Source organism: Dermacentor silvarum, chromosome 1, assembly GCF_013339745.2.
Source record: "Dermacentor silvarum isolate Dsil-2018 chromosome 1, BIME_Dsil_1.4, whole genome shotgun sequence".
In the NCBI taxonomy this organism is placed as follows: Eukaryota; Metazoa; Arthropoda; class Arachnida; order Ixodida; family Ixodidae; genus Dermacentor; species Dermacentor silvarum.
This window is the reverse complement of record NC_051154.1, coordinates 182802513-182874601: the sequence shown is the minus strand read 5'-3', so window position 1 is coordinate 182874601 and position 72089 is coordinate 182802513. Positions and strand designations below refer to the sequence as shown.

General features: G+C 45.4%; 1 protein-coding gene and 1 long non-coding RNA gene across 3 annotated transcripts; one reads left to right on the top strand and one right to left on the bottom strand.

Moving 5' to 3' along the window:
* Positions 1-26029: 26029 nt before the first annotated feature.
* Positions 26030-27148, bottom strand: LOC125941307 (uncharacterized). The gene is made up of 3 exons (XR_007464192.1): positions 26964-27148; positions 26579-26666; positions 26030-26384 (listed from the first exon to the last, which is right to left on the bottom strand). It is a non-coding gene; the product is annotated as an uncharacterized LOC125941307 (long non-coding RNA).
* Positions 27149-29782: 2634 nt separating this feature from the next.
* On the top strand, positions 29783-70914 carry LOC119436500 (zinc finger CCCH-type with G patch domain-containing protein-like). Of its 2 annotated transcripts, none has more exons than XM_037703363.2 (12): positions 29783-30290; positions 30349-30454; positions 30519-30613; positions 32412-32633; positions 34690-35178; positions 36217-36260; positions 39915-39979; positions 48332-48517; positions 61897-61991; positions 62917-62999; positions 67164-67306; positions 70720-70914. In XM_037703363.2, exons 1-11 carry the CDS (start codon positions 30234-30236, stop codon positions 67300-67302), a joined length of 1581 nt encoding a protein of 526 aa, XP_037559291.1. In that variant the 5' UTR covers positions 29783-30233; the 3' UTR covers positions 67303-67306; positions 70720-70914. The 2 variants fall into 2 exon arrangements, with proteins under 2 accessions (XP_037559291.1, XP_049514149.1); XM_049658192.1 differs by having other exon boundaries at positions 29785-30290; positions 67164-67310.
* The last annotated feature ends 1175 nt before the right edge of the window (positions 70915-72089 follow it).

Sequence of the window (72089 nt, the reverse complement as noted above, 5' to 3'; positions counted from 1 at the left end):
TGCTCATGACGCCAAACGCCCACTCCAGACAGGCCATGATTCGGTACGCGCAGGTGTTTTATATACCGGTTGGTCAAAATGATACGGAATTTTTTTAAATCGCCTGTGGCAGGGAGCATAATTCTTTTCGTTGAGCTGGGCTATTAGAAGAGGCGGACATTAGTAGCACGAGAAATCGAAACACATATTCAACTAATTAACAAAAAATCACTAATTAACTTCTCAATTAATTATTTTACAATTGCAATTTACGAATTGTAGCCGATGAGCTTGTCAGGCGTATCCTATTGGAATGAATTTCCAGAATGCAACCAGTTTGGGATATGCGCCATCAAACACGCCGTAAAAATGCATTGTTGTTCCACTTACTTTTCTACCAAAATGCTGTTTTATACATTGAAGCACAAAAGTAACTGGAACGCCCATGTATTTCGTCCCACAATTTGGGAAATAATATCTCGAAAGTGGTGTCATCCTGGAAATTCATTTCAAGTGGATGCGTCTTGCAAACTCACCGGCTACAATTCGTAAATTGCGTACTGTGTCGTAAATTAATTAACTAAGAAGTTCATTAGTCAATTTTCGTTAATTAGTTTATTATGTGTTTCGATTTCTCGTGCTAATAATGTCCGCCTCTTCGAATAGCCCACCTTAACGATAAGAATTATGCTACCTGCCACGGCCAATTTTTAAAAATTACGTAAAGCTTAATTTTGAACAACCGGTATCTGTAGAACGTGGAAACGCTTACATCGACATAAACGCTGGCTAGAGGGCCATTGTGAATGCTCAGCGTCTCCTACAAGGTGAGGTTCATCCGCTCGCTAGGCTGTGTGATCTGGCGCTGCTGTCGGTATGGAAAGCTTGTGCGTCCAGTGCCTATAGGCCCGGGGGCCTCGAACGGGCGGCGCTTCATTACCATCCATCCGTATGCCGTGCAGGGCTCATATGCCCTCTGGTAATCTCGGTGACGCGCCCTCGTGAAGTCAAGGGCTTCGATATAAGAATAAAAAATCTTCGGTATTACGTAAAAAAGCACCGCGTGAGGACCAGCACCCCTACGCAACATGCTGAGACTACGGCTCACGAGATAGGCTGGGACAGTGCACGTGTCCTTGTGAGAAGGAAGAAATTAATATATCAGTGTTTTTATCTTGAGTCACTGCATCCGGAATACTACACTAACATTGAATAGGAATTCATCATCATCATCATCATCAGCCTATATTTATGTCCACTGCAGGACGAAGGCCTCTCCCTGCGATCTCCAATTGCCCCTGTCTTGCGCTAGCTAATTCCAACTTGCGCTTGCAAATTTACTAACTTCATCACCCCACCTAGTTTTCTGCCGTCCTCGACTGCGCTTCCCTTCTTTTGGTATCCATTCTGTAACTCTAATGGCCCACCGATTATCCATCCTGCGAATTATATGGCCTGCCCAGCTCCATTTTTTCCTCTTAATGTCAACTACATAGAATATCGGCTATCCCCGTTCGCTCTCTGATCCACACCGCTCTCTTCCTGTCTCTTAACGTTAGGCCTAACATTTTTCGTCCCATCGCTCTTTGTGCGGTCCTTAACTTGTTCTTTAGCTTCTTTTTTAACCTCCAAGTTTCTGCCCCATTTGTTATAGCACCGGTAGAATGCAATGATTGTACAATTTTCTTTTCAATGACAGTGGTAAGCTCCCCGTCAGGATTTGGTAATGCCTGCCGTATGCACTCCAACCCAATTTTATTCTTCTGCAAATTTCCTTCTCATGATCAGAGTCCCCTGTGAGTAATTGACCTAAATAAATGTGCTCCTTTACAGACTCTAGAGGCTGACTGGCGATCCTGAATTCTTGTTCCCTTGCCAGGCTATTGAACATTATGTTTGTCTTCTGCATATTAATCTCCAACCCCACTTTTATGCTTTTTCAGTTAAGGTCCTCATTCACTTGTTGTAATTCGTCTCCATTGTTGCTGAATAGGACAATGTCATGTGCAAACCGAAGGTTCTTGAGATATTCGCCGTGTTAGATACGGACCCTTTCCAGGAATCACCCAAGTTTCCCCACCACCTTAATTAAAAAGGTCGTCGCCTTCCAATTATGGTGCACCGAGGCGTGTCAACCACGCTACCGGACCCGTCTGACAGGTTGGCGACTCCTACCTCACGCACCGCACGTCGAGCTATTGTCTCTCCCCCTGCTTGACTCTTCCCAAAAGTGGAACGGGAGGCTGGCACAGTTCCAGGAAGGAAGCCTTGGTCAAGTGCAAAGCGGTTTTGCGGCTCTGTTGGGCCGTTCCGAGAACATCCCGTCTCCTTCAGCCGAGCGCTTCCAGGCGAGGAGGCAAAGCCGGAGGTAAATCAGCCATCGGACAATGAAGCCCTCGGAGCGTCCCCATTGGCCGAATATGACGGCACTTGCACGGGCCAATACCAGGGGAGGAAAATGACGACACCTGAGCTGGCTCGACGATTGGCCAAAAATGACGAGACCCCGAGAGACCGAAGGGGTTAAAAGAGCGACAAATCAAGGAGAAGAAGAGAGCTCTTCTTGCCACGGGCCGCAGCGTCCGAGATGCTGCCGGCCGTCGATCACTGTATGACTGTTCCTTATTTTGTATTTTAATCACTGTACATAATGTAAATAAATCCCTCCTGTTTCTCCCAAGTCCACCTCAACGTCCCCCAACTCCCGCAACCAACACCTACCAGATCTAATAACTGGTGTCAGCGATAAGGATGAACCTTCGACCGAAACAGATACAATAGCCGTTGATCCTCACTCCTAAGCCTTCCAAGTCTAAGAGCTTGAATACTTCTAAGCATGCAGCGAATAGCATTGGAGAGATTGTGTCTCCTTGCCTGACCCCTTTCTTGATAAATATCTTTTTACTTTGTGGAAAACCAAGGTTGCTGTGCAATCCTTCTAGATATTTGAAAAGATATTAACGTATGCCTACTGTACTCCTTGATTACACAATGCCTCTATGACTGCTGGTATCTCTACTGAATCAAATGATTTTTCACAATCTATGAAAGCCATACAGAGATGTTGATTGTATTCCGCAGATTTCTCTATTACCTGGTTGATGACATGGATATGATCCATCGTAGAATATCCCTTCCTGAAGCCAGCCTGTTCTCTTGGTTGGCTGAAGTCAAGTGTTGCCCTGATTCTATTTGAAATTACCTTGGTGAATATTTTATGCAATACTGAAAGCAAGCTAATGGGTCTATAATTCCTAAATTCTTTAACGTCTCCCTTCTTATGAATGAATGGATGAGTATAATGCTGGCGTTCTTCCAGCTTTCTGGTACACTTGAAGTCGTGAGGCATTGCGTATAAAGGGCCGCAAGCTTTTCAAGTATGATATCTCCTCCATCCTTCATTAAATCGACTGTTATTCCATCTTCTCCAGCAGCTTTTTCACTGGCTATGTCTTTCAAGGCCCTTCTAATTTCATCACTAGTTATAGAAGGTGCCTCTGTATCCTGTTCATCAATACTTCGAATGAAAGTAGCTTGGAAGCTCTGGGCACTGTACAGGTGAGTATAGAATTCTTCCGCTGCTTTTACTATTGCACAACTGGCTGAGGTCGGAACGGGACAAGCTGAACACGTTGATCAGAAAGGCGTACAAGAGAGCCCTCGGGCTTTCCATGTACACGAGCTCGGAGAGACTGCTCCACCTCGAGATGCACAACACGCTGGAAGAGATAGCGGAGTTACAAGAGAGGGCGCAGTTTACCAGACTGTCTACCACCATTGCCGGGAGAAACATCCTGAGAGAGCTTGAACGGAGATCGAGACCCGTTTCTGCAGTATTCTTCGAGAGCAGAGAGAGCGCATTATCGTTGCCCCCATTCCTCGGAATGTCCACCCCGAGTACAACGTGGGCAGACGACGGGCTATAGGGCTAAAGCCATCCTGGAAGAGGCCGGCGCACGTGCCCGGAGTTGCTGTTTCGTCGATGCAGCCCGGTACCCCAACGGAAAGGCGTTCGCTACCGTCAGCGTCGATCAAGAAGGCGAAATCACAAACTCCAAGCGACGGTCCGGATGACGGTGGCTGAGGTTGCTGAACAGGCCGCAATAGCGCTGGCCCTGCTGAACGACGGGAGAACGACGATATATAGCGACTCGAGATCGGCGGTCCAAGCATTCGCCAAGGGTACCGTCTCGAAACAGGCCTTGCGGATCCTACGGGACAAGGAAATCAAACAACACACGATCGTCTGGTTCCCCGCTCACATGGGACAGATCGAGGGCGCCCCGTCCAACCTCAACGAGTCGGCTCACAGAGCTGCGCGTGGAGTCGTCGACCGCGTAGCTACAGTATGGCGCGGCGCTGAGGTTCCGGACAACAGGGATCCCCCTGCCTCGTACAACGAACTCACTAAGCACATTTATCTGGGGAGGCGGAAGTGTCCGCCACCGCACAGTAAATTGAACAAGCCTCAGTCATTGACACTCAGACTCTTGCAGGTTGGGGCATACCGTAGCCCCGCACTCTTATACGAAACTTCTGTGGCAGTTTTAGTATAGCAGACGCGCTCCTGTGTTTTTCCGTGGCACTTTGAAGAAGACGACGAAGACCCGCGCCGTGATTACTTGAGTGTTTATGTTGCTGGCTGACACACTCAAAGACCCAAAACACAACTTTCAGGCTTACACACCACACTCCAAAGTCAGCTTCTCTCGCGATCAAAATGTGCTGCGAAAAAAAACACGGGCGAAAAAATCTTATCTCACTTTTCAGAGACCGAGAGCAGCAGCGAGGGCTTCAGGAGCGCGGTTGCTATGGCAACGTTGACGTTTGGGGTACCAGTCCCAGTGCTCCTTTGCGAAAAACAGGACGTGACTTCCACCACACCCTGTACGTTCGATTCGCCTGCACCGCCTGAACCAGTTCACGAGGTGCTGCACCCTGCTATTCGTTTCAGCGGCGCAGTAATGGCGCCCGCTGAACCACGCTGTTCGTTTCAAAAGGTGCAGGAAAGGTGCAGGGCTGGTTCATGATTTTGCTGCACCCACTCCACTGTCGGTGCCACCTTGGTGCAGGCGTACAGGTGCGAAGCAGCAGCGCAGCAGACGACGCAGCACACGGGAGCAAGCGTCATTAAAACCCCGCTTATGCACGTCTGATGTATTTATACGCAAGTGTGGTGTGTATTTACGCCCCAGAAGGCGATCATACCTGCAGTTCAGGACCTTTCAAACTTACGCACTCCGTCGGACATAACATAACGCCTGCAACGTGTTTACACCTTCGCATTCGTTTCCAGTGTCGCGCTGTGCCTGCACCGCAGAAATCGAGCTGCACAATTTCTGAACTTCTCGTGAACCGCCGTGAACTGGTTCACAGTGGTGCAGGCGAATCGAACGGACCCGTGCTGGCCGGGGCCTCTCCTATAGGCTTTCTTTCCTCCATGGTGAACTGTAAGTACCGGGCGCGCAGCGTTAAATAAAGGATATGCGGGCAAGATAGAGGACGATTACTGTTATGGGACAAGATAAGCCCCAAGGGGTGCAAACTTTCTAAGAGTGCGTAGAAGAAAAAGACAACACAGGCTAAGAAAAGTTTACACCCTCTGGGTCGTATATCCAAGCAAAAAAATGAGCTCGGCAGGAAATCGCGCGGCCGCCCATGGCCAGTTAAATAGACGAAGGCCCGATCTCGGCCTTCTCGGTCGGGCCGGGCTCGGTTTTTGCACGTGGCCAATCTGTTTGCGGTGGTCGGCAGTCGGCATCGGGCCGACGTCATGGCCGCCGGTTACTTCATTGTAGCCGTGGTTGGCCGCCGTACGGGCCAACGACTTCCGCACGACGGTCACAACGTGGCTTGTCCACGGCCAGCATTCTATTGCCGGCATTTATACGTAGGCTTTTTTTTTTTTTTTTTTGCTCACATGCAGTCATTGGTGCATTGCGTAGAAAAACACGTCAATCGGATTGGTCTCCGGCTCTCGCCTTCCAAGTCGGAGTTACTTCTATATCGTCCCACTAGAAGAGGACCCAAGCCTAGAGGGTGGAGGCCTCCAGAGGAGATTGATATTGGGGTGCGAACGTCGTCCGGGAGCGATATCCCAAGGGTTCGTTCTCTCCGGGTGCTAGGCATGATCATTGAAGCTAACGGTCAGCACGGGCGTACTATAGATAAGCTTAGAGGACATGCTGAAGAAATAATCAGACTCATTACAAAGGTTTCGAACAGAAAAGGAGGCCTTAAGGAAGATAATCTCCTCAGACTTTTTCACGCGTTTCTCATGAGCCATCTGAATTATGTCACTCCGATGCACAGATGGCAGAAACACGAAATGAACAAGTTAAACACGCTCATCAGGAAAAGTATTAAGAGAGTCCTAGGACTCCCAATGTGCACTAGCACAGAAAACCTAGCAAGCCTAGGCGTCCACAATACATTAGAGGAAGTTATCGAAGCACAGCAATCCGCACAAATTGCTAGACTCTTGTCTACGGAGGCGGGAAGGGGGATCCTGGCTAAGGTCGGGATCAAGCCGAAGACGTTAAGGGATAGGAACGTTCAGCTTTCGGATAGTGTGAGGCAGGCTATTAAGGTCTCCCCAATTCCGAGGAACGTACATCCGACTTTCAACACTGGCAGGAGGACGGCTCGCGCCTCTGCGCTTCTGCGGTACGCACATGTGCACGAGGCAAAGTCATGTTTTGTAGATGCTGCTCAATACGGAGGCGACTCCAGCTATTTTGTTGCTAACGTCGTGGACATGAAGGGCCGAGTGTTATCGGCCGCGTCAATCAGGACGTCATCGGCTTGCAAGGCGGAGCAGCTGGCCATTGCGCTGGCGCTCCTTCGGTCGGACAGGGAAGATATTTATACGGACTCGAGATCAGCCCTTCGAGCTTTCTCGACTGGGGCAGTTTGTGAGGAGGATGGTAGGACACTTGAAGGTAAGGTGTTTACTCATCACGTGATTACATGGTTCCCGGCGCACGAGGGCGTCGAACTAGGGGGTCTAGCCAACATTATTGAGTTGGCCCATGCCCAGGCGCGAGGTCTTGCCGGCCGCGCCGAGCACTGGGAGGCCGGTGTGCCGGGTGGGACCGGCGACGGGCTTGGTCCGACCTTTTCGGAGGCAGAACCCCCCCCCCCCCCCCTCTTAGTTTCAAGGGCATTCTCTCCACCTTCAACGAGATCACTAGCCACTATCAGATGAGTCGCAGGGCTTTCCCCATGCCACATCGAAATCTCACGAGGCCTCAAGCCGTGACCCTCAGGCTAATACAAACGAACTCGTATCCCACACTCTCCGTCATCAGTAGAAGGTCTCCCCTCTGTGTCCCGACTGCGACGGAGTTAGCGATTTTAAACACATGCTCTGGGAGTGCCCCTTTTTACAGCACCACACGGACCAGGTATTGATGGCGGAAGCATTTTATTCATTGGTCAAGAGCCACGAATGGATTAATCAACTCCGGGCTGTCCAGAAGGCACACGATGCGGCCGTGAGGCTTGGCCTTCCCGTCCCAACGTGGGAGCGGCCCGCAGTCTTGCCCCTATAAAAACGGAGTGAAGATTCTTCCGGACCAAAATAAATTTTACCACCACCACATGCAGTCAGTGTTTTTTTTAATTATTATTATGTCGATTTTTAGGCCCTTGCTGCAGATACCAAATATTCCGCTTGTTCAGCAGAGTTACCTTAACTGCAGACATTACATTCTGGATAATTTGCAAGTGCAGCAGCTCATCACTCGTATTGAAAGAGTCGCGCTAATTATATTTTTGATTAATCGCTTTAGGGTACATGTCGTAATGGCGGAATTAGCGGCCATAAGCACGCAGGACCTTTCAATCGGAACCAATTTTGTAACTAGCACCAATTTCGAGATATACGAAGTCAAAGTCAGCAAAATGAGTTGGTGTCCTGAATACTACCCTCGAGCATTGCATATATTCACAGTGCAGTAAGAAAATACAGATGACACCAAGGCATTTTTGCCCCATACTGTGACGTATACCTTGAAACTGGTACTAGTTACAAAATTGGTTCCAACTGCATAGGCCCTGTATGTTAACGGGCTCATATCCCGCTTGCAACATGTGCACTAAAGTTATTAATTAAGAAGATAATTGGCATGGTTTTGTCAATTAGCAACTTATGCACTATATACTACTAATTTAGAAAGTAATGTCCACCTGTTAAATGGAACCCAGATGAGGAAACGGAATGCTGGTATCTGCAACAAGAATTAAAAAAAGAAGATAGTTTGACATACGAAAGGACACGTATATTTCGCTATTTAATTCATGCACACGTTTGTGTCCTTAAGCGCGCTATATAACGAAGGCGAGCGCTTTGTAGACAAATTAACACTACAGTTGATTTTTGTCGATTTTATTGAAGTATTCAAATACAAACACAGCAGAAACTGGAATACTTTGTTGTGAGATGCTGTAATAATAGGTTAGCGGTTGTGACAGACATGCGATGGGAATTAATCAATGACAGTCTTGAATGGGTACTTGAAAATGTCCTTCCTTGAATTGCGTAAGCCCATTTACCAGAGAACTGTGCAGCCAGGTCACTTGACTGATTCTGCTATGGTCCCGCTCTGGTATCTGAAATACAGACATGTACTACATAAGTTTCAGAAATGGGACATGTATAACTATTGTTTGGGTGCTGAATATTGGACCAGGTGCTTCGTGGGCTCTCAATATCTCTTTAATCATTGCACTTAATTATGAACAGGTTCTGGCAAATCCATGATTTTCCATGACAAATCCTAAATACGCATCGCACATGCAAACGCAGTCTCACATTATTCAGCCTCAAAACAAGCGTCGCGAAAATCTCAGCTAGCGGGGCGAAATTCGCCTTTCTTCGAATTACCTTGACTGCAACGTCGTACATACATCGTGCGCACGGCATACACAGGGTGTCCCAACTATCAGGCACCAAGACTTAAAAGTATGCAAATGCCACGTAGCTGGACAGAACCACGGTAATATTGTTTGCCATCGCTTGGAGATATTCAGATTATTTTTTTTGCATTCCACCTAATTACATATTTAGTCCTAATTAATTAATAAACTTCTCAAATATTATAATTAGATGAAAAGTTCCAACGAGAAAACTGTAGAGCAACATAAAAAACTTCCGATACAGCTTTCTGTTGCTCAATACGTGTTACATAAAATTGTTTTCCCGAGCGTGAAACAAGCCCGCGAATACACGCAAAACAGCCGCGCGACTCGCCGCTCGAGGCACTTTGCGTGTATTCGCAGGCTTCTTTCACACTCGGAAAACAGTTTTATGTAGCACGTATTAATTGCAACAGAAAGCTGCATCGGGATTTTCATGTTTCTCTACAAATTTCTGGTTCACATTTCAATAATATTTTATAAGTTTGATCATTAATTAAGACTAATTAGGTAATAATGCAGAATACAAAAAAAATATCTGTGTATCTTCAAGCGACGGCAAACAACATTACCTTGGTTCTGTCCAACTACGTGACATTTGCATACTTTTAAATCTTGGTGCATGATAGTTGGGACCCCCTGTATAGTATACGCTACGGGCACTCCCAGGGGCGGATCCAGCTTTCTTCTGAGGGGGGGTCAGCCTCTGTAATTAATGATGATGATGATGACAGTAGCCTTTCTTATTTACCGAAATTCACCGTTTCTGCTCACGATAAATCCGCCTCTTATACGGCTAGTGCAGCACCTGTAGCGAAGCCAGGTATCGGTTTCTCCAAACTTACAGGAACAGGAGGTTGCCGAACACAGTCATGTGCTTGGCGGCTGTGCCTGATAGTTTATCTAAGTCTCTAAGTTTAGTTGGTTCATGTTCCTGAGTCTTAGACTGAAGAACATGAATGAAAATAAATGGGCGGCTAAAGTGCACAAGTATCAGTACTACTTGAAAAGCGTGGGCACAGAATGGAGGAAGAGGTCAAGAAAGTTAGCAACCAAGTACAGGGTAATTGAAACTGTAAATAGACAACCAGGAGTCATCGCAAAGAAAGTGAGAGAAACAGAGACAGTTAATTGGATGTTAATTGGAGAAGACAGAAATTAGAAGGGAAAATCTGTACGATAGCACAAAGGGCAGTGCCTTGCTATTTGAGGCGCGAGCCGGTTGCCTAATGACAAAAAGATACTGGAGCAAACATTCGGAACTAGATTAGGCATGTGGATGCTGCAGCCAAAATCCGGAGACCACTCAGCATGAAACCACCACCATGGTAATGGAATGCGAAAGGATTCACCCAGTGAGAACCGTAGGTAACACACACCTTCCAGAAGCGCTTGGGTTTTAAGTGGACGAAACCGTCAACCGGTCAGCAGTCGAGATAAGCAAGAGACGTTTGAGTACTGGTGGAAAAAAAAAAACAAAGAAGAAATTGATGTGACCGGATCTCTTGCACTTATTGGTTGCGGTACAAGGTAGATCTTGAAGGAAAAAAAAGATTAAATATATGTATACAAAAATGCTAGATAAAAAAATCACCAGCCCTTCCCCTGTCGAGAAAATGGGAGTAAGCGAAGCTTGTGGCAAGACGACGCTGTCGCAGGCGTTCCGCTTCGTTTGCCCTAAACTCAGGGTTGGCGGCTCTTCGCTGACGCTTGGCCTCAACATCGCGCTCCCGCAACTCGGGGTCCACGTCTCTTCGCTGACGTTTCGCCTGGGCTTCGGAAGCCCTCACGCTAGAATCGTACAAATAGCTTCGCTTACCCCCATTTCCTCGGCAGGGGAAGGGCTGGTGATTTTGTCTCTTTGGGTCCCACGTGTGACAAGGGCAGTGCAAGGGCGCGTTACAGGTGCCCGAGCCCAGCGGGGTATGTGACATTGAGCTTGGATTCTTTCTGCACTATCACCAGGATCGGCCCACTTTTCAGCATGACACCACCACCACCACCACCAACACCACCGGCGCCGACACTTGTAAGCCTATAAAGCTTCGCTTAAAAAAATGTTCGGCCCTTATTTCCCATGGAGATGGTTGACCAGCGAAGCTGAAAACGGACGGCTGCGGCGTTTATCTTATAAGGTTTATCACGCGGGTATATTAAGGTGTTTCTGAACTGTGGTACGCAATTATGTGTCAATTTACGCGCCCCCTTATGCCGAGCAATGAAGACTCGGACACGTTTGGCGTTGGTGGCACGGCGGCGGCGGGTGGACTCGCCGGCGTTGTTAGCGGTGCCGTTCTTCGTATGCGAGTTGCTCCTCGGGAGAACGCACGGCACGTGGCTGTACCATTGCGATGTCGGAGAGAGAATTACCCGCGCGCGCACCGCTGCGAGAGAGAAACCACGTTACCATGGGCGGAAAGTTTTCATTTTTCCGGGGGGGGGGGGGTGACCAGCTTTCCGAAACCTACGCATGTATATATATATATATATATATATATATATCCTTTGCTAACAATTTTCTGTTGCGCGCTTTATGGCGAAAGCCATCATATCGACACTTCAGGTACATTTTCACTGTTGTCGCCGTGATGTTCCGTATTAAATCCAAAAGCCATATACATGAGCGACCCATACCCTGTGGGTGGGGAAAAATGCACGTAACAGTGAGCCGAAAAGGATGGCGGCTTGATGGGCATTATCGTCCCACGCGCTCAATATTCGGGTTAGTTGTAGGTCACCTAATCAAACGCGAATGGGAAGGAGAGCACGCGTCTTCTCCTCTAACCCTGCCGTAGCTGTGAATGAATGTGCGCGGCTGACGCTTATGCGTGCCATGTCTAATTGTTCGTAATCATTGGTGCACGGGTGCAATGATAAAGGGCGACCAGGGATGGCTGCTATAACTTCATGCGCGCTGTCTTCCTTGCCGGGCTGTCTTTCCGCGTCCCTAGTGTTGCAGAGTTAACGGACAGAGGTCATTGCAGATCACTGACAGAGGCCGTCTGTAGTGGACATAAAAATAGGCAGATAAAGATGATGAATCTAATTTTTGGAGTTGCGGTGAATCGCGCGGCTGTACAAACCGTTCACCTCCACTGCCGGCGTTCTTCATAATGCTTGCGTTGTGAAAGCGAGTGCTCGAGGTCATCTAGTGAGGTATTTACAGGTTTACATGGTCCGTGCATTACACTATGCTTATTATTTTAATTTTAGGTGAATGTTTACTACAATTTATATGGCCACTATACATATACAACATATAGACTTGTGTAAGGACCGCACTTTCCTGTCGCGATTTTGGCGAGCCTTTCATGGGACTGGGCCATTTGACCTCATTTTTCCAACTACGAGTATGAAATCCGCCGTAAACCTCCGCGATCGCCTCCTCTCGACATCCAGTAGCGACGCGCGAAAGTACGCTGCACGAAACAATTCGCCGTTGAGCCCGATTAGAATCAGCGCACGGAACGCGATTGCTTCTCGGTTGGATGTCTTTCTTTTTTAATATTGGCTGTCAAGTTGTGGGTGCGGCACCTTACACGGGTGTGATCCTTACACGGATTTACACGGTAAGAATCTTCCTTCGTGTAATTGTCTTCTACTTCGCTATCACTAATACTGCTTCGCCTTCCCGGCCAAACTGCACTTTTTTTAGTACTTTTAGCCCGAGTATAAACGCTGCTGCGCATGACTTCTAGACTTCTATTTATTCGGATTTCGAGTGAATCCGGCTTGGCATCATTTCGGTTACTTAGTGAATTCTATATACAAGGTGTTTCAGCGAACACTTCCCAAAATTTTTAAAGGTGGCCTGTGGCAGATAGCACAATTCTAGTTCATGAGCTCGTCTACTCGAAAAGGCGGACATTGCACAGAAAATTTAAATGTATAATCGACTAATTAACAAAATTAACTAATTAAGTTTTAGCTAATTTGCCTATGGCACATGTTGCAATTTACAAATTCTAGCCATGGAGTGCGGATCCACTTGGAACTAATTCTCAGGCTGACACCAGTGTCGAGATATTAATTCTCTAACTTTGCGGAGAAATGCATTGGCGTGCCAGCCACTTTCTCAACAAAACGTCATTTTATGCATCGAAGCACAAAAGTATGAATAGAACAAAATATGAGGTTTTACGTGCCAAAACAACGATCTGATTATGAGGCATGCTGTAGTGGAGGACTCTGGAATAATTTAGACCACTGGGGTTCTTTAACGTGCACCTAAATCTAAGTATACGGGTGTCCTAGCATTTCAACCCCATCGAAATGCAGCCGTTGTGGTCGAGATTTGATCCCGCGACCTCATGCTTAGCAGTCCAACACCATAGCCACTAAGCAACCACGGCGGGTAAGCACAAAAGTAACTGGAACGCCAATGCATATTTCGCCGCTATGTTCGGGAATTAATATCTCGAAACTGGTGCCATCCTGAGAATTAGTTTCTAGTGCATCCGCCTTGCGAATTTCACGGCTAGAATTTGTAGATTGCAACACGGGCCCTAAGTTAATATGTTAAAAAGCTAATTGGTGAATTTTTTAATTAGTCGATTATGCATTTTGTGCAAGTAATATGTCCACCGCTTCGAGTAGACCAGCTCATGAACTAGAATTGTGCTATTTGCCACAGGCAACCTTTAAAATTTTTGTGAAAGTGTTGCTGAAACACCCCGTATTTATGGCCGCTGCATGCAAGAGGCGATGTTTCCATCCCTAACGCGTAAATGGTGTAAATAATTAGAAGAGTTTTTATTTTCTTTTTTTTTGTCGCCAGTCGTTAGCATTGCCTACTGGAAAGCGAATCAATATTGAGACACATATCACTCACGTGCTTTTCACACGCCGTTGATAGAAGACTGTGCGGAATAGGTCACTGAATTAAGTCTCCAAGTTTTTTTCAGGGTCAAAAAAGCACGCAAAGTAATTTGAAGTGAGGTGAACATATTCATTCTCTAGGTATAGGCTATCCGCCGCTGGTGCTTCTAATGCGCTTGTCCTCCTATGTCAGGATTTGCCGAAATAAAGCGAAATTATAAATTAAAAGCCGTGCACGTCAGCGCCAACAATGGTGCAGTAAGCTTTTAGCCGCAACAAAAGTGAAAATTTAGAGGCAACGCAAGAGACTCCTCAAATTATGTTGGTAACAGAACTCCGGTAATGATACTTTAGGAGCGGGGGGGGGGGGGGGGGGGGCTCAGTCTCCCTGGGAGAACTCGGGAGGGGGCTCGAGCCTCGGAGCCCCCCCGTAGTCGGCGCCTATGCACGTTACCAACCGCGCAGCCAATTGCGCGCCAGACGTTCCCTCTCCCCTTGCTCCCTCACACTTGGCGCGTGCGCACTCCCCGCAGGCTGTACTACGTCACACCCAAGCTGCGAAAGAACCAGACGTTCCCTTTTTTCTTGCTCCCTCACATTTGGCGCGTGTGCCCTTCACGCCGACGCTGTGAGGATGTATGTACAGAGCGGTCCACTGTTAAAGAGAACACCGGAGCGCGCAACCTCTGCTCGGCGCCACCGCCGGCAGGCGGCTGCCACAAGTTTCGCGCAGGTGCAGTGAGCGCTAAAAAAATTATGAGGTTTTACGTGCCAAAACCACGTTCTGATTATGAGGCACGCTGTAATGGGGCCTCCGGAAATTTGGACCACCTGGGGTTCTTTAACGTGCACCTAAATCTAAGTACACGGGTGTTTTCGCAGTGAGCGCTATATGCGATGCTCTTTCGTCGATCACGCCTTTTTAATGTTGGTCGGGGACTGCATGGTCACACACTGGACAGCCAGCCGTTGCAAAGCTGAAAGAAAATTAGACGAGGCAAAATATTAACTCGCAGATATTTTTGCCATTTCAGCTTACAAGACCAACATGATAATTTTGTTTTAGGGACGTCTCTTTGTGGTACAGCCCCGGCCGTGGTACAGCTATATTAAAGAATATTTCTCCGTGTGTAGTGTCCATCTCATTTGTACTAATGCATATTCGAATCGGTGCAGTGCGTATGCTGAACAAAGAATCCACAGACGCCTTTAAAAAACAGATTACTTTATAAAGAGCTATTACTCAAGCTATCGTTGAATCATTGGAATCCGCATTTTGCATGTCCCGAGTGCGCATGCGCTGTACCCTAGCGGCGAGCGCCGAAAACGTTTTGTACGGCGTCAGTGGTTCGTGCAGCGCACACGTATACAGCGTAGTCGTCGAGGACGCGAACTCTTTATTGTCGGCGCTGTGCCGGTCGACGACGTGGTATTTGCGCTGTGTTTCGGTAGAAACTTCAGTTGGTTACAGCGATATCCGGTTAACGTCCGTTACATCACAATATATGCCGACACGACACCGAAGTCAGTCAGAAGTCGACCTCACGCCGGCGCCAACGCTCGGCCGGCTGTAGTTGTTATATACTGTGCCAGTGGGAGACCTATATTGTCATACAAGTATGACGAATAACCGACCGACGACGGCGAGTGATCGTAGTGTGATAAGTTTCGTGCCGACGACGCCGACAAAACCAGTGTGCTAATCGCCGTGCGAGCGGCCGCCGAGTGAGAACATCGCACCGACAACGTGAATATCGCCGCAAATGCGCTCGTGTATGTATTTATTGACGCTCAAATTGAGTCGAAACGTGCTTCCGACGCTGATATGTACGATTTCCAGCTCTTTACAGCCTTCCACATCAAGTTTGAGGCGGTGTCGACCTCGTTCAGACAGCTTCATTAGGCCTAACACAGCCTACGAGCTCGTCCGCTACCAGCGGACCTGAAATATAGGATAAGCAATTAAGTACGACGAATGAAACTGCTTATGTAGTTCGGTACTGACCTTACCGACTTGAAGTGAACGATTCTTAGCATAGTACGGTGCACACATAAAGAGTGGGAAGCGGTGACACGGCGCAGTGCGAATACCGCGGTACAGGCACCGTTCTTGAACGAAGGCTGTCGGTCGCAGTCGCCGGCGCTTCCATGAACGAAGTGCAACTATACGGAGAGTTTTTATGCTACCAGATTTAGTGGCTACCGAAAACACAGTTTGCCTCTTATGCTAAACAGGCAACAAGTGATGACCCTTTCGATGCTGCATTGTAAGCAACAACACCGCTCGTTGCCACGCGAGTACGGCGGGCATCGGTATTTTCGCGTGCCAGTGCGGCCAGGTGGTTGTCGCCGTTTTCGATGTGCCCGGGACGTTCATGCCTTCTCATCTCAGTGTGATTGTTTCTGATATGTGCACGAGAAGTGTTCATATATGCTTTGAACATATCCTCATTATTTCGTGTGAGCGGTGCACGGTTTCTATTGTACTTGAAGCGAACAGCGAGCGGTGGCCGTACGTGTGCCGGTGTAAACAAATGCGCCGTTCATGCGTTGCATAAATACTCTGGGCGCAGTGCTGCCCCTTCAAAGAGCTATGGCCACTGCGGTCAAGACTCAGCTTTAAAAGCAGTTTTGATCATCCTGTTTTGATCATCGTCCTTTCACGAAGTGACGTACTTGTCGCGAACAGAGTTGCATTAAGGTACATGCTTTGAGAACGGTTGCGAGCGGGTGACTGCACGTTTTCTTTGCGAGTGCTCCATCGCCGCTTCTTAAAATTCACTCACTTTAAAGCTTACGCGAATTAGCATGTATGTACGTCTCAAAGACCTTTGATGCTGTCATTTGGCGACGAACGCACCCTGTAACTCGATTTTGGTAGAGTACGCACGTTTTTCATCGATGCCTTTGTATCGCTTATCAACCGCGTTACCGCCAACGACAAACACGAACGAAAGAGGCAAACAAAGCTGTTCGCTGTAAAGAGGGCTATTAAGTAACCACAAACGATAAAGAGTTGCTTTCCTAAGATGACTTTTTACACTCGACCCTTTAATTTTATCAAAAGGACTGCGCAGAATCTTTAAGAAAAAAAAGTTCCGGAATCAAGTTTCGGAATGACGTTCTCGCACGCAGCCTCGCGTGCCCGCGAATCTTCGTTCAGTGCAGGTGTGACAGTAGCAAATGCATGTAACCTCCGCTGAGCGGAATCCACCCCAGCTTAAACTTGATGTGGGCGGCTGGCGAGTGCTCACGTTCGTGCATTTCAACTTCCGAAGCATGTTTGGACTCATATTCGGTACGAATAAATATGAATAACAGGAATACAAGCGTAGGCGCTGTGTCAATCGCGTTATGGTGCGATGTATTCGTTCAGAGGTACATCGCACGGTGACTGGTTTTGTCGGCGTAGCTGCACGAAATCCCGTCATCATATTTCGACGACTTGCGGTTGTAAGTCGCACCAGAGTCATTGCCGGCCTAGGCATCCTGTCCAACAAGCGGCCACTAACACAAAACGAAAATTACAACGACTGCCAAATGCACAAACCCATTTCAGCTCGCTTCTTGCAGCGTGCCTCTGCGTACCGCGGGGCCCCGACGCCGTACATATTGTTTCTCGCGGAGCCCGCTAAGGTGGCGCCACAGCGCAATGCAAAAGGCGGGTTGACGTGCACAGTGAAAATTTTTTGAAGCGGGCAAATCTTTATAAAACGAGAAGGCGAAAAAAAGACCAAAAGACGGCAGTGTGAATGCTGCTGATATTTAGGGCATTTACCTGATTACAAATCTATCCAGTCACCTTCCTTGTAGCTGCTTGCTTCGCAACGATCCGAAGCGCGGCAGCCGACAGTAGCAGACGACGAAAAAGCACCGCCCACAGCGCTCACTGCGCCTGCGCGACACTCGTTGCAGCCGCCGGCCGGCGGTGGCGCCAAGCAGACGCCACGCGTAGGGTGCCTCGATGTCCTCCTCGCCCGCCGCTCCGTACAGGGTGGAGACAACTGCGTCGTCTGCTACGGCGTCCGCCATGTTCTTGCCCGCTGCGAGCGGCGCGTTGTAGGCGCGCGTGTGATGAGCGGTTTGACGGAAGCAATGCGCTGTTTTTGTCGACGACAGCACTTCAAACAGGCACTAACGCGTCATGACAGTAAAGTAGCAATATATTTTATGGCATCCGATTTAACGGAACAGCTAAATAATCTTCGTCACGTTATTTGAAGGGACACTTACGAGAAACCGGAAGTTGAGCTGTATACTGGTGGATTGCAGTCCCGTTACGATTACAGTCGTGTCATTCTTACTGCGAACAGAGCTTTAATAAGCGAGTAAACAGCAAAAAACTGAAGGATCCTACAATACCGAATCAGGGACGACAGAAATTGAGGAAGAGATATTTGGACATCGATTACGAATTTCTCCACTAATAAGACATCGTTTTGCACCGAACAAAAACTGTGCGCATTCCGTAAGACCCCTCTTTTATTCCAGCTGAACTTCCAGTTTCTGTTTAGTGGCGCTTTAATGCTGTCGTCTGGAAATACCCTCGTAAAACGCGTTGCAACCGCTCATCAGCGTGGCGTGTTTTGTTTACGAGCTGTAAATACAGAAATTAGGTTGCGCGGCAATCACTGACTTTGTTTCAGAGTGGGAAATAATGCTTTTAACACAAGCGTTCGTAGAGAAATGCAAAAATTGCTACGTTGCCAGCATTGCTGTTCTTCGGGCAGTTACGCGGTGAACCTGTGTTGCTGTGTTGTTGTTGTGTTGCGGCCGGACAGCAATTTCACAAGTGCACTCCGCTGGCATCTACCCCACATAACAACAGGCTATGCCCTTCCATATCACCCCGTCCAACCACCGTGGGTGATGGTTCAACCTTCGGTATGCGTGAACGTCCCCGGCATACTAAAGAAATCATTAGTTCCCGTTAGCGGACTACAACAACTTGCTCTGGCATACATCTGGTCAGAATACCAGACCTATGTTCATGTTTACACAGACGGGTCCGCGTCACCAAATGCATCGACAGCACCTGTGGTGATACCAGCCCAGCAGATGACTCGAGGCTTCATTCTAGATCACAATTGAACATCAACCGCTGCAGAACTTGTGGCTATTCGGGAAGTGATTCGCCACATCTGCGGGGAAAGACCTCAAGAATGGTGCATTTCACGGACTCAAAACCCGCGCTGCAAATTTTGGGATGCTACCTGCGCCACACCGCATATCAAGTTCTGGCACTACAGATTACCGAGCTACTTTCATGCGCTCAAGAAAAACACCACCGCATAGTGTTCCAATGGATCCCGGGACACTGTGGGCTCAATGATAATGAGATGGCCGATGCTGAAGCAAAGCGCGCCCTCAGCAATGGCCTACGAACTGTAGTGCCGTTCTCTAGACCGGACATCACATGCCTCCTGTCAAAATTAATGAGTGCGACGACACAGCCAGACGCTCGTCACGTCCGCCTTAAAATGCGGGATCCCGATATGCAATTTCCTGTTCTGCGTGGAATTCTACGCCCTCATACATGCTTAATACAGACTGCGATTAGGCGTCGCTTTCACGCGCAAATACTTGCACATCATTGGACGGACAGACTCCCCGGACTGTTCAATGTGTGGTTTTATAGAGACTATAGACCATGTGCTCGTGGTGTGCCCTGAGTATGTGCGCGCAAGACTGACACTGGCAGCTACCTTGAGGCATTTATACAATGGACCACTGTCGGAAGACCTCTTGCTGGGCGCATGGCCATAGACTTGGCAGACGATAGAGACAATGCGTGTTATTTCACGTTTCTTAGGCGACACGGGCCTGGACTCACGATTGTGATAAAATTTATGCAATGTATCCTTTCACCTCGTTCGTCCCATTGTCATCCCCCAATGTGACCCTCTTTCTTTCCCTCTTCCCCTTCCTTTACGTGGAGTAGCAGGCCAGATGTTCCATTTTCCGGCCGATCTCTCTACATTTTCAAATCATTAAACTACTTCTTCTTCTGTGTTGCTTGTCAGCATGTTCTTATGCAGCCCTGGAAATTCGTACTACATAAAAAAATGCCGGTGCTAAAGAAAAGAGGTCAATAAGTGACGAGTAGACACGTGATTTCTGTCATGACTTTTCAGTCGCCATGCAGATTTTTATTATGTCAGCTGTCAGGAGGTGTCAATTGCCACAGGTCTTTCGTAGATCTTAGACCAGGCATTTTGTACCGACGACACCCAGCGCACTCGTCGCAGCGATGTCCTACCACCTGCACCGGGCAGCGTGCGCGGCGGGCATGAACATGGCGGCGGCGGCTAGAACGAACCGGTTCTGGCGGCACCAACGCCGTCAAAGAATGTCTCCACCCTGTACGGAGCGGCGGGCGAGGAGGACATCGAGGCACCCTAGCCACGCGTAAGGTCCCTGTATTTTTCAGACGGACCTTAGCCACGCGTTACGTCCCGCCACGCGTAAAGTACCGCCATCTACTCTTTCCTCCGCCGTCTCCTCTCCTAATGCGCTTGCTTTTTTCTTTATTTTTTTGCTTGCGAAAGCAAGTCGACGGTGGTAAAACCCCTATACAAAAAAGTAGCGACACTCTTCTCCTCCACCGTCCCTCCTCCTCAATTCTCCTCTCTTTCGCGCTCGCTCCTCGACCGTGGCGCCGCCTACACCGCTCGAGCGTAGCAGACGACCTTTCGCAGAGTGAATGCGCGCTTAGCAAGGCGGTGCGTTTGAGCGTTTGCGTTTGCTTTCTAGCTTCGAGTAACTTCGTGTACAGCATAGAATTTCTGTAAGGAGGGTTATATAAATTCAGTGACGGCAGGTTTTCGTTTATTCCTGTTTTGAAAACTTCTTTTAAGTACCTAAACGAGCGCCAACGCCGTACCATGACGACTCCGAATGTATCGCGTGCGCTACAATTAGGTACGTAACATTTGTCAAGCGCGTGTCGCAAGATCTTGTTGCGAATTGGTGTAAATAATAAGTTTGTGATCGAATGTCAACATCTTGGCCTCCAGCAAGCCCTCGGTAATCTAAATAATCCGCACCGTCCATACCATGTGAATTCGCGACGCGTCTCAGATGACGTAAAAAGGCTGATAGAGGACACAAACAATCGCTGCTCTGAACGTTCGATTGGGCATTACAAGCTACAAAGCTGCCTACATGCGTGCTTGCCAATCTTATAAGCACGCGCCAAGGCTCGGGGTGGGCGCTGGTCCTATTATGTTTCTAGTGCCTCATACTCGACAGAATTTTGCGCGGCCGGTCATCCAGTCGGGACTCTGCGTACATAGAAAATGAAATCACTTTTTTAGCATTCGCTCACGAAGCGGGAAGGCGGTAACAGCGCTTCACTTAGTCTCAAACTAGAGCATAGTGAGCTTACGTTCGGTAAATTATTTTTTCAGGTTTGTGACTTGTCACGTTAGCTCGTCCTTTCACGAAGTGACGTACTTGTCGCGAACAGAGTTGAAAGTCGGGCGCGATATGAAGGTGATCGCGCGAGCGTCGACCGGCCAAGCGTACCAGGGCCCTAGCGGCACGTTTAGGAAATATAAAAATCAAGATTTCACGCTCTTCTCTCCTTCGTTAGCTGTTCCATGCTGCGACAATCACTCCCATGGCGAACTCACCGCTCTTTCTCTCTATTTTTACCTTCCCAGTTGTTGCGATCAATCATAACTTGGTGGGCTCTTATCTTTCAGGATGATAACAACGTTGGTGGGAAAGTTCTACTAAAGGCGATCCTTGGCTTCGCTTCATTTATTTGATGTGCGATGTTTTACAAAAAATAGGCATTGCGTCATTTCACTGATTTCTACAACCAATGAAACTTCGTAAAGGGTTTACGCTGAAGAGTATAACTGCTGCGATGCTGATGCGACCCCGAATCTCATTTCGCAAGAAAATGGTCCCCGCCTCCGTCCCCGCCTTTGCTTGAAGCCAGTAAAGAATAAAAAATCACTGAAAAAGCACTTTCCTCGGGCGGGAGTGACCACTGCTTAAGGAACAGCAAAAAGAGTGAGGGAGACATGCCTAGTACTTCCCTCTCCTCAAAACTGAATTCTGGGCCTTGGCGCTGTTCTCGCTCTTGGTCGGCGCTCGCGCGATCACCTTCATATCGCGCCCGACTGTACATGCTTTGAGAACGGTTGCGAGCGGGTGACCGCACGTTTTCTTTGCGAGTGCTCCATCGCCGCTTCTTAAAATTCACTCACTTTAAAGCTCACGCGAATTAGCATGTATGTACGTCTCAAAGACCTTTGATGCTGTCATTTGGCGACGAACGCACCCTGTAACTCGATTTTGGTAGAGTACGCACGGTTTTCATCGATGCCTTTGTATCGCTTATCAACCGCGCTACCGCCAACGACAAACACGAACGAAAGAGGCAAACAAAGCTGTTCGCTGTAAAGAGGGCTATTAAGTAACCACAAACGATAAAGAGTTGCTTTCCTAAGATGACTTTTTACACTCGACCCTTTAATTTTATCAAAAGGACTGCGCAGAATCTTAAAAAAAAAAAAAAAAGTTCCGGAATCAAGTTTCGGAATGACGTTCTCGCACGCAGCCTCGCTGCCCGCGAATGCAAGCCTGTAGGCGTACAAAACGATTAAGCGCGCCGAATACACGTCCAAATACACCAAAGTACACGTACTCGCAACTTGCCTCGCATAGTCGTGTGGAGGGTGTTGGTCTGAAGTTCTTCCTGCCAATTCGATGAATCCACGTCTTTCTTCTTAACCCGTCGCGCTTACCGGACGGTATCGAGAAGAGTCGCTTGCCTTTGCTAGAAGTATTTTGGCATCCAAAGGCGCAGCAAGCCATGGTTATGGAAAATGCCTTGAAGCGACGTCGCACTTCCCACAAAACTTAGTTTAACGCATTCTCAAACTTAAACAACAAGGAAGAGCAACGGTACCAACGTGCGCTCCTCGCCAGTCGGTAGACGCTTATCAAGCGAAAATGGCGACGGAGCGTGATCGTAAACAAACGCAGCCAGCGTCCGGCGGCTCGGCGGTCCACGTGATGTCATTAGGCCAATACCAACGCGGCGTCGATTTCGGACAGGGTGTGCGAGGAGGCGGCGGCATTCTTCAAAGCGTGACGCTACTTTTTTATATAGGGGCTTTAGACGGTGGCGGTCCTAGAAAGTCCACGTTGAAGCTTTCAGGCCGGGCGCGGGCCGCCGCTGCCTCCGGAGACTGCGGCTGCGCAGAGTGACTTGCAACATGGCTCGAGGCGGGGAAAACAAAAATATAAAGAAGTCAAAGCGCGCGCTATCATCGTCCAATCAGAGATAAAGGAGAGAGCGAAGCGGCGTTGATCAAAGGATGGCGGTACTTTTCTTATACAGGGACTTTAGCCACGCGCTCCGGTGTTTCCTTTAACTGTGAACCGCTCTCTACGTCACGAACACGCGTTACTCCGAGGTGAAAGTCGCAGACAATCCCTCTCCTCTTGCTCCTAACTCCTTTCCAAGTCAGGATTTCTTTTTCGCGCATGCGCACTGGTTCCTGCGGAGGGCCCTCCTGGGCACGGACGGACGTTTTGCCTAGGAATATACAGCTTCGCTGTAAAACATGTAGAGTATACCTGATAAAATCAAGCAGGCTCGGTGACTATTGGCACCACCCCGTTTCAGAAGGAATGCCATTAAATCATCATCATCATCAGTTTCTCTCCGGCATGAGCGACTGCACACGGTGACGTTCTTGCTCGGACTCATGGTCCTGCGACGTACAGGTTCTCCGCTTTTGCACGGTCCCGCTTTCGCTGTCTGTGTTCACGTTATCTGTATTCACATTGCTGCTGTCGACGCCTCCGCTTTGTTATCTTTCTTTCTCCGGCGTGAACGCGCTACGCCGCACCCCTGTCTTTTCCATGTAACGGTAAGAGGCAACCGATGACACCCCGAGGGGGCAGGCGCGAAGGCGCTCGCGCGGACATGGACGTTCTTGACAGAAGGGACGTCCCCTCGTTCGTTCGCCGCCGCCGACGGGACGAGTAAGGCCCTACGGAAAACTTAGCTACGCTTGTGAGCGAGCTAGCTTTACTTCTACAATGCTACTACCACTGGTACTTGCGAAAAATTCTTTTGAAGAATGCCGGTAGCCACATTTTCTTGCGACAGGGCCATCACCCTGTCAGCGAGGGGTGATGCAGAAATCTGAGGTGGGGGTCAGGACATCCGGACATCCCCCCTGGATTCGCGCCTGAGCACTGCATGCACACATCGATCGGTGCTTCATGCATATCGCGACGCACCCAGTCTCTTAATTCGCTTGCACGACAAGCTTTGGCATGTGAACTCTTGTACATTGAGTGCAGCTCCATGAACCACAAGACATGACATTTTGGCCGCGCTTTCAACTGATCGAAAAGCGCAGGCGATCGCTCTCTAAACAAAGAAACGCAGCCTTACGCTCTCTCCTTCCAAATTAACGCTACAAAAGATAGCCTCTAATAGCATCAATGATACATGCAATTTACGAGTAAATGTGGACGTCCGTATAGGAGGTGAAAATCCGCAGGCTGGAAATGTCCATTTTTCGCGAACAAGCAGCGCAGCGCCATCGAAACCGTGCAAAGCTGCGCCGACCAAGCAGCCATGCACTGAACGTCTCTTCCCGCCAAAAGCTCCACCGAAAGGCCACCATCTACGCGCCTGCCTTTTGCCGGTTACTCCCCGTGAATGCTGCCTGAACCGACTGCCACAGACAGTTGAGGCGACCTCCTTCTCTATTCTCTCGCTCCCTAATCCCGTCCCCCCAAGTCGGAAGTCGACGCCGACTAGGCGGGGACTTCTGGCGCCGACTAGGCGGAAGGCGGCGGCATCCTATATGATCGGTCAGCAGCGTCAGAACAGCGTGAAGCCGACGTCTCTGGCCAGCCAAAACTTTCGGCCTCGGCATTGTGCAGCCCTACGCATCCGGGCCAGCATCCGTGACCAAGCCAGCGCCGACGGGGTCGGCAACATAAGTCGGCCTTTTTACGGCCCAAGCTCTCCAAGCCGATATGATCGGCTCCCAGCGACCTGCCGAGCACCACCCGATGGTCGGCCCTCGGCCAATTTTGCTTGGGTGTATATGTATATCTTGTCCCCATACAATAATCGTAATCTGTCTTGCTGCGAGCCCGGTTTTTCCTAGTCACGAAAGGCTTGTGCGTTATCAGAGTGACACAGCATTCTCGGTAGGAAAGTAGCGAGCGCTGAGTTTTCAAGAAAGGAAACACAAGCAAGGCAGATGACGATTATTGTTTGGGGACCAGATATATCCCACGAAACACACAAGCAGCTATTTGATGTCTAAAAGATGTCTTGAACGGATAATTCAAAAGTCTAATAGCTGTCCTGGTCAATACATTTTCTAGCCGTGGACGTCTACAGGTACTTCAGTAAGCCGTGCTAACGTTACGCTAAAAGTTGGCTAATAAACATCTCGACAAGAACAACTTTAAGAATTGTATTAGACGTTCCCAGAAGTCTGTAACAATGGCTTCGGAAGCGTTATGCAGGCTTTTATAAAGCATCTTGACAAGAACAAGTTAGGAACTTTATTAGACGTTCCCAGAATTCTGTTATAGATTATAGCAGAATTCTGGGGACGTCTAGCAAAATTCTTAATTAAGCTATAAAAGCCTGCGTATTGTTTAAGTCATAAAGCATAATGGCTTCAGGAACAATATGCAGGCTTTTATAGCTGTCTTTAAAGCAGCATTTATAGATTGTCATCCTACAGTGACGTGGTAAGCAAAATTAATGGCCACTTCACCATACCATGCATCCGTATGCTAGCTTCATAGTAGATATGTTACTATATAGAACTGAAAAATAAATTGAAGCATTACATTATATTATTTATAATAACTTGCATTAAATGTTTTAACATATATCAAATGTGCATAACAACACGCAGAAAAAAATACAACCTGACCTTGTGAGAAAGCGGCTTTATTGACTATTATATAAATTAAAGGACATGCAGAATGATTTTACAAAATTTTTAAATACAGTAGAAAAGGTGACCACATAAAATAAGACGCAGCTGCAGTAACCACAGCAATCCAGGTCCCTTCCCTCTTGGATACCGCTGGCTGCCCACAGAAGTTTGCTCTGTAATACAACAGTGAAGAAAAAAAAGTGAACAAAAAGTTTGTAAACTATATATCAACACCACACTTGTCAGTAAACAGCAAGCAATTTCAACAGCAATACAATTATAGTTAAGCTCTGGCTTACCATGACTAACAGAAACGGCAGCCAGGCAGCCACATGGTGCCAAATAAGAAATAACAATGCACAAAAGAGGTGCATAGAAATCAAAAGAAGCCACTTAACAGAACAGTCAAGCCTTGCATGCTCCTACAGGTTTACCTTAAGATTAATTAGGTGTGCATGAAACTGTGCGAAACAAACACCGTTTGGCCGCTGTTCATCTGTTTGCAGAACATATGCCCTACAGCAACATCAACAAATTTGTAGCAGCATACACATGGTCAAATGCCAAAAGTATGGAAACAATGCAGAGATTGTGCACGCACATAAACAAAGCGACCAAATAAGCATACATTCAGGCTCTGGCTTGCAACCATGCGACTTACCTTGACTAGACAAAAACAATGGAAGCCAGCAGGCCTTGTGGTTCCGTGAAAGAGTAAAATTGCTGCATAGGAAATAAAAGGAGACAGTTAACAAAACAGTCAACGTCTGGCTTGCAAGCATGCGACTTACCTTGACTAGACAAAAACAATGGAAGCCAGCAGGCCTTGTGGTTCCGTGCGAGTAAAATGACTACATAGGAAATAAAAAGAGACAGTCAACAAAACAGTCAATCCTAGCATGTTTCTATATGTTTACCTTAAGTTTGATTGATGAGCACACAACTGTTGAAAAATATGGCTGCTTAGCCACCATTGAACTCTTTATTTCCGTTCCAACATGTGCCCTACAGCAAGATAAAAAACAAATTTATAACAGCATACAAACCTTGACAACGACATATGGGTGAAAAGAATGTAAGAAAATTACAATTCATGACCTGCTTCACACTTCAAAAGATGCTGAGCAGTCTGTAAAGTTGCAGCCCTGATGTTTATTTTACGTGTAATTATGCGGATTAATTTTTAATTGCACAAAATCTTCATAAGACTATTGAAAATATCTGCCCTGGACAGACAAAAGATGCACGGGCCCGCAAAAACAAAAGTGGCGTGCAAGTTGTAGCAGGTAAACGTATACGTACCGTAAGGAACTGCACCGTATCTGCAGGCGCTGGTCAAGGCTTGAACGTAACCAAAAGAGCCACGACCGGTGCACACGCTATGGAGACTCGATAGAACTTGGGAAGAGAACCATGAGCACCGGCAAGCGAACGCTTGCGAGCCATGAGCACGGCCCCTTGAATCGCTCGCGGTTAAAGCCCCTGGAAGCTCTACTCGCGGTTAGGGAGCCTTCATGCAAGCGCTGGTTAAAATCCCTATATAAGTACCGCCATCTACTCTTTCGGAAACTCCGCCGCCTCCTCTCCTAAAGCGCTTGCTTTTTTCTTTACTTTTTGCTTGCGAAAGTCAAGTCGACGGTGGCGCACCTAGAAAGTCCACGTTGAAGAGTTGAAGCTTTCAGGCCGGGCGCGCGCCGCCGCCGCCGCCGGCGACTGCGGCTGCGCAGAGGACTTTCAACATGGCTCTGAAGCGGAAAAAAATAAAATATAAAGAAGTGAAAAGCACGCGCTATCATCGTCCAATCGGAGATACAGGAGAGAGAGAAGTGGCGTTTATCAAAGGATGGCGGTACTTTTCTTATATAGGGATTTTAGCGGATGGATGGATGGATGGATGGATGGATGGATGGATGAGGCTACTGTAATGAGGCTGAACCCTTTAAACCGGTGATGATGATGATGATGATGTATTGGCATCCCCTTTGAAACGGGGCGGCGACAAATAGTCACCTAGTCACCGGGCGGTGGCACTTCAGTGCCACCGCCCGTAAAATCCCTATATAAGAAAAGTACCGCCATCTACTCTTTCCTTCGCTGCCTCCTCTCCTACAGCTCTTGCTTTTTCTTTACTTTTTGCTTGCGAAAGCCAAGTCGACGGTGGCGCACCTAGAAAGTCCACGTTGAAGCTTTCAGGCCGGGCGCGCGCCGCCGCCGCCACCGGCGACTGCGGCTGCGCAGAGGACTTTCAACATGGCTCTGATGCGGAAAAAAAGAAAATATAAAGAAGTGAAAAGCGCGCGCTATCATCGTCCAATAGGAGATACAGGATAACACAGGAGAGAGCGAAGCGGCATTTGTCAAAGGATGGCGGTACTTTTCTTATATATAGGGACTTTAACCGCCCGGTAAGCGCTGGTTAAGTTACTGTATATGCGCCCTACGGACCTTTGGTAGCATATACAGTAACTCTAGCGCTGGTTAGCGCTGGTAACTTCAGCGCGCCCCCTGGTGCGGTCAGATCTGTCGCGCGCGGCCAGAGATGTCGGCGACGACAGCAATTCCGGCTTCACCGCTTGTTCACGCAAAGGGAAAGGGAGGCACGGCTCTGATAAGGACGCTGAACGGGCACGCACGTGTGCACCCGGCCATTTTCTTTTTTTTTTCTAAACTTTGACTGTCGTGACAGACCACGGTGTGGTATATCTTACACCGTGGTATCTTACATATCTGACACGGTGTAATGTGACAGACTCACCCGTATCACGCATCGCGCCGTGGCACGGGTGAGTTTTGCTGGCCGCGCGGCAAACACGTTGTCGACGCGGCAATCGGAAAAGAATCAAAGACAATAACCCCGCAGGATTTTTCTGCTTATTTACCCAAAGGGAGAAAGGAACGAAAGGCTATAGGATGCGACGTTAATTGATTGCATATGGCTTGTTAAAGTCGCACGGAATGTAACGCTGCACGCGCATTTTAAATCGTTTTCGCTTTCACGGCGCACACCGCACATGTCGCACATTTTCTGCCAAAAACATCTAAATAAGTTCTTGAGTTAGACGCTCTCAAGATGTTAACCAATGTATACTCCGGTGACGCCAGATGTGGGATGTTACCACAGCTGAAACACAATAGCATATTTGATTAACCGTACTTCCTGCTACATACTATTTCCAAGAACATCTGTTTAACGTCCTCGCGTAGACCAAGACGTCTTTAGCCGTTTGAAGCCGTTCCGAGAAGTTTTTAAGACGTGGGTACGACCCAAAGGGTGTAAACTTCTTTTAGAGTGACGAAAACGGAGGCGATGGGTGCATTCCGGGGTGTCGTACGCAGAAAAAAGAAAGGGTCAACCAAATGTCGAGCTAAACAAAATGAGGTTCATCTAATTGTGCGTGAAATACGATACTAATAAGATACGAAATGAGCGAATAGTGAACATGCAAAAGAGAAACAGACAAAATAGATATAATCCACATTTAATCATCGAATCATTTGAACCTCCTTGTCGTCTTCAGCGCGTAGACACTGATCTTGATACCAGCTCAAAATTTAAAAAGAGAGAGAGAGAGAGAGAGAGAAAGCGCACATCGATATCCAATCGCAATAAAATGTGGGATCTTCAATTCCGTAAATGAGATAGGCAGGCGTTGCCCCTGCATGTTGAATTGTAGGACGTGCATCCATGGCATATGCATTGGCGTCGAGTCGCCACCGAATGTTTTCTTGTAGAAGAGGAAGCAGAAGCGCGTGATTCCCTTAATGTCATGCACTGTCGCAGAATTCCATTTTTTTTTTATGGCATAACACAGGAATTAAGCGCGTCGTAAAATAACGCGACACGCCCATATTTTAGGTGGCGTATGTGCAGATAACCAGCTGAAAAAGTATGCGCATTCGCCATAATGGGTATAACCAAGGCGTTGGTATAAGTATAACCATGGATATAACGACCTTTCACAGAGGTACAGTACACTGTAACAGAGGTAAGTCGTCCGCTTTAAAGTGTTCGGTTTCGCAACCCTGGATAAAGGAAAGAAACGTTGTGGTTACCACGACCTACTGTACGTATTTGAGTAGGTCGTGGTGGTTACGAGGCAAGTATTCTCACTCCGTGGCATTGTCCATTATTTCCAATGAGAGTCGCGTGCATATATACGCATGGACGCGTGACAAGTTTACGCATTTTACGTTACTTTTTGTGGTATTCACAACTGTGAAGACAAAGTGCCGCACTTGCAGCAGCTGTGATACTAGCTCTAGCTGTGATATGGCTCGTGCAGGTTCATACGATGTCTGAACTTCAATTCTTTTTTTATATATTGTTAAAATAAGTGTGTGCACCACCGCACAAATAGTTGCTTATTTAGCACGCAGCTGCTTCTAGTCTGAAAACATTGTGGGGGAGAAAAAAAAAAAGAAAAAAAAAATTGACGAGAAAGGTTTGCCGTGTTCCGTGGTTCTTTCTATGGTTCCGTTTCATGGTTTTGCTTGAGATGCGAGCGATTTGCATGTTTAGCTTTTACGTCAGTAGTAATATTAATGTGTAAAGCGCTCACTGCAATCTAAGACATGGATACCGGGGACGAAAAAACTCTGCATGAATCCCTAAAGCAATACGAGCAGCAAGTAAGTGTGTGTAATTTGTTTTTTTGATAATTTTCTAAAGAGTCGCCATTCATTACAGCTTGAAGCGGTCGAACTCGCTCTTGCGTCTAGCACTGTTGAATCTCAGGCTGCTGACTTATTGGAATTAAAACAAAACTTGGAAGAAGTCATTAGCCTTACCAAAGGTAAGTGTGACGAACTGCTAGCCGTCGGAAAGCGGATTGTGAAATTCTCGTCTGCCTCTTTTAGCGACGCTGCGTGGTGTGGTAGATGAAGACTCATCCACACATCAGGGGCAAGTTCACGATGGCACTGACATCGACGAGGAGTTTGCAAGGTTTCAGGTAAGCACTTCCATTTAATCCACCACAGCGTACGAGAGGCTAGTCTCGAAACGTGACCACCATTTTAACGTGGCGTCTATAACGGATCGCGGACGGCCGTGTTTCGAGACGCGCGTTGTTGGTTATGCGAGCACTACGAAAAGCTTTGACGGAAGCTTTTGACTTACGTGACTTCAGTGCAGTCCAACCCGCCTATATCGAACTGCAGGATATAGGGATATTTGTATCATATATACAGTATTCCAACCCCTCTATTACAAGGTTTTGTTATTCGTTACAGACAGGTTCGTTCTGAAATAATAGCACGATGGATAAACGCGATAGTGGCAGCTATTAATTGCGGCAGCTCAATTGCTGTTTCTAGAAAATGTGATCAGCTCCCGCCTTTAGAAGAAAAATGTACGTTGTGCCACAAATTTATGAGAAAAACGATGTTTGAATATCGAATCAAATATAGAATATTTTCTTACTTCCAAATGAAGCGTAGTATTAAAGTTGATAAAGCGTAGTATTTAGTTAGAAAAAAGGCTTTATGTTATCATGCATGTAATGCTGTTCACAACTGGATGTACGGTTAACTAAGGAGCTTGTAAACGAGAAACAACCAAAAGGTGATCCAATCGGTGTGCCTTGAAAATGACAGCAATAAAACTAAAAAGTATCAAGTCACTAGATGTACGTAGAGTGTTGTGTTCATTGTTGAGCCAAGTGTACTACTGCAGCATTGCACATTGGTTTAAAAGAATGCAAACATGGTGATATGTGCTAAATAATAAATTACTTTCCTGAATTGAGACAATAAATTCTGAAAGTTGGTAAAGGTGAGGGTGAGGCATTTTGTAATGTTATTTCTTATCCTTGTTGCATGACTAGAAATTATTAAGCAGACATTATCTGCTACATGTGTTTGCTCAAGAACTGGTGCCCCTGTGTGACAAGAGGCTGCCCCAACAGCAGAATCATTCACAGCAGTCACTTGCGTTCAATCTTTCCCTCTTTATACTCCAGCAAGTGCTGTTACCAGATATTCAAAGAGAAACAAATAATATTCGACATTATTGAATAGTGTATTTTCAAATTGAATATGAATCGAATAACCTGGACTATTCAGTTCATATTTAAAATCTTAAAATATTGACACACCCTTAATGGTAAAAGAAAAAAATTACCCTAGAAATGACTAATTTATACTTTTTCGTCACATAGCTTACAGGGTGGCTTTGTTATATAGTTTTTTGTTTTTTTTTTCTTTCTTGTAATGCATTAAGGTATGAATGCCTTTTTTTTAGCTTGTAGTGATGGACAGTAGAGGTTTGTGAAGTTATTTCTTATGTGTATGATTGTGTGAATTTTGCTCGTGAAGCAGGAGCTGGAGCTCATTCACAAAGATTTAAAAATGAAAAAAAGAAATAAGGTTTCCGTCTTGCTAAGCATTACAGCTCAGACAAATGGAAGTTGGCAATTGTTTACCCCCCCTCCCCCCACTTTTTTTTCCCTTCGGCAGTGCAGATTTAGTGTTCATTTAGTATGTCTGCCATATAATTCATTCAGTATATCTGCCATGTAATAGAGTTCAATATAAGGTGTATGTGCTACATTGATAGTGTTCCTAGAGTTGCAGTGGTCTAATATAGGGTATACTGTAGTTAAAACCAAAAAGAAAAGCGATAAAGTTTGCTGTGCTGGACAGAGTGTTGTGTTTCACCCTCCACATAGTTCATCCTAGCTTACCACAGGGAGAAGAAAAAGCATGTTTGACAAGAGGGTATCACCAAATGTCTTTTCTTATTTTGTATAGGCAGAAATGGCAAGCCTTGGGGCTTCACCAGAACCCCAAGATCAAGCAGCCACTGCTGCTGAGGACCATTCTAAGGAGCTTGCAGAACTTGTGGATCACCTAGAAGGCTCTAAAGTGCAGGCACCATTTTCCAAAGACTGGGGACAGATGTCATACCACAGTGCCATTGTTCTCTCCGTTAATGCTTCTGACATCACTCATGTTGATGATATCAAAGTCAACGTGAGTACATTATTGTATGTTTGTATTTATTGTATATTAGCTTGCATTTATCTTGAAAACAAACTGTAGACTGTTATCTTCTTGTCATGTTGATACTGACTGAGAGCCTTGTTAAACTCACCACAGTCCCTGAATTTTCTTTTTTTATTAATCAGCAAACTTCCCCTGAAGTTTCATATAGAGGGGAAGTTTCATATACAGGCAGAAACTATCACAAGTCTTCACTGACAGAAGGCCACAAGCAATCATTCATTGAAACATTTCTTAGAAACGGGTGGAAAAATATTGTCGTTGCTGAGTAAACTTTTCAGCGACTTTTGAGATAAATAACTGCATTTTGTAATGTCATTTATGTACGCATTTCCTTGTTTTGAGCAACAATACTTCAGTTTTTGGAAGCTGTGAGAGCTGCACAACTTTGTAGGTTAATTTTCAATATTCCTTTAAGGATGCTTGCAACATGAAAACAAGGTAATCAGGCAAGGTTGCCAACCTTTTTTGAGTATGTCGCTACACTGAGACAAAGAAGCCGTAAAATTTTTGTTAAATTTTGCTGCCACATTACTAAAATTGTTGCTGTTTGCTAGTGCTTTGAAATGCTATAGTGCGGGCAGACATGGAGTAACATATCTATCGAAATGTTTGACATTTGTCTAGTGTCCATGTAGGTAAGGAATTAACAGTGAAATTGTCAGCAGGTTGTGGTGGGGCTTTTACTTCACGAATATATTTATAAGACAACGGAGGATGGCAGCTCAAATTCTGAATTTGTTTGTAGATTGTAAGGGTTAGAGAAATCCATGGAGCATGCACCATTCTAAAGAACATGCTTAACCAGGTTTTCCTAGCACAAAACTGCACTTGGTTGACATTGTCTGTAAATTTTCTAGTGTTCAACGATCGTGAAAGGAGAAATCGATTCTATGACACATGCTTGGTCATGTTGCTAACACAGCGATAACAATTACGTGACCTTTATACAGGTCAAATACTTTGTTGCCACCCTTTGGTCCACCTGAGAGCTCCATGCAGTAATAATTTGTCTGAAATCTGAGAAACTGGAGCGGTGCATTTATATTTGCGTGAACAAGCTCAACAGCTTCGACATGTACGCATTTCTACAGTTGATCTGTCTTATTATTCACTTGCTGCATTCTAAATTTCATCATAAAGGTTGCAATAAATTTTCGTAACTTAATATACTGCCATGCTTGCAAATGTCCACCAGTGAAACTGATTTAGTGAAACTGCCACAGCAGCAGCGTTAAGACCCATTCTAATAGGTTCTGCGAACTAAAAAAAAAAAAAGTTCATTTTGTGAGCACAATATGAAGCCTGTTTTCTGTGATGCAATTAACTGCTCAGTAGGGCCTCCATGAGTAGAGACCATTGTTGCTTCACCATGATGGATTGGTGGCACGGCACCCACTTGATGCATACCCAATTTCGGCTGCCTAATTGTAGCGTTTGAATGATGTTTGTTCTAGAAAGCGCACAGCGGCCACATTTCAATGGGAATGAAATACAAAAATGCTTTAATACTTAGGTTTAGGTGCACATAAAGGAATCCCCGCAGGTCAAAATTAATCTGGAGCCCTCTACTACGGTGCACAGATGATCATTTGTGCATTTGGCAGTAGAATGTTACTTTGCAGCAGAGTTGTCCCAGCTGAATATTTATTACAAGTGTTTTTCCCTAGACATTTCAAGATCGGTATTTGAGTTTGGAGGCAGTTGGTTATCTGTTGAATATAGCAGAAATTTGAACTCCTCATTTCATTTACATTTTAAAGTTATGTTATTTCTGGCATGATGGTCCTAAGAAGTATTGCTTTAGCGTGTCTATGGGAAAAGAGTAATAATTAGCATGGCTGTGTTCTGCACAAGTTGAATCATATTTTTACGTCATAATGGTGCTCCCATCATTGCCTCAAACTTCAGAGTTATGCTGTTTTATTGCTGTTCCTTGCGACATTGACTTTTATTATCACCTTTGTTCAACACAAACCTTCATTCCTCACTTTGTGTCAGTGTCGCTCTTTTTCGACCATTGCAGGTTATGTTCACCCACCCTACTGTGTCAGCCATGAAGCCATGTTCATTCTTCCTAGAAGGTCGCTGCAAGTTTAGCCAGGAACGATGTCGCTTCTCTCATGGCCATGCTGTTGCGCTGTCTGAGCTGCGTGAATATTCTGAGCCCAGCTTCAGCACTTTCAAACCTGGCTCACCGTGTCTTGTGAAGAGCGGCATAGATGGCCTGTGGCAGCTGGCTGCCTTGGAGTCCATTGGTGAACGGCAAGACGAGGTCATGGTCTGTCTTTCCCACTCTGGGAAAACAGTGTCCATTGGAGTTGAGGATGTCTTTCCCTTGGAAGACAATAGAGGAGTGGAAAGCTCAGACTCTGATTGTGATTCTCAGCCAGCTGCTGATGCTGTGTCAATCACTGGTGGCTGCGAGGATGAGCAGGAGGGTGTGCCCATTGTTGCTTGGTCTCCAAGTACCGCATCTGGTTTGCCTCTAGGAGCTTGGGAGAAGCACACAAAGGTATTAGGCTTCACTTGCTCCAGTATATTCTACATTTGCAGTGGCAGTGGGGGATATCTCAAGGCTCTATAACATATACACATGTACAGTCTGTGTAAAATAAAAGCGAAAAGGAAAATTAAATTCAGTACAGAAAAATCTGCATGTTGTGCTTAATGTACGAGTCATACTGGTATGGCTGGTTTTGGTTTAATATTTTCTTTGCTGGGGAAACTGATCTGTTTGTTCACATGCATAAGCAATATTTTTCTAGTTTGTTTGTGTTTGTGCTTGAATTGTCCTGTTTTTCATTTGCCACTGACTGTATATAAATGTCCACCAAAGGGACAAGGGAAAGTGACCGCTGCAACTCAAATTAGTAAAGGGTGCATGGTATGCAGCAGGTTGCGGGTTCAGATACTATTGGTGTGTTGTTATTTCACTAAGGGAGAATTTCCAAACAATACACAAACATCATTGCTGTAACAAAAAAGAAAGTTTTTTTCGTAAGTGGGGCATGGGAGGGGGCATCCTCGTACTATGCAAGCTATAACTGTCTTGCTGAAGGCAGATACCTGAACTATTCTTCCAGCTGGAGAAGCCATCAGCAGTTGGTGTTCCCAAGTGAGCTCCCTCCCAAAGACTGACCAAGCCTAATGGTGTTTAGATTCAATAATGAGGACTGTGACAAAAAGAATTCAGTTTGAGATGGCCTTTGCATTAACCCATTCGGCCTAGTCAAAATGCATGAAACCTAAGCTGAAATGTGCCGGACAACTCGAAAGCTGCCCTCCTGGCATATTATCTTTCAGTTTCTTGCCTTTTTGCTTTATCGTGAATAGGGTACGACGAAAAAGACAGACAGAAGCAATGCTCCCCTGCTGTTATAACACTTCAATTCCTTGAAGCTTTCCTTGGCATTACTGACTATATTGGGTTTTTTGGTAGTTACTTCTTCCCATAAACTCCCTTTTTCCCCCCTATTATTGTTGCATATTGCTCCTGCATGCAGCCTACTCGGTTTTGGTAGATCCTTGAATTCGTATTGCTTTGTTTCAGGGTATTGGTTCCAAGCTGATGGAGAAAATGGGCTATGTTTGGGGGTAAGTTGACATAAGTGTTTTTTTTTTGGCTTCTGTTGTACTATTCCCTTTTCTTTTTTTTTTTTTTTTTTCACGTATGGTGTGAAATGGGTGCATGTTGAAACAGTGCCTGGTACATGGAGCTGTTGGGATTAATCCTTTCAGTGTCAATTTTTTTATTGCAGATTTAAAATATGCAGAGTGACCTACTTCAATAAAAGATTTACCGCAATTTTTTAGAGCAACCATAAAGTGCAAAACATTTTCCATTGGTAAACATGGATTGTTTATTCATGAAAACAATGGGCTGGCATAAATATACTTACAATAAGAATAAAAAAAACAGTAAATTATGCTATAATCGATACTGTATTTTTGCAGGTATAACCCACCACAGTATAACCTGCACCCCCAATCACAGCAGCTCGGGGGAAAACAAAAAACACTCGTATAATTCTTGGAAATAACTGCATACAACAGGGTTCAAATCTTTGAAAGAACAGTCTCCATTTGCGGATGTTCGACTCGTGTATCTTCGGCTAGCGGCTCTGTTCCCCATTCTTCAGTGATGCTGACAAAGCTGGATTCACACTCCGGATGTTATCGCGGACGAATCAGTCACGTGAATGTGACGTGAATCGGATTCGCAGTTAGCATTCACACGACAGCAAATGACAGCACGGACGGAGCAGTCCTTGCATGGGCAACGGCAATGGAGCAAATGCGACCAAGCTGAAAATCCCGGCGGTGATTTAGCACACCGCTGTATCGCGAAGTGCTTTGCGCAGACTGAGGGAGCGCCTCGAGAACAGGTGACTTACTAGTTTGCCGCCGCTGCGTGCGCTATTTGCCAACTACTAAACGCAAAATGGCGATCCGTAAAGAGGAGGAGAATGGGCGACTGTAAAAGAGGGAAGAAGGAAGCTTCAACATGCAGGGGTAGGGAGATGGGGGGGGGGGGGGGGTTTCTAAAAGATAACGAAACTTTCAATGGCGGAGAACCTTGCCTTCATGGCAGCCTTCATGGCTGCTTCATGGCAGTGCCGCGCTTACGTGAAGCCGCACTTTAAGGCAAAATTCACATATAACCTGCACCCCGACTTTACTGTTAGTTTTTTTTTTTTTCTTGGTGCGGGTTATGCATGCAAAGATATAGTATATTCTGATTCGGCACTTGGGCAGTAGTCGGCAACTAAGGAATCGTCACTCAACTCATTTGCAGAAAAGCACACACGTCCATAGTGTAATCGAACTGTGTATGTGAGTGCACGCAAGAAAACTCTATGGTTGTGCACCTGTCGGAGAAACCAAGAGAGTCAGAAACTTGCAGTAATCCTTCATCCCATTGCCAATCAGGGGCAATAAATTTTCACGAGTCTCAAGGAAGAAAACGCAGGCATGGCAGCGTCGTTTGTAAATGGCGGCATCCTTTGCATATACCCGTGCCTGCCTGTGAACAGATGTAATCGCACCCCTGTGAGCAATAAACGAGCGAGCATGTAGCGGTGACCCTTTGAGAGATTAAAAACCAGATAGACATCAGTTTTTGCGAGTGCAACAAACAGAAACAGCCCGTGAGATGAAACCAAAACTAACTGCTATGCGCAAGTGATCGCAAACGTGTTGGCATAAAGAAGCTGTGGAATTGAAACCGTAAGACTATGGAGTGAAAAATAAAATTTCTTGTATCCGCACATGGTGGCAGCACTTTCTGGGCAGTTTGCAAACATACAGATGGCGTTGTAAATATTCAGCATCGACCATTTAGGACTTGTTCGCGGCGCCGTATATTTATTTCTTTGATCCTCTTGGGGTTAAGCATGCAAGGTTGGGTTGGGCTTTTATTTATGCCATAAAAGATAGGCAGTGTCCAAAAATAAATTGCATACAGTTTCGCCCCAAGTTTGAATCAATGACTCCACTATCTAGTGCAATATTGTCCGTAGTAAAACTTTTGTTTTGCAACATTCCATTTCCAGTAAATATTTGCAGTGGTGTTTGAACACGATGCCCATTGCTTGTGGAGTGTCATAATATACTCCCATGTCACATTAGAACCATTATTGTATTCTGTCTAGTCTCATAATGGAGGCGTCATATCTTAAGGTGGATCCCTTTTCTGCAATCTCTCACCTGCAGCTTTGTGCTGTTTCAACTATGTTTTGAACCACTTGTGCTGCTTCCTTTTCTTTTTCCTTTGGAAATGTGGCATAGGAAGGAGTGCTTGCTTTTTGTGTAGCAGTAATGGAATGAATTGTGGCATAACGTTTTCTGACAATGACAATTAAAGCTGCAGCACACACAGCCATAGACAGAAATGAGCAGACAAGATGCTGTGCTATGTCTTACCTACTCCTTTCTGTCTAGGACTCTGTGCTCTGAAGCTTTAACATGTATCAGGAAATAGCCCAGATCCTTATCACAATACCAGTATCACTGCATCTGTTATATTTAAGGTGTGCTTGGTAAATGTGAATGCTTCAACCTTCTCAGGTTTGTACACTGGGGTAGCTATGTTCACCTTACCTTATATGAATTCTAATATGTACCATTTTACAAGACTTATGAGGTATTCAGTTTTCCATATATGGACTGTTGTCTAAAATTAATATGGTACCAAAGAAAAGTAAAAGTGACAAAAGAAAGTGATAGGCAGTCGCAGTTGCGATCTCTCTACATTATCTTTTTGAGCAGCCAATCTCGTTTCTTTTTTAACCAGAAGTTAGTTTTTTCTGCACACTTTGTAGTAACACACCTTATACTAAACGGGGGAAAAAGAACTCCGGAAGTTTTATCTATTACATTGTAAAAAATAAGCTGTACAAGATATTTTATCCTTTTATTCAATTTGCAGTTGGTTCCAGTTGTTGAGTATACTTTGGGATCATTGCCTGAAAATGAGGACATTGTTCACACTTTGTTCAGAATTCCAATAAAAATGAGCATATCTGTCCTGCTTTCATGATAATTGAACTTGTGTGGGCCGAACAAAAAGCTTTCTGTAAATCGCAGTGTGCAACACTGTTCTAGCAATCTGGTTTAGATCCCCGTTTCTCGCATCACAGGAACAGCATGTTAGTGCCAGGAACAGCTGGGCACTTAAATGGCGAACTGTTTTATCATGTTTATGCCCACTTGGTAAACATATATAATGTGTTTCCTTAATTTGAACATTTCAGTTGCAGCACTAAAATTGTAATGCAAAGGTTTTTTTTGGTCACGGGGGCTCAAGTAACACCTTGTAGCACCATGAGGAGTTGTAGAAAGGATTATTTTGAGCAGGAAGAAAGACAAAAGAAAGGACACGGTGGTTAACCAGTCGAGCAGAAAGCCTGCACTACAAAGCCATCACTATCAAAGCCAACAACCATGGCAGATGACATGGTTGTCATCAGTCAATAATGATACTGTTGAGAAAGGAAAATAATTGCATTATGCTGAAATTTTAGTAATTTATATTAAAGGAAAACAAAAACTTAACACTAGCAGTGTAGCAAACAAACGTTCTTTCTATTTTGTATTTCATTTGTGGACTATTTGTTAAATGCTGCAATATTGTATTATTCCAGCCATATAGCTGTTTTTTGTTGCTGTAAGAAATCCAGCAAGCATAAAGGGTTTGCCTTTTCATTTCATTTTTCTTATCTAATAGTTGCATCCTTTTTGCTTTATCAGGCAAGGACTTGGCATCAGGGGAAATGGTAGAACTGAGCCGGTTGAGGCTGTTGTGCTACCTGCTGGTAAGATGCAACTTACTTACTTTTTTCTGACATAGAAAGCATTGTAACACTTACCAGCACCGAAATATTATTACTCCCATGTGAGGACTCTAATGCAGAGTAACTTGCAGGCAGTATCATGAGTTTTCTGCCTGGAAAAATCAGCAGCCTTGAGTAGTACTGTCAACCCTGTGTGCAGCATAAGTGAAGAGCAGTTACAATTATTTGAGGCCCTCTTGTGCTTTGAAATATTTGTCGTCAGAGTCAGCCCCACGCTCTTCTCATTGAATAACAAGGAACACTGCTTGCTCTGTTGATGTGATGTGTGGTGGCAGCATGATAATGCTGGCATGTACTGGAAAGACTGGAGTGAGACAAACAGGGGAAAGACAGCATGGACAAGCATTTCGTTGCATTGTCTCATGTCCTTTTTGTCTTGGCTGGCTTGCACTAGAGCTTGCATATGTAGTTTATTTCGCATGAACATATACAAGGTGTCCCACGTAACTTGCACCAAACTTTAAAAATATGCAAATGCCACTTATCTGGAGAGAACCGAGGTAATGTTGTTTGCCATTGGCTGGAGATAAATTATTTTTTGCATTCTGCCTAATTACATAATTAGTCTTAATTAATTAACTTCTTAAATATTATAATTTGATGAAAAGTGTCAATGAGAAAATTGTAGAGCAACATGAAAAACTCGCGATACGGATTTCTGATATTAAATACATGCTACATAAAAGTGTTATTCCATGCGTGAAAGAAGCCCGCGAATACACTCAAAATTGCCGTACGACTGGCCGCTCGAGGCACATTGCGTGTATTCGCGGGCTTCTTTCATGCTGTACCTGTGCCTGTAAACCTCACTGGCGATTGCGAGTGAGGTCTATGGACTAGACTGATGGCCTGAGTAGTAGGACGTCGCTGTAGTAAGAGTCTATGGGAGGGGACTGTGGGCCGTTGTGTAAAAAAAAAAAAAATCTCCTGTCGACCATTCATGAAAAGCAACTTGAAAAGCCGTATTTCACATGTGCATGCTGCGCACATTGACCAGCATCTTGGCTTGGCTGCAGTTGGGAAGCCAATGTGCCAATCCTGTGTGATCACACCGATTGCACAGTTGCATATTAGCAACGGTGCAAGGCCTGTGTGCTATTGTTGTTCCTGTGCCGCGAATTGGCATGGCAAGCCGCCGCAGAGCCATCAAAATCTGACATTTGTTGGCCTGCCGGAGGCATCACGATTGTGTTTCTTTGACACATACCTGATCATAATTTTTTAGACAATATTAGTGGGTATGCTTTTAATGAATATTAGATATAACGAAGGTATTTTTATATCGGATGCAAATTCATTATAACAAGGTTCGACTGTACTTGGACGCAAGCATGGCCTTAGCCAATTAGCTGCCTCAGTTTGTGTTGTCGTTTACTGCTCTTCCAAAAAAGCAGATATATGCAGTTGAACCTCGATATAACAAACACATATTTAGTGAATTAACAAATACAATGAAACAAATAAAAAAGAATTTCTCGGCGATATTAGAGTGTAACAAATATATGCTTATAACGAATATTGGATATAATGACTGTATTTTAGTGTTACATAAGTCTTTGTGATAACGAGGTTCGATTGCATTACCACATCCTATGTGACGACATGCCAGTACAGTGACTCGAGTTTTCATTCTATAACTCTGCAAGGTTTTTTTACAGTGTTGTTTTTACTTAGATTCTGCAGCAAGATTGTATTTCTTGTTCCACTTTGTTCGGTTTGTCACAACTTTTAGTTACCAGCAGGCAGCGAAACTAGTTCATGTATCTCCAGTAACTCACTTCTCCAATTCTGAGGAGCAGATGCTACTATGGTCTTTCTTTTTTTTCTGATCGAATGAGGCAAGCAAACATGCCAAGTGTTTTATTGAATGATGCGTGTGACAAATTGTGAGCTGGCTGCTCAACCCATGCAAAAAAAAAAAAAAAGCGGCGGTAATTGCAATATCTTTAAAAATTCTTCGAGCAAGAACTTGGCTCACTTTATATGTGGTTGTTATGAAGCTGTTAACAGACTGGGAAAGCTCTTGACTACACACTGGCTGCAGCTTCTAGCAGATTAGAGTTGTGAGGCAGTAACAGGCATGGGTGAGGGAACAGGTGGCAGTGCACCCATGTGCCATTCTTACCAGCTGAGTCAACACTCCTGTCTAAGTGCTCTGCAGGCCCACACATCTTAACCCTATACTGCATAGTGTATCATATATGATACCCATAGAATGACTGAATGACTACCTCTGGCATAATAGAATTATTACAAAGGAGATAACATATTTATCTGGAATCTGTGTCATGTCTAGAAATGACATTTATAGTAGCTGCAATTCTTGAAATAATTTTTAAATTATTTTTTTCTAGAAATATATATACTGGCAGGGCGTCATACAATGGGCAAAAAATTTGTCAACAAAGAGGTTATTTTCATAATTCTTACACTTGGAGAGTAGTGCAGAAAAAAAATAGGAATGGATTTGTTTGCTCTTTATTAGTCTACTGTTACATTTTGAATGAGCAAAACATTCTGGTGATTCCGTGAGGCAAGCATTAATTGCTCTATCATATATGATACAGCATGCAGTTATACCCCGGGGTGTTTTGTGGATGAGAGCAGAAATTAGTTGGGTTTTTTTTTGCGAGAAAACCAATTTGGTAAGAAAATATAATGTTTTTACACGCTATACTGTTCATTAGTGCCATTGTAGTGATGGATGTGTCAGATAATGAAAATGCCAGCTGCTTTTATGATAAACATTATGTGGGGCCAGCTATGTTCTAAGAGCAAAAGACGAGTAGCAACAAACAACGTTTGGAGGAACTGAAGGCATTCTTTCTGTTTGCGTCGAGCTTCTAAAACCTACGCAAAACAAAAGTCTATGTAAAACGAAATGCACTATTGGATCTGACTTAAATATTGACGCTTTAATTTAGTCAATCAAGGATGACGTCATCAAATATTTAATGTAATAAATCGAGCCGCAAGAAATACATTCCATTTATTCAGTTACCCTTAAGTACTGGTGGGGGCATTACATAGGCAGGAAACAATATTAAAATAACTACGTAATGGCAACATAAAGCAGAAAAAAGAAGGGAGATACAAGGCAATAACTCTAGTAAACACTGTAGCTCAAAATAAAGTAGGTGGTGAATACACCAAGGATGCAAACATAGCAATATAAGCTCTCGTACAAGGTATAGATAACATAAAACAGTGGAGCGAGAGTTACATTACCCAAATAACATGTTAAGGAGCACTGTAGTTTGCAGGCATACGGCACTAAACATACTGAAGCGAAGAGGGGCTCTGCGTTTTGAAACTGCAGGAAAGAAACAAATAACATTTTGCAAGTTTACAGAATCTAGAAGCATTAGAATCGGAAAGAAAACACTAAATACAAAAGCAGTAATATTCACAAGAATATGCTCTGTAAGTTGCTAATGAATGTATATTATGATTGATAAGACATGCAATATCTTCTGGGAGTTCATTCTAATGTCTGATAGCAACAAGAAGCGCTGAGCAAAAGAACTGGTTAGTCCGCGCGTACAGGGGACGTATTCCCGGACAATCACTTTTCGGCAATACTATCGCTCTCGCATGACGTAGTGCTCAACCAGCCAATCAGCTCATCCAGTTTTGCTCAGCCATCCAATAAGTGCACACTGAAAGGGACAGTCCGTGAATATGTCCCCAGGCTGCATGTTAAAGGAATGATCTAGTCGAGGAAATACGCGATGAGCCGGCGTGGTATAACGGGTGGCAAAGGATGAATGATGAACTGCAGTGCCTGATGCCTGTGATTTGCAATTTGCAGTTTGAATTTATTGCACCAAAGTTTCAAGTTTTTCAATGATTGTTATATTGCTTGCAGGTTTTCTTCGAATCAAACATCTTTCTGTTTATGAAATATTCCCGCAACTTGGCTTGACGTATCAGATATGATATATGACAATTTTCGCTCATAAAACCGCAACCATTCATTTTTGAAAATTGAAGTTTGTTTGGGCATGTCTGGCGTGAACAAAGCTTCACCTAATTTCTTTCAAAAAAAAAAAAAATGAATTCATGCAGTAAGGGGTTAAAGGGGCCCTCGAACACTTTTCTAGCCACCATCTTTCTGTTGCAAGTTCTGTAGACTGATGGTTGGAGATGCTTGTAGCGTAGGTCACAGCAGCGATATCGAAATATTTAATGTTTTAATCACGCAAACAAATCGCTACATTGCTGCCAACCACATCATCGCCCAGTGGTGCTCACCAGAACTAGCATCGATGTCACAACTCGCTGCTCTGTAATTGGTTAAAAAGTAAGTTGCAGATAACGTAATAAATTAAGAATTGATGATTTTAATTACAGCAAAGCTGGTAAGGGCTAGTTTCCCCAGGATCGTGTTCGCGTGTAGAGAAAAACTATCATCAGCATTTCAGCTCCATGTGCGTGGCGGTTTCCCGGCAGTTGTGCCTTAGCACACGTGTCGAAACGAATGACTAATATGACTGATAGGTCATGAAATCAATAACATCACATGCTCGTCAGTTACGTCACGATTAACCCTTTATTGACAAGTGTTGCCTACGAGCAACGTAACATGAAAAAAATTTTCTTGCCACGAAGTTTTGGTATTGAGTACGAAGTTTGTGGCTAAAGGTCTTCTGCCAACACTGAATGACAGGCTGTGAGCGTCATTTGCTGCTATAGGGTAGGAACAGAGGACGAGAAGAAAAACGTTTGCCACGTGACTCGGTTTCTTTTCAAATCACCATCAGGAGAAGTAGACCGATGTAAGATGTCCGGCAGCAGGAGTGTCACAGACGTTATGTAAAGCAAGCGAAATGTACCCCTATGGTTCACATATGACTGTGAGCTGTCTACAAATTCCAAACGAAGCCATAGGTGGCTTGGGGTGAAGCCCACTCCCAGTTTTCTGCCTGGTGTTACCCTCTATTGCTGAAAAAGTGCCTGCAAAATATTTTTTCTTTTAATTGGTTATGCTTATTCTCGAAGTGTTTTGCACATTTAAATAGCAAATACGTTTTTTTTTGGGGGGGGGGGGGGTATTTATATATGTTGTCATTAAAGGGTTAACAATAATAAAATCGCCTGTGGTGCATACCCACATTGAATATGCGAGTATGAGCCAGGGACAGGAAGGAAGAAAGGAAGGCACAGGAGGGTGGGTGAGTGGGTAAATGGGCGGGCGGGTGTAAAGAAATCATGTGTGCCTCGCACCCATGTTGGATACATGGGTATGAGCCACTGAGAGTAGGAGAGATTTCACAGGATCCTGACGCTGCCATGCAGTGTGCTGAGACTATGAACGCTGTGGCTCATATGCTATTCTATGACGATGGGGCGGACTTGGCGCAGCAAACGCACTACTTGACCATCGCACCGGACGAAAACAAGATGCCGGTGTCCTTGCTCTTTGACGAACATGCTGAAGATGCTCAATATAATCAGTAGTGAGAATATATAAATTCATTATAGCAATATTCACTGCAGCAGACACACCATGGTCACATCTTTGCCATGTTCACAGCCATGCTTCACAGCCGCGCCAGCTTCAACCATGTTCACAGTAGTGGAAGGGCAATTTTTTTTGTTTGCTGTAATCTCTATATTAAGGCAAACAGATACTGCCATAAAAATCACTGCAACCACAAAAATAGGTAGGAGCACTGCCCCTTCTTTTGCCTCTGGTATGGTGCCATTACTCTGGCCTCTGAGAACAAAAGCTTCTCTTCTCGCTTTTGTTTGTTCTTGAGCAGCCTTGTCACCTTGCTGCCTCGTTTTGCACATTGTTCTCGTGGTGCAGGTTTTTCACCTCGGTGTATCGTTGCTGCACCCTTTTTGTTTGTGGTGTTGCGCTGAACTGAAGAAAACAAACGTTGCACAGTACTAGGTTGTTCAATCAGTGTCGTCAGCACACTGGAATAACCGGAATCTGCGAAAATAGAACATGTGGGCAACCGCGGAGTGCGAACTTCCGCTACTGTGGGCGCTTCGGGATCTTACCACTGACAGCGAGGGGTTACGTCAGTGTGAGAGAGAAATGGGGACAGAAGGCTGCACAAAATTGAGTGTAGGGCATGCATTTTTTATTCCTTGTATTTTGATATTTCTCATCTGAAAACCTTCAAAATCTGTAAACTTAACTGCGTACCCCTATCGCTGCCATTCTTATTGCATTTATCCCTCCAACCGTCAGTCTGTGCAACCCACGACTGAAAAACAGTGGCTTGAAAAGTGTTCGAGGGCCCCTTTAAATTGAAGATGACCATTTAGGCAACACATGTCATTGCGGTATGAAAAATTTCATGATTGTGTAACACAGAGGGCTGAATTTGAATACTATACTAAAAGCATGTGGCTGTGATTCATATTCTAGAATTCTAGGAATTGAGAATTCATCTTTGCAGTGCAGACTGAAGTTCAAAGTTATGCATCATAAGTTTAACTAATTACTATTTACAGTTAAACCTGCTTATAACGAACCTCCATATAACGAATTCCTGGATATAACGAAGTTTTTCTATTCCCCGCCGTTACTCCATAGAAGCGCATGCATTTGAGACCTCTACGTAATGAAGTGGCAGCGGGAGACCCCCTCGAAATAAAGGATTTTTCCCTGCCAACAACCTAGCGATTTCGCCCCAAATTTTGTCATTTTTGCGCGAGCAGCAACCGGAAGCACCTTCTCCGCCGCGACGGAATGCGAAGTGAGCGCACGTGTGCGTGCATGCGAGAGGCAGGCCTGCATCCCTCGACCCGGCGATCTTGCCGCCACGGGATGCTGCTGCTTGCTGCAGCTGGCCTAGCCCGCCAAGCCGGCACTCTCCTTTTCTATTTGATGTTGCCGACGCGCTGGCAGACGTCGTGACACATCACACTCGATGAGCATGGACACGCGCTGTCAAACGCTGCAGAAGCAAGCGAAGGGACCTTCGCGCTGTTGTCTATCGCTTCAACGCAAACTGAGCGCCGAGAACACAAAGCACGCACAAAGCTACGAGCCGCCGACGCACCTAGCACCTACCCTGCCTAGAGTGCCCCAACGCAGATCGCTTTCAAGATACGGCCCGCGCGACCTGCCGCGCAGTACGCAGTTGATGCCAGAGCACAGTACAACACCACCCGCTATCCCTCCCCCCCTCGAGCGCAACAGAAGGCGCGCTTTCTCCCTGCTTTTCTTTCTTGCGCGCGCGAGATTTAGACGCCGTCGTCGACTACCCTCGCACGTTTTCACTTGCACATACAGCATCAGGCGCGCGGCGACTGCGTTATCGCCCTTGGACTTTATACGGAACATATATGAGGCAAAACCAATTTCAGGGCCACAACTGCATCATAGACACCATCTTTAGATAGCAAATACGAATCTCAAGGGCCATACTTTTGCTGGCGGAAACCCAAAATACGTCATAGTTGTCGCCCCCGGCACTTTGGGCGGCCAATGCCATCGCCAAGCCACATCGCCAAGCCACCAAGCCAAGCGACATGAAAAGTCAAAATGGCCGCTCGGGCCGGCGCGGGGTGGCAGTTAGCAACGTATGATGCGGGAACGGTCCCACAGTTGCGACGCAACAGCGGGGTTACCAATGCATTGGGTTCTATGGGAATTGTGCCGGGACCGGCCGGAAACGACGTAACAGCTGGGAAAACGCAGCGCGCAGGAACGTAACAGTGGGGTTCTACTGTAACACTACGACGCTATGACGCCATCGTGACGCTCACTCTTTGTTTCCGATGCCTCGCACTTGTGCGAAATGACACGCGTCCATGCATCCAGTACCTGTTGTGACATTCCAAGGATGAGTGCTTCGACGAAAACGGGTGCGCGGTACAATTGAGGGTGCGTTAGAATTGAGTAAATACGGTAAGCATTTCTTTTTCGAATTTTTGTGCCGAACCTGCATGTAACGAAATCCTCTTTATAACGAAGTTTTTGGGGAATTTGTCAATTTCGTTATATCCAGGTTTAACTGTATTATATATATTTTATATCCCTAGTTTCTATCTACTTGGTGAAATAATGCATAAACATAGATTGCATAGCTTTCTAGGGGATGTTTCTGGGGGATGTTCATAGCTTTCTAAGGGATGTTCCGAGTCTGAGCTTCGAATCATTTTGTTGATGCTTATTTATTGAGTACTGTGGACTGAATTCACTGCCTTGACGTTTTATTCAGTGCACAGTGGAAGTTGAAACAGCTTCATCTCCTTCTGCCAGCCTCATTGTATTCAATGGGCATTAATGAGAAAGGAGGCACAGCTGCACTGAAGTAATTGTTTTGTTTTTGTCATGTTATGTTCCAGGAAAGTCACTAGACAAATGCATGGAACTGAAGGAACTGGGCATGACATCCGATTCAGCCAAAGTGCAAAGAAAAATGCTGCTTAAAATGAAGAGAGAGGAAGAGAAGATTGAAAGGCGGTACCACAAGGCAGCGCAATCTGAATCTGTATTTGACTTTTTAAATGGTCAGATATTCTCAAAAAAAGGTGAGTACACTTATTTGAGCCTAATCAAAGACGTGCTTCATTTCTAGATAGCATATTTTTGACGGAGGCCTTGGAAAGGCCTCATACCCTTATTTTTGTATTTGCACACACACATATATATATATTTTTTCGTGATGTCTGGTATAAAAGTGTATCTTGCCTCGACGAAAAAAAAAAGGGCAGAGGTCAGGGGCTCAATTTTTGTGTTTGAAAGTGATAGGTGGTGTCTGCTTTGGATTCAGGATCATAAATATGGTACCGTAGCTTCCTTTTTGTTCTATGCAGTGTGCTTCACTGCAAAACAATTCAGCAGAGGAAGCTCAACTTTAAACCATTTTGCGTTAAAGGAATAATTGAGATCATTTGTAAGTGCTCTTCCTCACACACTCGTACTGCAGAGTGGCACACAAATAGTGATACTGCAAATAGCTCACAGAGAGAGAGATTGTGGTTGTGAAGAGGAAGAAAATAGCGTCTCTTCCTCTTCACAACCACAATCTGCAGTATGAGTGTGTGAGGAAGAGCACTTAAGGGGGGACGTGGCGTTGAATACCAACTTTCTTATTTCTTTGTGGATTTTTATGAAAATTGGCCGACTTATCAGCAACGTTTTTGTAATACTACTGTATAAAATTCATAAAGATATCTTTAGAACATTTTTATGTACAATATTTTTCTCCTTCTGGCCTTGTTCCAGGCCTGAATCAATTATAAAATATGATAGAACACTTGTTCGAAGCACTGTGCATTCTACGATAAATGGTTGAGGTCGTGACATACTTATTGTTTTTATTCGCTGTGCAATTTTTTTTAGTTCTCATTTTTTATGAGGTGACTGTACCACATGCATTTATGCTGTGTGCAAGTAGTCGAATCGTTAATTGTAGTAAAGTAAAACTGCAAAAGCAAGAGTGTCATGCCCTGGACAGTACATCCAGGAATACAGAGAAAAAAACGGAACTGAAATAGACCTAGTGGTCACGAAGAAATCAGTGGAACAAGCAAAGCAGGAAGCAAGAAAAGTCGTTTTGAGAAAAAGGCTTTCAAACTGAAACTCAGCCTTCAGATGTTTCTAAAATGTTTTATGATGCAACCCTCTATGTGAGACATCCATTATTGACCAGAAATCGGTCTAGACTGTTGCCCCTTTGCCAATACAGCTTGTACAGCTCTCACATTTACATAGAAAATTTTGCGACCTTCTTTTCGCGGTGATGACCACTCCTTTGCGACACCGCCGCAAGACGCGCACGTCAGTATCATTTGCGCTGCTAATCCATGTCTTGTTCCCAGCTGAACTGAAAGTCCCGGTTGGGAACACTGCTGGCACTAGGATTTTTCTCGCGAGAAGCGAGTTCAGGGCCGTCATTTGAACGATAAGAAACTCCCCCGCTTCTTCCGTACTGGCAAACGCCTCGCCTTCACCCGTCAGTCCCCATTTTCCGCGCGGTCGCAGGCACCGAACTTTGTTTTGCTTGCACTTTCACGGCGACCTCTCGGGATGCTTCGACCGATGCAAAATGCGGCTCCAGGCATGCCTGAACGGTGTCGCCCGTACTTGTGGACGGCGTAGCAACATCGTGCGAAGTGCCGAAACGAGAACCGGAAACATCCGAGGCGCGATCGCTGTATGCATCTGACGATGTGGAACGCGGCACACGACAAGCTCAACGCACCGGTGCCACTGCTACTTGCACGAGATGTTTCGCCCGCGTATGAAGTGCCAAAGAGTGACTCCTCAACATCGTCGACACAAGTAGGCATTCCGCCCGCATGTAAAGTGCTCGGCGGCGGCTCCTGCACGGCACCATTGGCACGCGTACGCATCCTGCCCGCGTGTGGAGTCCTCGGCTAAGCGTCTGTGACTTCTGTGCTGTGCTGCACAGTACTGCCAGGCAACCTTGAAGCAGTTTTTTTTCACCGTCGGTGATTTTCGCTTACGAGTGCCGTAAACATGAGCCGTCTTGTACTTCAGTGGTCGCCAACCCATGGTCACCGGTAAACTTCCGAAACTACGCCCCAAAAGCACTGATGAATGCGTCGAGCCGTATGTCCAGAAACGCATATCACAACACAAATCGGCTATGTTCCGCAAGTGCTGGCGATCTGGCGAGCCGAGATGCCAAGAGGCGCGTATCAAGTCCGCTGCCGAAACTGCGCTCTGTACGTGTTCACGAAGATAGCAAGGAGATTGTCAGATGCGAGAGTCACGGGCGATATCAGATGTAAGCTTCTGAAACACCGCACATACAGACGAACATCGCGCGCCGAGACGCGCGGTAGCAGAAGATGCGCACCGCCAACGAGACCAATGGTGAAGCTCCAATTAAAGCCACGTGACGGCCGTGGCCAATCGGAGGCCTCGGAACGGCGTTGAATCATTTGCTTTTTGCGCGCTTGCTTCTGAATGGAGGAAAGGGCCGGAGCGGCAAATTTAAAGACGGAGAACTGCGCTTTCCAACAAAAGAAAAATGGCGGCGCTCGGTTGCGCTGTTGCGCAGATATCGCTGCTTGAAAAACACCATTTTTTTTTTCGCGATTTCCGCGGAATTTTTTCGCCACGTTGACTGATACAAAAATTTTTTCGAGCGCTTCTACGCAGTTTTCAGCGTTCATATCTTGAAAAGATTTAAAAAAAAGTTATAGAAACGGAATATGTGCTTTTCAAGAAATTGATTTTTTGGTAATTTTTCGCGATACGAAAGCCGCGTCCCCCCTTACAATTATCTCAATTATTCCTTAATCGCATAAGGTTTAAAGTTGGGCTTCCTCTGCTAAATTGTTTTGCAGTGAAGCACACTGCATAGAATAAACAAGGAAGCTACGGTATAATATTTATGATCCTGAATCTAAAGCAGACACCACCTATCACTTTGAAACACAACAATTGAGCCCTGACCTCTGCCATTTTTGTTTTTCGTCGTGGCAAGATACACTTTTATACCAGACATCACGAAAAAAAGAAGAAAAAAAAAATGTGTGTGTGCAAATACAGCAATAAGGATATGAGGCAATAGCAGCAATGAGGCAAGGTGGGGAAGAACTAGGCTCCTTCAATTGGTTGTGCCCCTCATAGGCAGTATGGATACAACGGATAAAATGAGCACCTTACTGGCACCAGCTTACAAGTAACGTGTGTGAATTTTTTTATTATGCTGGTGTTAAAAGGGAGAGGAGTGGAAAGGAGGCCGACGCAGGTGAAAGGGGAGGACGCACCTGAAGACGCACCTTGCACCTTGCACAGGCATGCACAGTGCACTGGAATGAGCACAATTGGCGCTCGGTCGTCAGCAGACGCACTTCGTTCGTGGGCAAGTCCGGACACTTGTCGCATGTTCCGGTAGTGGCTTTAGTGGCTGTGTTTGTGTTCTCTGGGCTGTATAGTTAAAAGTAACGATGGACAACTGTGCCTTGTATGGGGGAACACTAATGCTCACACATTACTGTCTCATGAATTCCATTGATCGCCCTGATTTTTTGTGTATGTGGTGTCTAGTCATCTAGAAAACTGTGTAGTGTTAGTACTTATAGGGTCCCTGAAACGGTTTGAATAAATTTTGTAGATGTGTATGATACAGCTAACAGTAAAACTTAAGCACCACAATTTAAGTGAAGTGTCTCTGTCTCATATTGAGAGACCTACAAATGATTACAAGTTACCCTCCTCCCTAGCAATACTTTTTCTTCTCAACTCATTTGCCCTGTGATTGGGGCTAAGCTCCGCCTTCACTGGCTCTGCCTTATAATGGGAACATTGTGGCGTCTACTTCCGGTTGTCTTGGAGCCAGCGTGCAAATCTCCATACCTCTTCGCTAGCTGCCGGGCCGTCGATTCCTCACAATAGCTATCCAAGCAGCACGCATTGCGAGCATTCTGTCGCAGTGCTGAGCGTTTCCGGTATTCTGGTAACCGCAGGCAAGCTGGGCATTTTGACATATGGACGAAGGTGTAAACTAAAGTCCCTCTATACTACCACCGCTGTGATGAAGGGGCTTTAGCGTAAAAGTGAGTGGCCTGAGCTGCCTGCATGGTGCAGCCACCTTGTGGCACAGAGCTTAACCAGCCAAACACAGAGCTACTATTGCTGTAACCAAGTGTAAAACATTTTAAACATTTAAAAAGACAGCATGTTCATGATTACACTCCTGCTGAAAATTTAAACCAACTGCAAAGTAGAATACACTTGGTGACTGCTATATTAGCTCTGTGTTTAGTTGAGATCTGTGTCACCTGGTAGCTGTACCGTGCATGCCGTTCATGTTTGCGTCTCCGCTCATCCTGTAAAATGCCCAGTTGGCTTACGCTTGCATTTACCCGAATACCGGATACTCTAAAACTCTCTATTGTGGTCGTAATCCTCCAGTATGAAGTGAAGGCCATGAATGTGTAGATGCTGGTGCCGATTGGATACTGACAGCCCATTGCGCTGCAGCCACTACGCTTGCATGTTGACTTGCAGAGGGGCACGATGTCGCAGCTTGACATATTGTCAATCACTAGATTTGCAGCCCACAACGTAACAAGAGTGATCTGCGAAATGAAAGCTCGAGACCAACACTTGCCGCGCACCTCGCGTCAACATGGAGAACGGAGAACACAAGCAGATGACACTTGCTGCGTGCCACAAGTGCTTGAGTGTAGTGATAAATTGTCGTCGTGTATTCTCTTTCTGTAACTTTCTTTTATAGAAACAAATTAACCAACATTCCAACTATTACGAACAACATTTGTTCAACATAAAGTTGGAAAAATTGTTGATGACGCGACCTGGGTAGCCAATTGGGTAGCCAATTGGGTAGCTCGCCCAACTGACGTCAATTGGGAGGGGGCGGCTGGAAACTCAGGGGAGTGGTGCCCAGGGGCGGATCCAGGTTTTTTCTGAGGGGGGGGTCAGCTTATGTCAATGATGATGATGATGATAGTAGCCTTTCTCATTTACCGAAATTCACCGTTTCTGCTCACGATACACCAGCGTTTTATACGGCTAGAGCAACACCTGTAGCCCGCCGTGGTGGCTCAGTCAGCTCAGGTGTTGCACTGCAGAGCACGAGATCGCGGGATCGAATCCCGGCTGCAGCGGCCGCATTTAGATGGAAGCGAAATCCAAAAACGCCCGTGTGCTTCCGTTGTAGTGCACATTAAAGAAACCCAGGTGGTCAAAATTAATCCGGAACCTTCCACTACGGCGTGCCTCATAATCGGAGCTTGTTTTGGCACGTAAAACCCCAGAAAGAGGAAGAAGCCCTATAGCGAAGCCAGGTATCGGCTTATAGGAAAAGGGCGTTACCCAATACAGCCATGTGCTTGGCGGCTGTGCCTGATAATACAGGGTGTTCAAAACTAAGGTTTATGGTTTTCTTAAAATTAGGCACTGGGAGGCACGCGAAGACCACCTATGCAAATAAGTTATGTGGCCAGGGCGGCACAAAGTGAGATAATTATCGCTATGAGCAGCCGAATTAACTAAAATTGAACAATTACTTTTGTCGACTGCAGTAAGTGGGTATGTTTTTATTGAAAACTTAGAGGCAGTCATGTTTCTACACAGTATCGGTCGGAAGAATTATTCTAGCGTATTCGTGCTCCGAGATATCCGACTCCAAATTTCAATTGTCGTACTGCGCAGAGTTATCGAGTCGACGCGAGAGTGGTTTGTTTTGCGTTGCTGTGGAAGGGAGGCATTTTGAACATTTTAGGGCGTTGACATCTTGATGGGTGAAGTGTTGTCATGAGATTTGTGCATGACAACACCAAACTTAGAGCGGCAGTATGAAATATTAGTTAGCATAGCTAAAGAGGTTTCTGGTGTTGATGGTGCAGTGGTTGCTTTTGATTTCAATAAAACTTGCAATACTTGGAAATCAGCAGTCACTTTATTTGCGTAGTCCAGGCAAGGACCATGCCTGGTCGTTTAGTCACCATTAAGCACGCGCACTGCCCTCCGGCTGCTCCGCTCACGCCGTTATCTCGGCATGGCAGTTGCCGCCATCTTACAGGCTGCGCGGTCGCGTGTTACGACAGCGGTTACGGGTTCTTGGATTTTTTTTTATTTCGCCAGCCGTGAGGGGAAGGGGGACAGTTATTACCTTTGCCAATGCCTCCACCGCGTTGTCAGACTAAATGCCGCACCCAACAGCCGTGTCACATCAGGGAGGAGCTTTGCGCCGATCCTCACTCTCTTGCATGCGTAATCACGCGAACCACAATTAAAATTTGGAGTTGGATATCTCGGAGCATAGACATGCTAGAAGAATTCTTCCAAGTGAAACTGTGTAGAAACACGACTGCCTCTAACTTTTGAATACAAACATACACACCTACTGCAGTCAATAAAAAGGTAATTATTCAATTTTAGTTCATTCGGCTGCTGACAGCGATAATTATCATCTCACTTTGTGTCCCCCTAGCCACATAAGTTATTTGCGCAGGTGGTCCTCACGTGCCTCCCAGTGCCTAATTTTAAGAAAACCATAAAGCTCAATTTTGAACACCCTGTATACCTAGCCTGTATTTTTTGGGATGATCTGTCGCAGGTTCGTTATAAATGCGTAAGCACGGGTCCGTCTTTGGAGTTCTGTTGGGACACCTTGATTTCTTTAAGAAGATTCTTTCTGTTCGGCTGAGACACCTTCGTTTGCGTTGGAGGACTAACTCCCGTATTCTCAAACAGCCCTCGACTCGAAGCTCCACCTTGTTGAGCACAGCGCCGCCTTTCGCGTGATAAAGACGCGACAATTCTCAAGAATTCCCGTGAATGATATGAAGCTCAGTGACTACTTCTGTGGCGGTGCTATCTTCTCTCTTGAGTCGAGGTGTTGTTTCGACTAGAACGTTCTTGAATACGGTCTTAACGCTCGGCACCAACGCGGCAACCACTACGCTGGTTGTTTACGATATGCGAATCACCGCGTATGAAGACTCGCGACGCCACCTACAAGAAGAACGATGTGGCGTAGTAGCCGAGAGCGCGAGCCAGCGTCATGTTTTCTTTCCCACGCGACGTCATCCTTTTACACAAGGCGCGCATCTGCTCCCGTTTCTCTAACCACGCGACGCCATCCCAGGCCCGCGCGCTGGCGTTGGCCGCTGACGTCACGCTCCCCCACTTCGCAGCCGCTGCTCAAGGCTTCGCCCCGCTCCGCGAGAACGGCCACTCAGATAAATGGATCCGGCGGCTTTGAGCCTCCTATGCTTAATGTACGACAATAAAACTGCGAAGCTACAATAAAAAACTTGTAGCGTACGAACCGTACTGTGCTCGTGCTGGATATTGTCAACGTGTAACTGTAATCACACTGAGTGCTACAGTCAAAAAAAGTTGCCTATGCGTAGTTCTTAGATTAGCTGTTAGTTATTATTTATATATGAACACTTCAGCGAGAGGTCTCTTTCATTAAGCAGGTTGGTCGCGGAACCGATGGCAGCCAATGAGGCAACCGATGACACCCCAATGGGGAACTGGGTTGATCAGGCGCGAAGGCGCTTGCGCGGACATCGGCGTGCTTGGCAAAAGGGACGTCCCATATTTCATTCGACGCCACCGACGAGACGAGTAAGGCACGGCCGGCGCTAGGAGGTCCAAGGTGTTCAAGAGAAAAAATAACTACGGCAACTTCGCGACACCACACCCCTACGGAATACAACTAAGCTTGTGAGCAAGCTAGCTTTACTTCTACATGGCTGATACCACTGGTACTCGCGAAAAATAATTTTGAAGAATGCTGGTGGCCATATTTTTTGCGACAGGGCCATCCCCCTGTCAGCGAGGGGCCGATGCAGAAATCTGAGGGGGGGGGGTCAGGACATCTGGACATCCCCCCCCCCCTGGATCCGCGCCTGGTGGTGCCGCTGTGAACCATAGTGATGCACATAGTATTTAAAACCTTATAATAAATTACACGCATTACGTGGAGTGCTTAAATGCGTCATTTAAGGATCAGAAGGACAGACCCTGATGATTCATTATGTTTGTACTAAACCGTCAAAATCATTTCAAGGTACTTTCACTATATCTTTTATCTTCTAGAGTTCAAAAAGTTTGCCCGAGTTTCATATGTGAGCTTATGTTTGTGCAAATAAGGGTCTGCTGTCGACTAAAGGGAAGGGCTTTATAGCACTGCTGCCACAAGCTTGTAATGTAGATTTGCAGTAGTCCTTCATTGTGGATGGGACCTTGCACCTTAAAACTGGAAGTGCCCCCCCCCCCCATCTCTTTCATGCACGCACACACATACGCACACACGCAATGTTTTCTTGATTAGTTCTGTACCACAGAATATTACAGTTGAATCCATTGAAAACAGTATTGGAGTGAAGCTTGGTGTAGTCGTACCTGGCGTATAAGACGCACCTATTTAAACTCTGTTGGCAGGATGAAATGCTATTATGCATGCTTGTTTATGCATACTTGCCTATTTCAGGGCACTAAATTTCTGTAAACAAAATTTCATGAGCTGCAAATTATTGAAAGAAACTCCAACTAGAAGCTAACCGTTATTGCACTTCACTCGGACCCATCGAAGGCCTCTTTCTTTGACGCATGTGTAAATAAGTTCAGTTTGGCCAGCAGCATCACTTGATCGCCGTTGTCGGTCTTACACGGCATTGTAGGCAGCTTAAAGAACATCACTGGCATTGTCTCTGTGGCGTAGCGTGCTCGGGACGAACACACGAACAAGAATCACAGCACGCCTTAACCAGCCTGAAAACATGCATACGAAAGCGAAATGGCGACCGGAAGCCGGAAGCACTGCGACTGCTGCAACTTCTCACATGGGCGACTGATGATGGTGATAACCAAGTGGTGCTTCTTTTAACGTGTAGATGTTGTGCGCTACAATGTAACATTAAAAACATTGTGGTGCTTTTTTCTTCTTTATTGCATCAGTTCTATGGGTTTACGTGTGACCTCCAATCATGGAGGCACCCATATCACGGAGGCCATGTTGGCAGCCTTTACTGCTGCTGCCACGCTGCCCTAGCGAACGGTTGCTCCACTGTTAAAACAAGATTCGATTTCCTTCAGAATGAGGCCATGCATGGTTTCTTGTACTCGTGAAAAAAAAAAAAAAATGCACATATTGGTTGCACCAGCGTGCATGGTTTTATGATATATAATGCGTATACAGGGTGTCCCAGATCATGCATCGCACATTTAAAAAAAGATGGGCGATTCTACCCAAAGATAACCAAGTGCATGTTGTTCACAGTTGAGCAGAGCAGCCGCCAGTATGTTTTTGTTGATGCCATCCAGTTTATTAATTAATTGCAATTAGCTAATTATTTAATTACTGCTCTGAATGGCATGCTGTCAATGAAGAATTTCTAGAAAATTGAAACTTAAAACTGGCATGTTTTCAGCCAGTTACCTTTTGCCCGTTTATTTTTTCTGGCTGATAAAGAAACCCCGTGATAAATGTCATGTTACTAACCGTCCACCTGCATAAAAAAGCAGCACCCTCAAACACGCTCCACAGTAGTTAGTGAGCGCAGTCTTTAGACGACGCAATAACCACCACTTAACACCAAGGTGCCGTGCTGTCGCGGGCGGGGGGTGCCAGATAAAGCGCCACCTCTGCCACTAACTACTGTGTAGCTCATCTGAGGGCACTGCGTTTTGATGCAGCCAGACGGTTAGTCACGTGATATTTTTATTTTTTCGCTGCCTTTCTTTATCAGCCATAAAAAATAATTGGGCAAAAAGTACCTGGCCAAAAACATGCCAGCTTTAAAGGGGTCCTGAACCACCCCTCTGGCTTAGTGAAAAACATTGTCCGTGGATAGCGTATGCTGTGGTGAACATTTCAGCCAAGTTTTGCAGTCGTGCACGACACATGGAGCTCGCAAGCGGAGTGCGAAGTCACCTTTCTCTCAAATGCTCTCTTCTGGAAGTTTTATTTAATCATATACAGTAAAACCTCGATAATACGTACCTGCTTGCAACATAGTTACGATTAAAACGTTGCTACAGTTCCCCGGCCAAGCCCCCATTGACCCAATGTACTCACTGACCAGTTAAGGCGTAGTGGCTCGTAGAATGTGTACCGGTTAGCGCGTACCATTTTCACGAAGTCGCAGTATGGCGAACAGCATGTTGCGCCGCAAATGCATTTTTTTTTTTTCACTTTTAAAAAAGAAACGCAGAAACCGCAATTCAATCGGTACTTGGAGGTACTGATCGACGCTGCGTATCGACGGCGCCGTGTTGGTGATGGGGATGGAGATTGGGCTTCCTCCTTTAGATCAGGATCAGGATCTGTCGAACATAATCTGGACGCTCGCGCGTGCACAGTGTCAACACCTAAATGTTCTTACACCATGGTGGAGAGGCAGCACATGCGGACCATAAAGGTGCCGCAGAATGGCAGAGTGGGCCGCTGCCGGCAACTCTAGCCAACTACGCCATGGAAGACGTCTTCAACTTGGATAAGTCGGCACTCTTATACAGACTTGTGCCTAAAAGAAGGCTGCGTTCAAGGGCAGAAATTGCACTGGTGGCAAGCATGCCAAAGAAAGGCTGCCTCTTGCTTTCGCGGTCAACACGACAGGAAGCCAAAAGCTGCCATTGCTTGTTATTGGCCTGTTTGCGAAACTGAGGTGCTTTAAAGGCACCCAACTGCCCTCGGCGTCGTATACAGAAGCAACACAATAGCTTGGATGACTTTAAAGCTTTTCGAGGAATATGTCCGGCTTCTGTTCCGGCGTTTTCCGGGAGAAAAAAGAAAAGTTCTCCTTAACGCATCGGCACACATTGCGCTGGATAACTTGAGCGCACTCGAACTCTTCTTCTTGCTGCCGAACACCACGGTGCTTGCACAACCTCTCGACCAGGGCATTATTTGCTCAGTTAAGCATTTATACAAAAAGAACTTGCTGTGCAGAATGCTGCTCGCAGTGGAGTGGGGCAAGGCGTACTGCATCGACATGTTACGTGCAATACACCTCCTAGCCTACTCGGGGCAGCAGGAGGAGTCCACCACAGTGGAGAACTGCTTTGCTCGAGCAAAGTTCGTTGTGCGCGTGAGCACTGGTGAAAACAGTGCCGATGACTGTGACAGCCTGCTCACAGAGGTGTTGGAGCGTCAAGGTAGTGCCGAGGCTCTGCAGTTTGAATCCTTTCGTGACCTAGACAGCAACGTGGCAACATCTCCTGACCTAACAGACAGCGAGATTGTTGCCGCTGTTGTGCCTCGTGAAGTTGAAGATGACGAGAACAACGGTGACGACATCGAAGCGGACTCGGATCTAGGTTGTGGCTGTGATTAAAGGCCCAACCGCATGCACGCGATATTCAAGCGACGCGACAGGCACACCCTGTCGCGCTGTCGTGTCGCGGCGTGGAGCAACCACATGAACGCGACATCGCGTAAAAGAGTAGCGACGGATTTACATTGTTGTGCGAATAAATGTTATCGTGCGCGCGTAAAGAAATCTCAATTGTATCAAAAGGTCAACGTTTTATCTAGACTTAGCTAAAACATGCTATCATCCCCAGTGGAAATCCGTCCCATGCCGCCAGCGCAAAATGCCGTGGCGCCATCTGTTGAGTAAAACTTAAAAAACTTTCTCGGCTCTCGGTGGCGTCTCAGGCCTAACAGCGTCAAAACAAACAACCGATCGCAATAATAACGGCAAGAGAGCGCCGATACATAGTCCTCAGCTAGCGATGAGGTGAAGCGATGACTGATTGTACTATTTATTTTTTCCTGTCACAGCAGAGAGCAAGTTGCAAGACCGAATTCAGATTGAAGCGGGCAGACTGATTGCTACCATGTTGTTGCGCAATCGCTGTCCCCAGCGGATGTCGTCGCGCTGACTTCCGGGCGATAAGCGATATTTTCTGGCTGCCCAGAAACCGGCGACGTGACAAGCGACAGCGACGGATCGCCCTCCGCGACGGCAAAACCTGTCGCTCGTCGCCGTCGCTTGCCGCTGTCGCTCGAAAATCGCGTGCATGCGGTTGGGCCTTAAGGCATTTGCTGAGAAAAATGACCTCGTGGCGAGGTAATCCTGCAGTCTCGGAATTCGAGGATGCTGTTGTCGCTGCAAGGCCTCCGTGGCGGCAACTGACACTGACGGACTTTTGGTCAATTGCTTCTGAATAAAGCATGTTTTGTACTGTGAACATTACTCATTACTTTTCGTCAGTTCGAAAAGGTAAGTCGCGGCTAATTCGTGGTTTTCAGTTAAGGCGTATAACCGGTTAGCACGTATTTTTCCCACTTCCTTGCCAACTATGTATTAATGAGGTTTTACTGTAGTGGATTCCCATAAGCGGCTGCTATTGGCCAATAGCTGAGGTCAATCAAGAAGATAGCCTGGTCAGACCACACGCATGCTTGCTGGCGCCCGCTCACTTCTGGCTGCTCTTTGTTAGACGCCTTGGCAGACTATTTGATAGGGCTTAAAAAACGCGCAAGTTAGATGTGGCTACTATCCGTTGGTCAAGCTGACAAAGGACAAAGCCAGTCTTCACCACTTAGCATGGTCAGGCTGCAACATTTGAGCGCGACCGAGCACTCGAGCCCTGTCGTGCATAAAGCAAGCGCTATGCTTATGCACTACAGTTGCATGTAGCTGTGGTTTTCTACGGAGTTTAGATACCGCGATCGCCTGCAGTGCACTGGCTAAGTGCACTGCAGCTCGCATTGTAGGCATCATAATCGGAAGTAGTGACGTCTACATTAACATCTAAAATCAAATTTGAACTGCACGCCACGGTGACATTTAGAAGGTGGAGCCTTGTGGGCACGTCCTACTCGGCCGTAGCCTTAGCAGCGCAATGCATTGAAGGAGGAGGGAAAGCAGTGTTATATTGCCAATAACTCCACATTTACTAAATGCATTGAAATACTTTTTTCAGCAAAGTATTGCTGAAATAGCCTATTTTAACTTCAAATGCATTTCTCCACTTCAATAGAAAGTGGTTCAGAGCCCCTTTAAGTTTCCTACAAATTCCTCGTTGACAGCACAACATTCAGAGGAATAATTAAAAAAAATTAGCTAATTGCAATTATTAAATTTAATGGCATAAATAAAGAGTGGCGGCTACTCTACTCGACTGAACAATATGCATTTGGCTATCATCGCGTAGAATGGCCTGTCTTTTTTAAAAAAAACGTGATCCAGGATAGCTGGGACACCCTGTATATGCATTATATATCATAAAATCATGCACGCTGGCACGACCAATATGTGCTTTTTCTTTTTCACGAGTACAAGTATGTCCCAGCATGAGATCTGGGACATACTGTATAACTTGCACCCTTGTATTAGACACACCGACAAAAATTTGTTTGGGAAAAGATGTGATACACCGGATATTGCCGTACATTGATAGTAACTTCTGCAGTTCATTGTTGTCTTTTTGTTACATGCAGGTTCTAAGAATGCTGGTGAGCAGTATAACATCCAGAAGGAAGCAAATAACAGTAAGGATCTAAAGTCGGTTTCTATAAGGGCCCTGGGTGTTGAGGTAAGTTCCCTTGGCTCGGGCAATTTAACACTTATTTGACCTTGCCTTGTGTGTCCTACATTCAAGTCCACTTGTCATGAGCACTCGCGTGGGAAATGTAGGATGACTGTCAGAATCCACATTAGGACTACAGTGCTGTATTTCGGATAAGAAGCACATGAACTTGGGACCCTACTATTGTGATTTGAGGTTGTCACACATTCATTCATACACAGTGCAGTGAATGATGTGTGGTGGTTGTGACCTCAAGCAGTGGGTGGGAAGAATGATAGTGGATAAAGACAAAAAAATGAAAAGAAAGAAAACAATGTTTGCTATGTAGCTTGAGGGGTACATTTATTTATGGTAGGTAGGCCTCATAGCAGCTGGGTGTGCCAATAGTGAACTTGTCATAGCAAGCAAAAGGAAGCACTGAGGGAACGATGTGAATGCTCAAGCCTAGGTGAATGGTCTCTCTCCGGTCAAACACATCCAGAACTACTGCACCCAGTATCCTGCAGTTTCCGGCCGAGGGCTGTGCAGCAGCTTTAGCCATTGACCTCTTTTACTCTGATTTTGGGACTCCCATCGACACAGCTTGTGGAATATTAGTTTTGTCTGGCAAGTCAACCAAGTGTCCTTTTTTTTTTGGCATATCCTTGAATTTTTTTAATAAGCTTGGTTAAAGCCGTGAACAGTATAGGATTTAGCTGCATGCGAAATGTCTCATTGCATAAAACAAATATGTGCATAGCTTTAGTGTCCCTGTAGCTGCTGCTGGTTACCAGTCATTAGAAGCAGAAGGGCCACTAGTATTCACTTCTGTATGTAACAAACCAGTGTTGCGAGTTGATCAGCTTTGTCTTAAATGGGCTTGGCTGTAGTATTTATTTCTGTTGTCTTTCTTTTTTTTTGGTGAATAATAAGTATGTGTCATTGTTTTCAGGCACTACAAGTCACAGAAGCAATAAAGAGAGCAGAACGTGAAATTGTAAGGCTGGGACATTCTTCTGCCAGGAATAAAGACAGGTGGGAAAAATGTGGAAATGCAAAAAATTAATTTTTGGATCAATTGTATGAACATAGCACCGTGAAGGGCATGCACTTTGTGAGAGTAAAGCCATGCTTGTGGTGAATTTTAAAGCTGCAGCATTTGGCAATATCTGACATGAACTGTTTTGCCACAATGCTGTGAGAAAATTAAGCACTGATACTTGATGCTTCACAGAAAATGCAGTCTGGTGCAATAGTTAGATTTTTTTTTTTTTTTTTGATTTCAGTTATCTAGCTGCTGTACAAGAGTCTTGAGTAAGGAAGCTGCCCATCGTAGTAGCTCAGTGGTTATGGCCTTTTGCTGCTGAACACGATGCTGTGGGTTTGATTCTGGCTGTGGTGGCCACACTCTGAGGGGGGCGGAATGCAGAAATGCTCATCTAGTTGTATTTAGATGCATGATAAAAAACTCCAGCTGGTAAAAACGAATCAACATCACTCTATTATGGCATCCTTGATAGTCTACTGTGCAACCTAACATGTTAAACACCACAATTTAACTTAAAAAAGAAGTATTCAGCATCAAGTTCATTAATGTTGAGTAATGTGGTGTAGTTATAGATAGAGGCCTAAAAGTTGTAGACCAGGATCTGTCCAATAAGTAAACAAAACAAATCTGCCAGCCCTCAAGCAGGAAGCATTTTTATATAAATAACCGTGAGGTATCATGCAAAAGTAATTCACTGATCAGCTCGCAAGTCTCCGCCTCTCCACAACAACAGTGCCTTGTGAGCCTTAATCTTTTGGAGCAGTGATTGCAGGAAGGGTTAATTATTTCTGGTTAATTCAGGTCATCAGAAGTTATATTAAGGGGCTTTGCAAAGTGCTTTTTTCCATGTTGGCTCTAATACCATTCTGATACTGCATATTTGGCTGGTAACGAATATTTGAAAATGTGAATTAATAAACTCTTGAATATAATGTAAGCGCACAATCAGACGAGGTTGGTGAAAGAAAACTGAGACACACGAGCGCTAACTTGCAACAATTTATTGAGACCCTTGATGCGCGGAATATAAAGGCATTTTGTGACCGAACATCAAGTTTTTGTCATGTCTTACCAACACACCCAAACAGCCACATTCTCGAACAACAGAGTTTGGTTAATAATAAAAATTTTAAATATTCGCATGTTCCTAGCCATAAGCCCCCTTGAAATATCAAGAGATTAGCACAACCTTCAGCAACTAAAAATCATAGACAGCAAACAGCATTTACGCCAGCCACAGGCTGCAGTGAGGACACATTGGAATTGACATTGAAATAGTCTGGGTCAGCAACATCATGCAAGCCTGGACTACTATCAGGAGGTATTTTTCACTGCCCTTCTGTCATGACAACTGTGGCTACATTACACTTCTTTTGCTTGTTTGCTGTCACCTTGTTGCTGGTTTAAGACTGGCATGAACCACAATGGGTGCCCCATTAGTCATTTGCTGTGTTTAGTGCTTACACATTCATGTTGTCATGATGCAATTGGCTGGAGCAGAAGTTTTCATAGATGAAAGTCCCAGGATCAAATCTGGTTGTACTTCATTCTTTTCTTTGAACTTCTGTATTTAATTTTATCATCATCATTATCATCATGAATGTGATGACAAATCATTTCTTGATGTGCACAGGATGCAACATGAAGCTATGGTGCACAATGTGGCATGAACAGCTTTTTGGAAATGAGCTTCATTGTCATGGCAGCATGAGGATAACTGTTTATTATAACTGTTTGGCACGGGACATGGCTGGGTAGCTGTGGCATTAACAGCTATTCTTTGTAAGAGGTTGAACAGTTGAATCTGGATGGTCTGCCACATGGGCTAGAAAAGAGTACAAAGCAGGCATTGCATGATGTGTGAATATACATAATTTCCACAGGTGACTATTTCTCCATGTGGGATAGGCATCCCCATTGCAGCTCTGCCTCTGCAGGCCTCTCACACGGAGGCAAATTTTTCGGATGTATTATATCTGCAACAGTCAATGGGCATTGTCCATGTCACAAATTTTGCACATCTTGTGGCTTTTTCCATTGGATGAGCAGGAGCACGTAGAAATGCTAAAAAATGTCACTATATTCCTGCTGAAATTTCAGCACCCCATTGCTGCATGTTAGATCATATGTTTACAGCTTTGGTGTGAACCCCTCATAAGTTCCTCACTTACCATAAATCTCTTTGATACAGACAAAAATGGACTAGTTACTAATAAGGCGTACTTTGCTATAGAGGTGAACGTTGATGTAATGAATACAGAAATAACAAATTATTGGATATGTTTCTCGCTGATATCAGCATGTAACAAATATATGCTGATGATGAATATCGGATAAGTCTATGCCGGATATATCAAACTCGAATATATCGAATTATTGTGTATATCGAACAGTTATCGAACAGTTGTAAAATCCCCTTGAGGATCCCATGCAAAAGTATAGCGATGTACTATGCATGCATCCAACTCCCATTCACCACCACATTCAATATATCAAACGCTGTGCCGCGCTGCGCCCCTGCAAGTAGCTTCTCTTAATGGAGACGCGATCACGTCTCGTGTTCTTGGAAATATTTAATTTGAAATGACCACAGTTTCGACAGATGCTGTCAAACGAGAGATTAAATCTGAAAGGCAGTACATGCCATGTAGGAAAAATGAGCAGAATGCTCTCAGTTTTGCTCGCTGCGCATGTGGAACCATGACTCGCGCAAACTGCGGCCGTCCGTTATTGGCAAGAGCAGATTGCCACTGTGCTTCAAGAACGCAAAAAGCCTCCAGGTTCGATACGTGTTCCACAAGAAAGCATGGAGGATATTCGACCTTTTCACTGAGTGTTGCCGGGCATGGGATGCCGAACTGGAGATGCTACACTGCCGGGTTTGTTTCTTGTAGACAAACGCTTTCCGTGAACGGCATTTTAGAATACCGCGAGCGGCCAAAACGATTCCGACCCAAACCTCCACCAGGACGGATCTTTACATTACAGTTCGAGTTCAATAAAACCACCACACGCCACATCCACACTTCGTGGAAAGACCATTGCGGCAGCGGCACGCTAGACTCATTGCTGTGTGATTCTCGGGCGGTGAATGCATTTTATTCATGCCCGCACGGTTACACGTGCGTGGGAATTGACTCTGATGTTCTCAGAGCTGAAAGCCACTTTTGAAACTAACACTGTGTGTATAGTGTTGGCAGTCACCGACGCAGGGACTGGAGGGGAAGGGCCGAGAACGAAGGGACGTATGCCGAGCGCTGGAGCGCTGAGCAGCACGCAAGAAGCATGCGGACTTTTTAGGGCGGTCGAGAAGCTAGGGCGACTGGTTCCAACAGGAAGTCGGTTCCGAAACTCGACACAACGGTCCCCTTTGCTCATTGCCCACTTATGACGATCGGCCGTTAAATGGCGTATTGTAATGGCCTTGCAGCCATGCAAGTTCACGTGCGATTCACAGTAGAAGTGCACTGATGGTGGCACAGCGCGTACCCATGCAGGCTAGTTTGTTTCCTCGGTGCATCTATTTATACCTTATCTTGAATAAAAACCAGCAACAAGCACAAGCACCGTGTGGTCTCGTGTTCGGGTGACGCGAAAGGTTACCATTGTGAAGACCATTCCACAGCTTGAGCGACTTGCAACGTTAGTGAGCAAAAAATTAGTAAACTTTTGTGCATGCAACTCGACTAGAAGCAAATCGGTAAGTCCCACTTTTCACAATCTCGTGAAACTGCCCAAGACTGTGCAGAGATCTCGTTTAAGCTTTAGGTAGGTATATATTATATTTGGAATCATCAATATATTGAAATATTTCAATATCCCCTTCGAGTTCGATATATCCTGCGTAATAAAGGTAATTTTGTGTCACTGTGTTACACTTTGTTATGAACAGCATTTGTTGGAGCAAACAGTATCTAAATTGAGAAGGTATTTTGTGTGTGGTGTGGTAATGAGGAAAGTGTTAAATGCTTAGCGTATTTTAGAAAAATAGTATTGATCACATGGTACTCAGCTTTGATTCACATGTGTTGTAGGACTTGCTTATTATTTCATCTTTAATTTCGTTGCATCTGTGTGCATGTTTATGTGCGCTAGACTGGAGTACATATTTTTTTAAGCTATTGGTTCTTTTGCTGTTTTGTTGCTTACAGAGACAAAGTAATGCACGCACAGGTGGAAAAGAAGATAGAAGAGCAAAGGCAGTTGATTCATCAATTGCAATCCAAGGAACGTTCTATTGCTGCTGAGCAGCAGCATCGGAAAGGCAATGACAAGTTGAGGATCTTTTGAGAGAGTGAGTTTTGATTTTCGTCCTTATTTGTTGAGTATACAGTTAAATCTCGATATAACGAAGGCGATCAAACTGATAACTTGCTTCGTTATATCGAAATTTTGTTATACAGTAAAAGCCCGTTAATTCAAATTTCACAGGGACACTTCATGAGTTCGAATTAAACCAAATTCGAACTAACGAAAGTCATTGAAAAACAGCCAGAATTGAGACCGGGTTGCTAGAAAGCACTTGTAACTCACAGTATTTATTGACCAAAATAATCTATGATCACTTTTTGCTTCTTTTCTTTGAAAGCGATGGCCATCAGTATTTATTCCAAACACAAACGTGACACTTAGCTTCATCTTCACCCTCCTTGAAGTTGAAAAATGGGCACCCGACACTGAGCACCTCCATTACAGCTGCTGAAGGGGTTTTCGGACTTGATGGATATTCCGGATTTCATAAATGCACCATCAAGGTTCATTCACATAGTGCTAATGCAATTTTGCGACCGATTTTTCGGACAAATTTAGGCCCCAAAGTGAGGTTTTCTGGACTAAATCGCACGTTCCGAGCCCCGCTACCTGATCGTAGAAACCGCCATGTTGGTTTTTCCGCTGGCTTGGCTTCCAGTGGCCCGCTCTCTTTGGCTGACAAAACTCTCCAGAGGACGGCACTTTTTTTTCTTTCTATTTTCGGTGAGCACTATCGTCATAACCACTTATTGTGGGTTCCTTTTTTTTTATCACTGCATGGGCGGCGCGCAGTTTGAATCAATGATGGAGGTGCCGATGCGCGTGCGAAATAACCAGTTGGCTTACCCATCGGCGCCTATGCTGCGTGGCCGGACCGTCAGAGTCAGTTCGAATTATCCAAAAGTTCGAAATAATGAGGTACGAATTAACAAGCTTTTACTGTAATAAAATTCATACTTTTATGCAAATAAGTACAGTTGCCGATGAATTTTTTTTACATGGAAGGGAGCCGCAGAAGTTTGCAAATTATCGGGAAAACGAAAGAAAAGTAATTTCACTTTGAAAAAAGTTAATTTGGTTGAGTTTAAGAGTCGAAGTCAAAAGATACGGTTTCATGCCGAGTTGACAATATCTTCACATCAAAGCGAAGCCAGCGAAGTACAAAGCAAAGCCAGCCATGCTTTCGCATCCGCTCTGCCCCCATGGCTGATAATGTTGCCCACAGTGGGACGACACTATTGTCAAAAGCGCCGGCAGTAGGCAGCAAATGCTTTGTCTCCCTTTCGCTTCAAACGCCTCTCCGAAACTTGAGATTACAGTCGAACCCGGACATATTGAACACGCATATCACGAATTATTGTGTATAACGAGCAGGAGCGAAAGTCCTTTGAAACATTTTGTATAGACAATTTTATATTTGATTCATGGGCATCGCCATCTTGGGCTGTTATGCAAACAATTTCTTAGTTTTATGAGAAGTTAAGTCGCGTAACATGGTCATGAAATGCTGAACGCAATTATGCAACTGTTTTCATGCATGTGAATCGACTGTAGTACTGTAAACTTCGTTATTAAAGACAGAAAACAGAATGGTTATCAGCCCAATATGGCAGCACCTAAACACTTCCATAAAATGGTGTATAGAATTTTATTGCGATAGCAATTATATGGACACTGCAACTGGATTTCTGCCGTCGGCGTTGCCGTGAGATTCCGTATAGATTCCAAGGACGATAAAATCGTCGCCGCGCGCATCCCCATCACGGAGTGCGAACCCCCCCCCCCCCCCCCCCCCCCCCGCTCGCTATCACGGAGAGCGAATGCTTGGCGGAAAGCTAACGTGACCGTCGCGCGAAAGACCGTGGTGGTATGAGAGAGAGAGAGGGAGGGAGGGAGGGAGGCTGGACGCGCTGTGCTCCGGCACCAAAGGCATATCTTGCCACTCAATATCCCATGCAAAAGCAACAAAGGGGGGGAGGGGGGGGGGCAGCTTCTCCTCTGCCAACATCTTCTCCTTTGCGCTTGGCCCGGGGATGCCGGTCGTCCGCACCGTCTCTTATCTCCACAAGGCTCTGACCTTTGTATGCGCTGTGCATTCGCCGCTCAGTTTCCGTTGAAGCGATAGACCGCGCGAACCTGCGCTTGCTGCCAGCGTTTTGACAGTCGTTGGCTGCGGTCATTCAGTGTGATCTATTCATCTTTACTTGTGCGCGCTGACACCACGATTGTTAATTCAGTTAGTAAGCCAATGTGTCCAAGTTTATGCAGCCGATAAAACTACTATCCCTACTCCGAATAGCTATCTACTAATTTGCTATCGCAATCGATGCTTCGCCTTTCGGGCGAAACTGCGCCATTTTTTTATTTCATATATCGTATTAGCTATATATCTAACTTTTTGTGATCCCCTTCAGATTCGATATATCCGAGTTCTATTGTACGCGACCTCCAATACTAAAGGCGCGGGAATCTCGGCCCGCCTGCTCTTTGCATGCGTGGCAGATTGCCTCTAAAACAGGGTGCATGGGCTGCGTGTTACTCAACTGCGCTGACAGCCATGCGTAGCCACGGTCGCTCTCGAAAAAGAGACGCATGCCAACCTGCACCCTCCCTCCCCTTCTATCACACGCTTGATCGTGTTACCGTGAGCTCGCTTCGCATTCCACCTTTCCTCTTGTTCACGCGGGAACACGGCGCTCATCAAACCACCATCCTTCTCAGCTCTCCCTCGCACGCTTTCAGTTGCACCCAAAGCATACAGCCAACACTTCCTAGAGAGCGTAAGGCCGGGGCCCACTTCAGTCCATGACGTCATGCTATGTTGCTCGACTACCATAGAATCTAATGGGGATTCTCCCGAGTATGCCGTGATTTTTACGTCACCGCTTTCGTCACACCGGGTTTGGCAATGTAAATTTTGTTCCAAGTAGCATGACGTCATAAAGCAGAGTGCACAGGCTGCTATCAAGGAGGTGTTTATACAGCGCACGCGGGGTGCGAACATGGGCTTTACACGGAACAAGACGCTGCTTCGCTTCGGTGGCCACTCTTGGTCGCGCGTTGCACAATTTGAGAGGTGCGTTCGCAAGCAGCTACTTGTAATTCAACCATTTGACCATCTGCGTTCATGGAAGTTTCCATTTATTGTCTCGGTGTACCTTCGTGCCGGTAGTGAAATTTTGTGATATGAAAATCGTGTATACACACACTTCTTTATATTGAGGTTCTAAATTCGTGGTGTTCATGGACAAACAGTTATAAAAAGTTAAACGCTTCATTATGTCGACAATTTTGTTATATTGAAGTCTGTTATATTGAGGTTTAAATGTATTAGCTCCCTTCTCATTTTCTTGTACAAAGCACTTAAAACTTGTCACAACTTAAAAAAAATTTTGACTTCATTTATTATACTATAAGTATGGGTTTTACAGAATTGCTTTTCCTTGTTCTTTCCAGGCCCTTTGTGACTGCCTTTTCTCCGTGTGAGTGTGTGTGTGTGTGTGTGTGTGTGTGCGTGTGTGTGTGTGTGCGCACGCACACGCCTGCCTGTTACAATGGGTGAACACCTTGCTTGAAGTCATTTGAAGACAAGTGAGGACAAGTGCGCAGTTTGTAAATAAAGAAAGGGCAGAGCTCTTTTTGGATAAAACATTCGCTTTCAAGGCCTGTGTGTATTTCCTATGCTCCTCCTGATGGTGTGTTAATATCAGTGAATCGTGAGTAGGGTGCTGGTGATATTTATTACAGTACTGGGTGTCCAGATGCAATGAACCGAGTGTGTCTGGTGACCATTTTTAATTTTGATGAAAACTTTTATTTACTGACAGGGCCAGGGTAAGAAAACTTGCAGTGCTTTTGTGAGAGAAAGAATTTCCCTGTCCTGAAAAAATTTGAGTGCCCTTCCGACCAGAAGCACACTTTATGGATTACACCAAAATTATATTTTGAGTTAGCTACAGAAGAAAACGTGATGCGACTGTGGTTCTGAAAATAACTGCCGAGAGATTGTAAGTGAGTGGCATTGCACCAAGGAGACAAGTTCACAGGTAGATTGAGGCTTGAAATGACGAGCAGTAGTCCAACAAGGAATGTTGCTGAAGCCAACGTTTTGAGAAGGGAACTTGTCTTCATCAGGGCAGCAACTGCTTTCCTTAGCAGCCTTTTTGTACATGCATAGCTTACCCTCCCACACCCTCAATGGTGGACGAGGAGGAGAATAAGCCAGTGCGTGGTGTGGGGTAGCTTATGTCAAAGTACAGAGGTGAAAAAAAAAAAAAAAACAGGAGGGACTGAGGGGGGTTTGAAGTTTAGATTGAATAGAGGGAACAATGGGGGTACTGGTATGAGGTTCTTTAAAACAGGGTGGATAAAAAAAACGTCCTGACGAAGACAAATCCCCTTGTCGAAACGTTGGCTTCAGTGACATTCCTTGTTCGAGACTACTGCTTATTTCCCCAAAAGTAATTTCGGGAATAGTCAACAACTGGATTTTCTGTTTTTTAAAAGTAAATAATTGGTCTGGACTCTGGCAGGTTAGTGCTACAACATACGTTCAGAACTAAAATTCACTCAGCGTCTCTTAGAAAATGCCCCAGCAGAGCTTTTCAAAATTTCATGAAAACCAGTGCATCTTAAAAAGACATTAAAAAAATGATTAAGCTAGAAGTCAACTCACTTTCAGCGAAAATGGGAGGCTCGATATGCAAGAAAGCAATGTAGCATCAATAGAATGGTGGCCAATACCACCTTGCAATACCTGCACTGTTTCTCTGTGATCTCACCGATTGTTGCACTTGTGGCCAAGGTTATCAGTTTATTGAAACAAA

Excerpts from the sequence above, each read along its gene's own strand:
- LOC119436500 (XM_037703363.2), top strand. The coding sequence starts at position 30,234 with ATGGATACCGGGGACGAAAAAACTCTGCATGAATCCCTAAAGCAATAC. Across the intron at positions 30,291-30,348 it reads TAAAGCAATACGAGCAGCAA|CTTGAAGCGGTCGAACTCGC; the intron begins GTAAGTGTGTGT and ends CATTCATTACAG. Across the intron at positions 30,455-30,518 it reads AGTCATTAGCCTTACCAAAG|CGACGCTGCGTGGTGTGGTA; the intron begins GTAAGTGTGACG and ends TGCCTCTTTTAG.